The sequence below is a fragment of the Rhea pennata genome, chromosome 4 (genome assembly GCF_028389875.1).
Source record: "Rhea pennata isolate bPtePen1 chromosome 4, bPtePen1.pri, whole genome shotgun sequence".
NCBI lineage: Eukaryota > Metazoa > Chordata > Aves > Rheiformes > Rheidae > Rhea > Rhea pennata.
Genome location: NC_084666.1, coordinates 6,474,399 through 6,534,241, shown reverse-complemented (window position 1 = coordinate 6,534,241; position 59,843 = coordinate 6,474,399). Strand labels below are relative to the sequence as shown.

General features: G+C 46.9%; 2 protein-coding genes and 1 long non-coding RNA gene across 8 annotated transcripts; all 3 read right to left on the bottom strand.

Moving 5' to 3' along the window:
- Positions 1 to 2,513: 2,513 nt before the first annotated feature.
- CD8B (CD8 subunit beta) lies at positions 2,514 to 9,430 on the bottom strand. Its single transcript, XM_062574680.1, has 5 exons — positions 9,385 to 9,430; positions 7,360 to 7,710; positions 3,563 to 3,658; positions 2,835 to 2,924; positions 2,514 to 2,554 (listed from the first exon to the last, which is right to left on the bottom strand). The coding sequence occupies exons 1-5, from the start codon at positions 9,428 to 9,430 to the stop codon at positions 2,514 to 2,516; spliced, it is 624 nt and encodes a 207-aa protein (XP_062430664.1).
- Positions 9,431 to 26,261: 16,831 nt separating this feature from the next.
- KRCC1 (lysine rich coiled-coil 1) lies at positions 26,262 to 42,266 on the bottom strand. 6 transcript variants are annotated; one of them, XM_062575118.1, is made up of 11 exons: positions 42,168 to 42,266; positions 40,419 to 40,526; positions 40,157 to 40,331; positions 39,211 to 39,489; positions 37,453 to 37,549; positions 35,084 to 36,021; positions 28,146 to 28,317; positions 27,177 to 27,285; positions 26,883 to 27,044; positions 26,638 to 26,795; positions 26,262 to 26,441 (listed from the first exon to the last, which is right to left on the bottom strand). In XM_062575118.1, exons 1-6 carry the CDS (start codon positions 42,180 to 42,182, stop codon positions 35,241 to 35,243), a joined length of 1,455 nt encoding a protein of 484 aa, XP_062431102.1. In that variant the 5' UTR covers positions 42,183 to 42,266; the 3' UTR covers positions 26,262 to 26,441; positions 26,638 to 26,795; positions 26,883 to 27,044; positions 27,177 to 27,285; positions 28,146 to 28,317; positions 35,084 to 35,240. The 6 variants fall into 6 exon arrangements, with proteins under 6 accessions (XP_062431102.1, XP_062431103.1, XP_062431104.1 ...); XM_062575119.1 differs by lacking the exon at positions 26,638 to 26,795; XM_062575120.1 differs by having other exon boundaries at positions 26,262 to 26,795; positions 35,236 to 36,021.
- An 11,002-nt stretch (positions 42,267 to 53,268) lies between these two features.
- Positions 53,269 to 54,781, bottom strand: LOC134140238 (uncharacterized). The gene is made up of 2 exons (XR_009958365.1): positions 54,007 to 54,781; positions 53,269 to 53,918 (listed from the first exon to the last, which is right to left on the bottom strand). It is a non-coding gene; the product is annotated as an uncharacterized LOC134140238 (long non-coding RNA).
- Positions 54,782 to 59,843: the final 5,062 nt, after the last annotated feature.

Below are 59,843 nucleotides of genomic sequence, written 5' to 3'. Positions count from 1 at the left end.
CTGCTCAGTCCTGCGAGAGAAATAGCTAGGAAATGGGGAAGGAATTAGGGAACAGCATTAATTAGGGAGGCCCCCGTTCACGTTGCACCGCACCAGCTCTGCCCTTTCCGTGCTATTGCTATTAGACCTTCAACAGTCACAGGGTGATGGGGGAGGGGGGGGGAAGGAAAAAAAAGCTTTCTTAGCTGCAAACATCTGAGATCTGGGCTAATTTTATCAGGAAGAAAAGTGTCTTTTTATTAGTGTTCCTGTTTCTTTCTTATTTATGTTCTGGAAAACGTCTGATTTTTTCTGTCGGGTCTCACGTCGGTGAAACCTGCTGCTGAGGTCTTCCTAAACACGGCACAGGTTTACAGTCCTCAAAGTCCCGTCAACAGGCATTGATGACAAGGGGAATTATTGGGCTTTTTCATAGTTTTCATTGGAAAACTGTACAGGGACGAGCATCACCCAAAAGAGTTGTTTCTGGACGTGCTCCCTGCTCAGTGCCACGGGAGCCTTGGCCCCACATGGCGAGGGGGTCTCCAGCCCCGTCAGCCCCCGTTCTGAGGTTGCCTCCGGGGAGCAGGTTTCCTGCAGGGGCCCCGGGTTGGAGGGCGAAGAGGGCACGGTCTGCAGGACTGTGCTGCTCCTTGGTGACTTTTCTCTTTAAAGTCAAGACAACTTGCATGAGATGAGCCCACAAGGTGCTTTGGAGAAGGAAAGTTGGGTTTTTTCCTTCTGCAGAAGTCACCCAGGGGCGGCAAGGTGGAGAGGGCTTTCCCTTTTAGGGAAGCACCCAAACCTTGGCCCTGCTTTGCCCAGGAACGGGGCTCCCCGTGCTGCAGTGGCCGTGGCTTTGCCTGTGGCGATGGGGGGGCCGTGGGTGGGACTGCTCCTCGTGTCCGGGCGCGTTTCGGTCCTTGCAGATGCAGAAGTGGAGCGGGGCTGAGGCGCGGGTGCCCTTTGCGCCCAAGCGAGACGTGGGCTGCGGTCAGCTCGCAGAGCCTGGAAATCCCCAAATTTGTGTACGTGGCGGGGAGCGAGTCCTTGTGCCAGTCCAGGTAAATCTAAGCGCATGGAGGAAGTGTTACCCACATAAAGACCCAGCTCAAGCAGCGTATAAATTAGATTATGAGACTTTTTTTTTGGGGGGAAAAAAAGGTTTTATGGAGCACTGAGGAAGCTGTAAGCATGTTGGGCATCCCAAATCAGACGTTGCATGTGGGAGACTGGTCTCGCTCCCCCCCCCCCCAAGAGCGCGACCGTGCCCCAGGCCTGGGGGACCCCCTGCTCCATCCTCATCCCTGGGGCTGAGCCTGAGCAGGCTGAGCCTGGGGGTGGCCCCCCCGTATTGCTCGGGGTTTGCCCACATCCGGGCAAGGCCGTTCGCGTGGGACCAGCCCGGCTGGCTGGAGGAAGAGATTTTAGCAGGGCGGGGGGGGAGGCAGCCTCACCGCTTGGCTCAGCACCAGTCCCTGGTTGACTTTATTTACTGTTAGAGCTTGTGTTGCCCTTCCTGGGGCTGCCTGAAGCTTGGCCTTGGGCATATCGCGTTGTCTGGACTCCCTCTCCCACTCTTTGCAATCTCCCGCAGGAACAGAGTGCCGCTCAGACCTGGGCCACCTGGAGTTTTTGTTCCCATTTAACCCTTTTGGGGGTAGAGACACAGCCAACGTCTTGTCTCGGGCTGCAGGAGCAGGTCCTGCTCTCAGCCCCTTGGTGACCATCCAGCAGTGTCCACGCTTGGTGCCATGCCACAGAGGACGTGTGCATGGCACCAAGCCTGCATGACTAAGCTGCTGTACAACTTCTTTGCCATTTCTAAGAAACATGCCTATACCAGCTACACTTTGACCTGCTGCTGCTGTCTGCAGGCTGCTGCAGTGACCGACACGTTTGTCAGCAAAGTCCTATCAACTGGCTTTGACAGGAGAAAAATAAAAGCATTTACATGCTATTTTATAAGATGAACACAGACCACGAGGCCCCCCCCATATACCTTCCCAGCTCATGGTACTGAATCCCTTTTTCCACAATGTTGTGCGTAGCAACACACAGAGCACACAAGCAGCCTGGTCCCATGCAATGTGAGCCTGCTGAAGCGTTTGGTCCTTCTCAGGCAAGTGGCCCTGATGGCAGGAAGCCCTCAGCAGCCTTTGGAAAATGCTCAGCCTTTTGCAGGGTCTGGCCCAGTCTGATTGAAAGCTGCTGTGTGAAGGAAAATCTTAAATAAAGTTGTGGTACTTCACAAGGACCAAATCTGTGTCTCACACTGCATGTCCATGGTTGGTCTCCATCACGTCCTTCCTGGGCTGCAGGCGGCACCCTGGGGAAGGCAGGCAGGGTCTCTAGAGGACCTCTCCGCCATCCTCGTCTTGCTAGTCTCATGCCTTGATTCAGGGAAGGTGTGGCCTGTGGTGAGCTGAGAGCATTCAGGTCAGGTCCGGGGAGGGCTCAGCACCATACAGAAGAGGGCCCATGGTTTCCTTTGTTGCTGGCCAGTGCAAGGTGACAGGAGGAACCAGAAAGTCTTACTGCCTGTGGACATGAAGCCACAGCCTCCTCCGCAGCCCTGCAAAGAGATGCTCTCTGTCACCTAGATCCCTGGTCCCAGCCTCTCCCCTTCCACCAGTGACGCCTGGAGTGTCCCAGCATCCAGCCCCAGGCTCTCCTGGGGGCTGTGAAACCCTCCATCATCCTGCTGGGGAGGCACACATGGGTTTGGGAGTGTTCCCACAGCCCAAACCTCTGTGATCAGTGGGACACCCTCCGGGGGGTGGGGGGGAGAGGAGATGCTTGGCCCACTCCTTGCCCTCCCAGACAGTTGAGCCCCTCTCTGCCCGGTGGCTTACGGTGGAAGCGGTGGCTGGTGGCAGCCAGGCAGAGCAGCAGGGTGAGAGCACATGTGGCCAGCGGGACCCAGACGAAAGGGCTGCAGCCACCTGGAGCACAGGAATGAAACGGTGCGGCATGGTGAGATGCTGCCTCTTGAGCTGAGCACCCTAGAGATCAATCCTGCCCCAACCAGCCTGATCCTCGTGCTCAGGATTTGAGGACATCACCAGCACCTTAAGGTGTCCTTTGAGGTGGTAGTAAACCCTGGGGCATCACAGGGAACTTAGCCATGTTAATGTTTTTGTGGAATCCTCATCCCCTCCCAGGTGCGCCAGACACACATAGGCCTGCTGCTGCCACCACAGCTCTGCACACCCAAGGGGTGACATCAGCACTTGCCGTTCCTCATTCCTCAGGCAGAGCTAAATAGAAATGTCTCCTGGCCCTATGTGCCAGGGTCTACACCCCTGTGTACCCCCAGGGATCTCTCCTAAAAAGTGAGGGCAGCTCCATCCTGAGCTGAGGGTTGAGATGGACCTAGGTGCCCAACCACACGGGGTCCTGTCGCCACAGCCTGCTACCCTCGGACAAACTAAGGCTACACCCCAAGGATCAATGAGGATCCAAACACACAACGGGGACTGAGCTGAGCTTGGCTCACACACGAGTCCATCAGCCTCAGCAGTGCATGCTAAGGGCAATAAAACCCTCTTGCAAGGCAGCTCGAGTGAAGATGGTGCTGTACCTTTCGTGTCGGCAGGTTTGCTTTTGGTGATATACCGTGTGGGCTTTTTGAAGGGTGGTGCTCGGGTGGACTTCGGCGGCAGAGGCAAAACATCAACTGGGTGAGAAAGAGATAGAAGTTTGTTAATCCTGCAGTGGAAGTTTAAAACAGCAGGCAGGAAAGTCTGGAAATTTTAGCTTTTAAATGATCTCTTTCTCCACTGAAGGAGATGAGTCTTTGCACTCCAGTATTTCTGCCTGCATTGGCTGCTGTTTCCAAAAGTTGATACTATATATAGTGTGGTCCAAGAACTTCTGGAGCTAAGCCAAGCCTTTCCATGTGAGAGACCCAGCCTGAGACCTGCAGAGTGCAGGGTCTTCTGCAAGATGTCTTCCTGCTTCACTAGCACATCTCCAGGAGAGCTCTCGCACTTGCTAACAGCTCAGTCCGCCAAAACTTAGCTCAGGAAGTGTGGATTTAGCTCAGGAAATGTGGGTTAGACGAGTGGACAATGAGGTTGAGAACTGGCTGAAAGGCAGAGCTTGGAGGGTCGTCATCAGTGGCATGGAGTCTAGTTGGAGGCCTGTGGCTACTGGAGTTCCCCAGGGCTCAGTACTGTCTCCCATCCTGTTCAACTTCATCAATGACCTGGATGAGGGGACAGAGTGCCTCCTCAGCAAGTTTGCTAATGATACCAGGCTAGGAGGAGTGGCTGACACACCTGAGGGCTGTGCTGCCATACAGAGAGACCTGGACAGGCTGGAGAGCTGGGCGGAGAGGAACCTCCTGAGGTTCAACAAGGGCAAGTGCAGAGTCCTGCACCTAGGGAGAAATAACCCCAGGCACCAGGACAAGCTGGGGGCTGACCTTGTGGAGAGCAGCTCTGCAGAGAAGGACCTGGGAGTGCTGGTGGATGACAGGTTGACCATGAGCCAGCAATGTGCCCTTGTGGCCAGGAAGGCCAATGGTCTCCTGGGGTGCCTTGGGAAGAGTGTTGCCAGCAGGTCGAGGGAGGTGATCCTGCCCCTCTCCTCAGCCCTGGGGAGGCCTCATCTCGAGTACTGTGTCCAGTTCTGGGCTCCCCAGTACAAGAGAGACATGGAGCTCCTGGAGAGAGTTCAGCATAGGGCTACAAAGATGATCAGAAGGCTGGAACATCTGCCCCATGAGGAACGGCTGTGAGAGCTGGGCCTCTTCAGCCTGGGGAAGAGAAGACTGAGGGGGGATCTTACCAATGTGGACAAGTACCTGAAGGGAGGGTGTCGAGGGGACGGGGACAAACTCTTTTCAGTTGTCCCGTGTGACAGGACAAGAGGCAATGGGCAGAAATTGAAGCACAGGAAGTTCCGCCTGACCGTGAGGGGGAATTTCTTCCCTGTGAGAGTGACGGAGCACTGGACCAGGTTGCCCAGAGAGGTTGTGGAGTCTCCTTCTCTGGAGATGTTCAAGGCCTGCCTGGATGCAACCCTCTCTCAACATGCTCTAGGTGACCCTGCTGAGCAGGGAAGTTGGACTAGATGATCTCCAGAGGTCCCTTCCAACCTTACTGATTCTACAATTCTATGAACTTCTGAAAACCCTGCCCTTAAAAAGTGTATTTCAAACAGCCTGAAAAAATAAGTAGAGTGGAAAAATAAGCAGAGGAATAGGTAGAATGAGAAGATCTGACCCTCCTCTAAAGCTATAGTGTTGTCACCAAACTGACCCCAAACCAAAACGGGCTGTTCGCTCATGCTTGTGGGATACCGAGTTTCTCAGCGATTTCAGACTCTGTCCAGAATAAAAGAACAAACATGAGATAATTTGTGATTGCATGGGTTGGATTTCAGGAGCTTGACCTGAGCCCCTCGATGGCCACAGAAGTTAACAAGGGCCTTTAACAGCATTAATGCAAAGCATATTAGGCAAACAAGGGCAGAAGGTTAAGCAAGAGAAAAAGAAAACTTTCTCAAGCTACATTTACTGCCAGACACAGTCTCATTAGCACTGGCCGACAGCCAGCGGCAGGATTTGTTCCGAGAATGGGATTAATGTGTTCTGCAATATTTCCAAACCCGATTTCGTATTGCTCTGCTGACCAGAAACACGGCGAGCTACTGGAAAAGCTCCTGTCGGTGCAGAACCCAACACCTGATCCTGACAGTGCCTGAAAAAAATCCCCTCCCCTCCCATGGTCTTTGGTCTTAACGCAGCCGAGCAGTTTCCAAGTGGCCCATTTCCTTATTTGAAGGCTTTGCATCGCTGCCTGTTGTGCTGCTGACGATGCATTCACTACACAAAATCAAAAGTAACAGGAGATTTTTTTAAGGGATCCCTGGATCTTTTTCATGTTCAGGTTAGTATAATATTTGCTCAGAAGTGGATTTTTTTTTGCTGATAAAACAAGGCCTCAATTTATTGTGGTTGATACGGGTTATAATGTAAAACATTCATCTGTCTATTCAAATTGCTCAGGAAAAATTCCCACTAATTATGTATCTGTATATCTGACTACTCATACTGCTCTTGCCCAAAATTCCGGGCAATTCAAAACCATTTTTTTGTTCTTCTGTCTGAGATTGAAATTCCTGTGGAAACCACCGTTAATTTAAATAGAAAAGGCTCTCCAGTGCTCCAGGACTCACCTGAGACATTAAGTAACTGGGATTTATCTGGATTACTTCTCCTATACTTAATAATAGATTTTAAAAAAGGGAAGTTAATGACTATTCATTTTATCCTAAAGGGAAAAAGAAAATGCCCAGTGAAGTCTGAGTTCTCCCAGACCATCTGTTGGGATTTAGTTTTAGATTGGAGTGCCCTTGATCATGTGGAATTTTCGCTATGTTTTCAATGCTTTGCTTTTGGGACATAGATATGTCTGTAGCTGATAAAACCAATACTCCTTTATCTGAAATTAGTTTTTCCTCAAGCCAGCAAGAATCCAAAAAGTGTTTCTGAGCCAGCTGAACGAATGCAATTTGCAGGATGCTATTTGCAAAAAGAAATGTAGCGGTAGAACCAATGTTTTAGAGCCAACTCCTGTAATTGCGGCTTGGCTAAGTGAGTTCTTCACCTCCCTCACAGGCAACAAAGAACAGGTTGAAGCCTGCCTCAAATACATTATTTTTTTCTACCACTAACCCTCTGCTCTGTGATCAAGGGAAATGGGCTGAAAAGAACAGCTCTTCCTGTGCACGAGGTCTCCTGCATGTCCCTCCGCAACAGGATCTTCACGGCAGGCCTGATTTCAGATTAGATGGTGGGCTGACAGCCTTGAGGATTAAATCCTGATTTATGTGTAGAGTAGGCTTGAAACTTGCAGCCAGATCCACCGGGCAGGAGAAGCCCACTATCCCCGCAGGAGCAATGCCAGGGGTGAAGTCCCCCAGTTTTGACAATATTATAATTTGGAGAAAGGTAAGGAAGAACGAGAATGTGGAAGGACCTGTGAGCTAAAGAGGGCACATATCTAAAATCTCATCAGAAGTATCACAAGGGGCTAGAAGAATGCAGGGCATCTCCGTATTTTGGGTTGAGCGGCTTCCCTTGGAAGTCCTAAAATGACAGGACCAACGCTGGGCCCTGAGCATGGCCAGAACTGGTGGCACAAGAACTACCAGATGCAAGCTGTCTTACAGTACAACCATTTGCTGTATCTTCTGCCTTATGAGGTCTCTTCAAGGAAACCCCCAGAGCCCAAACCTTTCCTGCTCTCCCTACCCTCAAAGCTGAGAGGATCAGGGCACCTATAATCAGTCATGTAGCTCCTTGGGGACCCTCTCAGACCAGGCCACTGGCATGTCCCCAAGCCTGGGGCCAGACGGGGCAATGCTTACCCACACTGAGCCTTGTCCCGTTGCCAAAGATGAGCTCTGAGGACTGGGAGATGGTGCAGTAATACGTGCCGTTGTCTGAAGCTTGGAGGTGGTGGATCTGCAGACTGTAAGAGTTTTGAGAACTTCTCCCATAGATGCTAAACTTCTCCTTGTTGACGTTTGTGCCATACGTGGTTTTGCCCAGTGGATTTGAAAATACCAAGAACTGGAAAAGTTGCGTCTCCTGGTTCCATCGGTACCAGTACACCCCAAACTGATCTTTTTTCATGTGACAGATGATTTCTGTTCTGTTGTTAGTTTGGGCTAAAATATGCCCTGGAGTCTGAAACAAAAGTAGACTTACACAGAAACCTGCAAAAAAGACAGAAATACATTGTCATGCCTTAGCCATTGCTTTTTTTATATATATGGCAAGCACACATTTCCTTTTGAGGTTAATAACGTCAGTAGTCACAGATCAGGAGGTCACATCAGTGAGAAATGGGGGAGTCTTTACCATGAAACCCAGCCAATGTTTCACTGAAGACCTTTCTGGGTCCCTAGCTGTTTTTTTGGTCAAAACATAGGTATTTATTGTCCTGCAAATGTTCATCTAGGAGGAAATTAAATGGCAGAGAGGGATGGAGGGGTGGTCCCTAGGGTGCCCGCGGGTCTGCATGCTCGTGGAAGGGGCTCTGATGTCGTCTGGAGAGCTAACAGGGCAGCAGGCTTCGCTCCCCGTGTTGCCAGCTCCGGCGATGTCGCTACGCGTCTGTCGGTGGCCGGTGCTTCTCTCCCGAGCCTGCTTGGCTTGGAGCCCCAGTTTTTAACCGGCGTTATTTTAGTATCGATCTCGTGCTCTGAAGGGGAAGGAGAGGGACTCAGGGGCAGCCGGTGGGCTTGAAAGCTTCAGCTAGGCATTGCCACACTGGGGCTTTGCAGCTTGGGTGGAAATTATCTCCGTAGTCCTCTGCTTTGCCGGACACCTGAACGATATCTGGGTGAGAGAGGAGAGACCTAACATGTCCTTGTAAAAGAATAACAGGGGACTTACAGTCCTTTTTTCTTTTTGTTTCCCAAAAAACAATCCTACAAGGCTGCGAATACTCTGAGACCAACAGAGAAAACCTGCTGGGGAGATAAAGAGTCTCTCTCTTCCCCCGCCTGTTTCCCAGGAGCGTTTTAAAGTCTTGCAGGAAGCTGAACATAACACATTTTTTCACTTCTTTGCCTAAAAATGTCTGTATTCCTTTAGAATATGGCACATCTGTGTTTTAGAGGGGCAACCTTCAAAACTTTGCTGTGGGAAACACCTCGGTGTGTTGGCCGAGCCCCTGGGGTGACATCTGCCAGGACTTGGGGCACATCAGGGTCCCTGGCTGGCGCCCCGAGGCCCCGCTGTGCCGGGCTCCCAGGGGGAACGACAGCCCCAAGAAACCCTTTGCGTTTTGAGGAGACGAGCCGAGACGGCGCTCAGCTCGGGTCTAAGTCAGCGGTCAAGGCTGTGCAGCCTGGCTCCTGCCTCAGCCCCGCGCGCTCGCCCCGCGCCGTCCATCTGCGAGGCAGATCCACCTGCAATCCGCCCGCAGATGCAGCAAACCCGTCTGCAACGCAGCGCGTTTTGATAACGGGCTGATTTTTTGGTAGGGCCCTTTGGAAACAGTCAGCCCTTGGGTGCAGTGGGAAGCAAATCTGGCTGCATATCCATCGTCTGTGCATTATGTAGGCAGCGGGGATAGGCGCCAGCTTAACCGGTCACAGCACCCGCACTTTGGGAAGCAGCAGGTGCTTCATCAGGAGCTCCCCAGGGCGCGTCGACACTTGGGGAGCTGCAGTGAAAACCCACCTCTGCAGCGCCTGTGCTGTCACGCCTCGGTCTGCAGACTGTCAGGTCGGGGGGTGACAGCGTCCTGCGACGGACGCTATGGCCGTACGTCGGGACCTAAATAATCCGCACGCTGCATCACACGGGATGTTGCTGGTAGATGGGGACGGCTCTCGCGCGGCTTTAGCTGCTGGCAGCTCCCGGCCGCCGGAGGATCTTACCTGGGAGCTGGAGGCAGAGGTAGAGACGGAGCCACCGGCGTGCCATGGCGGCGCGCGGGGACGCTGCGGTGTCACCGGGGTCCCCGGCGAAGGTGCCGGCCGCAGCTTTTCCCGCGGGGTCGGTCCTCCGGCAGCGGGTCTCTCCCGTCGGGCCGGCGGCTGCCCGCTGCGAAGGAGCTTTGCACCCGTCCGGGGAAATCCAAATCCCGGCCCGAGGAGGGTCCCCACCGCGGCCGCCCTGTCCCACCGCTCGCCGACCTCTTCCAGGGCGTAAAGCCACCGATCTTCCAGCTCTGGAGGGCTTCGGGTCACCGCTGGGAAGAGGAAAAATGAAAACTCACGGAGCGTGGTGATTTCCCCCCGTACTTCGTACTACATTCGTGCGTTTTTTTTTTAATCGAGGCAATTAAGAAGCAAGAAGTTAATTTGGGGGCTCGATGTTAAAGGAAGAAAAAAACAAACCAATGAACCTGCGCTGTCTTCTCCTCTGTTAAAATTGGAGTTTATACTAAAGAAGGAGAAGACGCGGTTTTAGAAGGCAAGTTGCTCAGTAGAGCCGAAAGCAGCAAAAAAAGAAAAGGTAATAGATGAGTCCGTGATGCCTCATCAAAGCCATCGCTCATCTCGCAATCCTGCGCGCAGCTGCTCTCCGGCAATGCAAAGCGACCAGAAACCGTTCAATCGTCTACAGATTCTTTTTTTCTTTTTTTTTCTTTTTTCTCTGGGCCTGGAAAAACACCGAACGCGGGGCGAGCGCTCCGGCAGGCAGCTCCGCGAGGCGTCGCAGGGTTACGGGCCACTCCGGCAACAGGCAGCAAGAAACCGCAGACAAATTTGGTGGGCGACAAACCGCAGAAGTAAAGAAATTCAGCTCGTTGCCGGGTTGTCGCTCTGTGGGCTTTGATGCTAAACTTTTTCAGGGCAGAAATATTTAAGTCATGGATAAAATATCTTTGTATCTTTTTTTTTTTTTTTTTTTTTTTTCTTTAGGGGCATGTTGAGAGCTTTGAACCACTCAGGCTTTCCAGTTTGAATAGTGACCTGCGTAATATGAAACTGCAGTGGAGGAGAAGGCAGCTGTTGTCACTAGCCTGTAATATTTGCAGTATTTCCAGGTTTGGGGAAAAAATAAAGGTGCTGTTTGGTGTGAACAGGCAGGTGCTCGGGAAGGGGAGTTTGGCCCGTGCCCATCTCGCCGAGCTTTGCTCTGCTCTTTCCTCTCCGTTTAGGTCTGGAAGGGGAAAAGGTCTCAGTGTTGCTCTAAAGTGTCTCATGTCCTGCTATTTACAGCCACTCTGAAAGGCAAAGCCAAGGCGGGGAGACGAAAGGAGGGGAAAGCGCCCCAAAACCTCAGCCGAGGCGGGGAGCAGAGGACCTGACTCCCTTTCTGCTACCCCAGTTACCTCCCGTTCGGTTTTCCCCTTCCGTTTCGCGCTCCCGCGGAAGGGAATTATTCCAAATATCTGCAGGGCAGAGCTCGGTGCGCCTCCTGGAAGAGCAAGGGTTACTCCTTTGAAGCCGCTGTTTATACCCGCTTCAGCTATTTCCCGAAGGCCAAGCGGTTCTCAGGACCCAGGGCTGCTCCTGCAAGAAAATATTTTGGAAGCGGGACCCTTTTCGTCTGGCGGCTGGTCGATAACCCGTGGGAAAGCCGCCGGCCCCCCCAGCTGCCGTTTGCACCTTCCCCACGTTGTTTGGGGTTGCTCGCCTGGAAAGAGAACAGCCGGGTGCGGGACGAACCCATCTCCCCGCCGACGCGAGCGGGCCCCGAGCCGCCAGCCCCCGACGGCGAGCGGCGGCCGGGCCGAGGTGGGGTGTCCGCCCGCTGCCTGCCATCTCGCCAGCTTCGTTACGCTTCAGACTTTATTTCCCCCCCTTTTTTCCAGTTTCTCATAACAAAGCATCTGCTGGCGGGGTTGGAGCGAAGTGTTGGGGAGGAAAAAAAACGGGGGTCACCGTGCAGCCCCGCTGCCCCTTCCCAGCTGCATTTCCGTCGCCGTGAAATTCCCCTTTTTGCTGCAGAGGCGCTGGCCAGGCTTGGCTCCAAACGCGGAGGGCTGGAAAGGAGCCGGCGCGCGGCACGGCGGGTCGGGCGCCCCGGGGACGCGGTCCGCCTGGGTCCGTGCGGGACGAGCCCCCGGGATGCTCCTGAGCATCCGAAAATGCAGATACGCAAATCCCGAGAGAACGGAAACATCGTAAAATTAAGGATCGGGGAGGGCTGCTCCGGGAGGCTGCACGGGTGCTCTGGTGACAGGTCCAGACCCCGAGTTAGTTTTCTGCTATGGAGCACTCAGGACTTGGGGGAAACCGAGGCGATACAGATACGGAGGGTGGGAGCACCCTCTCGGGAGCCGCTGGGCTCACGCTCGTGGGTAAAAATTGCCTTTGTGCCCATCTGCACGGCTCTGGGCGGCCCCAGGCGTCGAGGAGCCTCAGCACCCAACACACCAGGTCTGCAGGGAATTGCCCGGTTTTGGAAGGAAATCTTGGCTTTTTTCTGGGGGGAGAGGGCAGTGAGAATTCAAAAGGGATCAAATGAGGGATGTCCGGCCAAAAAGGGGCGTCTGTGTCCCCTCTGAGGGTTTGAAGCCCGCCTTTATCCTCGGCGGGCCGCGTCCGCGAGCCGCTCTGCCCGTTCCCGCGGGCCGATACCGCGCAGAACGGCGGGGGGCGAGGGGCGAAGCGGCCCCTCTCCGAGCGGAAACTCCGCGGAGGCCGAGCAGACGCGGGGGCAACGGCGCCCTGATCTGCAGCGCAGTTTTTCGGTGTGATTCTATCAATTTCCATGTTGCATCGTTTTGACAGAAAAAGAAAATCCCGGTGGCTCTTACCTGACAGCTTGAAGTTACTGCGATTAGTCTTTTTTAGGTGAGTTTATTCCGCGCGAAAGTCGCGGCTTTGCGGAGAAGTGGGGAAAAGCTGCGCTCAGACTGACAGCATGGGCACATAACGGGAGGAGTGAGACCTTTTTTCTTTGTAATGGCATCAAAAAAAAAAAAAAAAAAAGGAGGAAAAGAAAAAAGAAAAGGAAGAAAAAGCAACCGTGGAGGTTTCTAAAGTGCTCTCAGCTAAAAATGTGGTTTAGGGGGCAAGGCTGGGAGGCCGCGCTTGCCTCCGCAGGTGCAGGTGTACAGCTGCTCCCGAGCCCGTGCACCACCGGGGTCTCGACCGCCGGCGGCTGCCACGGTCTGACCCAGATTGGGCCGGGCACAACTTTGCACCTTCCGAGGTCCGAGGTGGCGGCTGGCGAGCTGCTGTCTGAGGCACGAGTGCAGCTCCTGAAGTCCAAAGCCGCAACGAATCCGAACCTGAACTACGTGAATTTTCCTGACGGGGGGGATTCGGGGTGCCGGCGGGCCGGGGCGGCTGGGACACTTCCAGCTCTCCCCCTTCAGGCCGAGCCGGGCACTCGGCACGAGCGGGGCTTAGCATGGGACTAATAACTAATGAGAAAGGCAGCTGCTCTTGTGCGGTGTCAGGCTCCCTAATCAGCCCAGAAGAGGATAAGGATGGGCAGGGAAAGTGGCCTTGGGGAGATACGGGAAGGAATGTAGCACCTGAGGGGGGAAGAGCCACCGAGGGAGTAAACAGCAGCGTTATCAGCCTCAGGCAAAGACCTGCGAGGGCTATAAAAGGTGCCGGGGACAAAGACCCTGTTAACACCTTGAACCTAAAGGTGCCGAATCCACGCGGACTTCCGCAGCGACCCTCTCCAGGTTCCCGAGACTCCCAGGACGTCTGGCCAACGGATTGGTGAGATCTTCTTGTTGGGGGCCTACAAACCTCTGCTTCGCCTTGCTCACTTGTGCGCGTACCCCCGGGAGCTTGTCGGACAGACAGACCGTCATCTCAGGTGCTGCCGGCTCGGCTGCCTGCCGCCCAGGTTTTACACTGCCCAAAGGTTTGGCATCCCTGGGCGAGCTGCTGAAATTTGAGCACGCTGAGGTAGACAAGCTCTTCTGGGAAGATTAAAGGGCTGCAGCCTTCCTTTGGGGGTGGGACGGAGGTGCTGGTGTTATGATATCTTTGCTTTGAGGCAGCATCGTTTGATCTCGCCCCTTGCTATGATGACTGATATTGTCAGTAACTGGAAGCTGGAGCAATTTGTGCTCCAGAAGTGTCTCCCTCCTATTTGGTCCCCGGGAGCTTTCCAGGGACCGGAGGCCTACCAGCAGCTATGTCAGCAGTGGGAGAGCTGGTCAGAGGAATCGAAAAAGCCCAAGCCCACAAATAAGTGTAAGAAACGAGCTGCACTGCAAGGCTTGCTGATGGTGGGCAGGGAGTTGTCCAAATTGCTTAAGGAGGCACTTGAGAGTGTGCAAACACTGGAACAGGCCAAGGGCGAGCTCAAAATGCAAGTGGACAACTTGCGGGCAGAGGTGCAGGGCTTGTGCGGTGACTCTCTGAGGAGCGCGGTGGAAATAACCCGGCTAGAGAACAAACTGGGCTATGAAAAGCTGAAGACGGAGGAGTTAGAGAAGGAGGTTGGCAAATGGATAGGCGAGACGCATGACGCGCAGAGCGCGGTCCGGGCGGTCCTGCAGGACGTGCAGCGGGACCGTGGCACAGGTCCTGACCACAAGGTGTGCCATGCTAAGATCCAGGAGCTGCAGGCAGAGCTGGGGGTGTCTCGGGGCATTGTAGCTGCGATCCAGGGGAAAAGGACGAGGTTTGGTAACGGTGACAGTGAGGACAGCTTGGACCAACACCCGCCGCACTACGACTATGAGGATGATGTGTGGGGAGCAAATAGTCCCACGAGACCTTCTCCTTATGCCCCCCTGAGGGAGGAGATGTGTCAGCTGCAGGGAACAGACGTGGAGGCTGCTAAAACTAAAAAGAGCCCGGCCGAGGAGCCGACCGCCCACGTCCCGCTCCAACCCATAGATACTAACAGGGCCCTGCTGTGGTTCACCCCTGAACAGCTAAAGACGGTGGGGAAGATGCTGGGACCTCTGACAAAGGAGACGGCCGTGAACTGGCTGTCCAGAGCCCAGAGGCTGCCGAGGTGTCAGAGCGGCAGTTCGGTCAGTGATCTGATAGACGTAGTGAGAAAGTGCATGAAACCGGATGACTTTGCGGCGCTGCCGGGCGATGTGCAGATGGGGAACGTGCAGGACATCGGAGACGTTCAGTCTGCGGTGCTGAAGGTGTTTTTCCCAGAGGTTAACCCCTTAGTGTTGTTCCACCAGGAGAAGCAAAACCCAGAGGAAAGGCCGGACGCGTACGTTAACAGGAAGAAGATGTTGTACCAGATAGCAGGGCTGCCCGGGTCGAAGGACTCCCCCCTTGACTTTGACAGACCCGAATTCAAGGAGCCGCTGGTGGTCGGGTTAACCCCCCCCTTGCGGGTGATAGCGGGAGGTGATGCAGCGAGGAAACCGCTGTCTGAGCTAGAGCAGATCCTTACCCAGAATTTCGAGTTGCAAAAACAAGCGTTCCCGGGCTACATGCTGGGGGGGAAGAAAGGGAAGTCTGCAGCCATGTCCTTCCAAAACGCGGGGGTGAGGAAAATGCAAGGAGACAACCGGAAAGATCCTGAGGGCAAGAGCAGTTCAGGGAAGGAAAACCAGCAGGGGCTGAGATTTCAAAAGTCCAATCCTTGGAGGGCTGAGCTGAGGAAACGCCTGATAAAATATGAGAAGCAAGAAGACATCGATGGCTTGCCAGATGCTGAGCTCTTTCGAAAGCTGGCGCTGCATGAAGCCAAAAAGCACAGCAGCTCAAACCCCATAGACCCGGGGTCTAAGGCTCAGCAATAGGGCTGCCAGGCACCTGCATCGCCCCTTTTTGTGGCACCGATTAAGACCGATTCGTGGGGGCGCCTGATAGTTGATATAACTATTGGAGGAGGGGTGCTTGGACAAGTGATGTTAATTGATACTGGTGCCTCTTATTCAATTCTGGATATGGCCCCTGGTGAAACTGGGCTCTTCCAAACGTGTGAAATTATTGACATAAACAGATCAAACGGCCAAAAATCCTCAGTGCCATTTACCGGGCCCATACCATTTGAAATTGGCACTGCCAAGGGGTCAGAAAAATTTGGTAAAATGGAAATGAAAGGAAAGCCAGGAATTTTAGCCATCTCCTCACTTACAAAGATGGGAGTGGTGGCCGACCTGGCAAATCAAACGCTTTTACGTTGCCCCCAAGGAGATGTACAGATAATCCCAGCTAGTCACAGAGTGATGTCAGTAAAAGCCCCAGAGCTCCTGGTCCACCCCGAATGGGAACCCCGCGTGAAACGGGTCACAGAGCAATTCCCACAGGTCTGGGCAAGAAACAAACTGGACTGTGGCCAGATAGACACCGTAATTGTGATAAAGGGGCCCGATCCCCCTCCTCAGCAGCAGTATCAGTACCCCGCTGAGGCTGAGGACAGCTTGTGGGACACAGTGAAAGCCCTGCTGGAACAAGGGGTGCTGGTTGAGCAACAGAGCAGTAACAACGCCCCGGTGTGGCCTGTGCGGAAAGCAGACGGGAAAACTTGGAGGCTGACAGTTGACTATGGTGCCCTCAACCAAGCCACCCCTCTGAGAACATCAGTGGTGGCCAGATACCCCGACGTCATGGCAGCCATCTCCCGGGGAGCCAAGTGGTTCTCGGTGCTCAGCCTGTGCAGTGCGTCCTTCGCCATCCCTCTGCACCCAGAGTCCTGGTACAAGTTTGCGTTCACTGTCCGAGGACAGCAGTACACGTTCGCTAGGGTGCCCCAAGGGTTTCACAACGCCCCTGCCATCTGCCACACGCACGTGACGAGGATGTGGGATAAGCTAAGGCACAAAGCAAATGTGTTATCCTGTGTCAGCGATATCCTCATTCATACCCGGACTAAAGAGGAGAATTTGGAGGTTCTGGCAGAAGTGCTGGAAGTAATCCAGAAAACCGGGTTCAAAGTTAGCCCAACAAAGGCCCAACTGTGTTGGAAGGAGGTGTCATATTTAGGGGTGACTCTGGGAGAAGAAGGGCGGTCATTGGAGAAGCAAAGGGTGGAGTTAATACAGAAGGTCTCAGCACCCGCAGACGTCACTACCTTACGCTCGTTTTTGGCTCTCGTGAGATTCTCACGAGAATTTATCGAGGGCTATGCAGAGAAGGCTGCCCCACTATGTAAGCTCCTAAAAAAAGATGCCTCGTGGGAATGGGGACCAGAGCAGGATGAGGCGGTTAAAACCTTAAAGGAGAGTCTGGTGCAAGCCCCTGTGCTGGCACATCCCCAGGTGGACAGGCCCTACGAGTTGCAGTTGGAGAGCACACGGAAGGGGCTCAGGGCCGTGCTTAGCCAACACCACGGCCCTGATCTTCTCCCCGTAGCATACGCGTCGCGGCTCTTGACACCAACAGAGCAGCAGTTTACGGAATACGAAAGAGAAGTTTTAGCCTTGATTTGGGCCCTGCAGCACTGGGAGTACCTGGTCGGGTCGGCCCCGGTGCTGTTACGAACATCACACGCCCCGGTGAAGTATCTCTTGTCAGGGAAGGGTAGCGAAGGCCCCGTGTGTTACCCCAGGCTGGCTAACTGGACTCTGAGCTTGCTCCAGAAAGACGTCCCAGCGGAGACACAAGAGCTGTCTCCAGGAGCCTACAGGTTGACCATCAGTGGAGAAAAAGGTGATGAGCAAGGTGGTCCCCTTGCTGAACTGAAGCCACGGCAGGCACCCTTGTTTGAGAGCAGCGTTAACCTGTCAGAGGCAAAGGCCAGAGGCTATGTTGTTTGGTTTGTAGATGGGTCAAACTACCACGAGGAGGGAGTGCCTTACACGGGATACGCAGCCGTGAACAGGGCGACGGGCGAAGTGGTCAAAGGGAAGTGCCTGCCGCATTCGATTCAGGCTGCGGAGCTGGTGGCGGTGACAGCAGCCCTAGAAAACACGCCGGCGGATCAGCCGCTGGCCATATTCTCGGACTCGGGCTGGGTGGTGAGGGCAGCGCTGGAGTGGCTGCCGCTTTGGAGGGAGAGGGACATGCAGTCCGCAGATGGCAAGCCCGTAACTTATGCCAAAAAGCTGCTGTACCTCGCAAAGCTGGCCGAACAAAGGGCCCACCCGGCCCAGATTATCAAGGTCAAAGCCCACAAGAAGGGAACCGAGGAGGCAAAATGGAATAAGGAGGCTGATACTAAAGCAAAGCAAGGAGCTAAAGAAGGCCTGATGTGGAAGGCCAGCAAGCCCTCAGAGAACGGCCCGATTTCAGTAGCTCCAGGCAGAAATAGAGAGAGCGTGGACTTGCTAGGCTTGCAAGCACAAGACCCAACCCTCCGAGATTTAATGCAGGGCAGGGAATATAAAGGGTGCAAAGTGTGGAAGGATATCTCAGGTCTGATACTAGCACGGCGGGACGGTGCAGACTTCCCGGTGTGGGTTGTGCCTGAACTCGTCCGAACAGAGTTGGTGGCCCTAGCTCATGAGCAGGGGCATTTGGGAACAGACAAAACCTTGGTGAGGTTACAGGGTGCTGGATGGTGGCCTGAGATGAGGGATGATGTGGAGAGGTATGTTAGCAACTGCCTAACTTGTGCAGCCAACAATCCAGACGCGAAGACAACAAAAGGCCTCCTGGGCCACCAAAGGATTTCTGGACCCTGGAGCAAGCTGCAGATGGAGTTTATTGGACCTTTGCCCCAAACAGCACAAGGAAACAAGTATTGTCTAGTGATCACTGATAATTTCACCAGGTGGGTAGAAGCATTTCCAGCTCGAAACAACACAGCCAGTGCTACCGCTAAGATCCTGGTAGAGCATGTGTTCTCCCGATGGGGAGTACCCAAAGAAATTGATTCAGATCATGGCCAACGCTTCATCGGAGAAGTCACGAAAGGGGTGTGCCAGGCTTTAGGGATTAAGCAAAAACTTCACATCACAGGACATTTCCAGAAACCGGGATTGGCAGAGGGACCTAACCAAACACTGAAGACAGCGCTGAGGAAACTCATAAACCAGCAAAGGAAAGACTGGGATCAGAAGCTCCCGTTAGTCCTTCTGGCGTTACGAGGTGCCATTGCTTCTCATGGAATTTCTCCCCACAAGCTAATTCCTGGAAGAGACCCAAAGATGCTGGGACACTGGTGGCAAAGAGGGGAACCGCCAGACGAACTGCAGCCCCGTGTGCTGACAGACAGGTGGATTCAGGAAATGTTGAAGACGGTGTCAGCCACATACCACCAGCTGGCCTTAGCACAAGAATCCAGTGTCCCCAAGATGGATAAGCAACTGGGAGCATTGCTGCGGCCCATGGAGTGGAACACGGGCGACCTGGTAATGTATCGGGGGGTTAGAGAGAAGAACCAAGTGCTGGGACCCCAATGGATGGGGCCCGTTAGGATTGTTAACAAGGCCAGCCCCACTATGTACCAGGTAGAAATAAAAAAGGGGAAGAAAAGGCAGGAAAAGTGGTTCCATTCTTCACAATTAAAAGCATGGAAGGGAAACTAACGGGGCTGGAGAGCCCGCCTTGTTTATGTTTTGCAGATAAAGAAAAATGGAAGGAGATTGTGACCGACGGGAAGGGCGAACTTCGTGGCATCGCCAGCCCTGTTTGCACTACGGGGAAAATGCTTTCAAATTTGTGGTTGCAGGATTTGCTTTGATTTCTGGTATGTGTATAGCACCGAGTATGGAATGTGCCCAATTAAATTACAAAAACTTCGGAGAAGAAGTCAGTAGTTCCCTCTTAGAAAGACACTTTGGCAAAAGGGCCACAGCCCTGCACAGAATTAGAAGGTACACAAAAATTGGCACAGACTGGCCCTGGTCTCAAGCTCACATAAAATACACGGGAAGCATGGGATTAAATTCTAACAAAGGCCTAAACCTGTCAACAGTGGTTATGCACGGGTCTGAGGTTTACTTGGAAAACGAATGGAGCTGGGATAGCACAAACAGACTTCCTCAGTTGCTGGGAAAGGTAGGACAAGAAATAAAAGTAGGATGCAGGGTAGTTAATGGATCCACTTATGAGCGGGTAACTCAAATCTCTGTAACTGAAGTAAAAACAAAGAAAAGTCAGAAAAAAATCTGTGCCATGGAAAAATTGGATTGTTGGTGCAATTTCACGTTGGTCCAGCCAGTTTTTGTGGTCTGCCTTTGGGCCCGTAACAGCGTGGGGCTATCATTTAAATTCAAGATTAGCACTGCAATACGCTCATTTGCTGCCATTAAGATCCCGAAGTGCCATTTTTTGGCCTGGCATGCAGTCCAATATGCTGAAATTGGAAACCAGGTAAAATTAGAAATTAGATACTCTCAAGAAAGTATAACGGATCCCATGCAAATTAATGGTGCCAGTGTGACTATCACTGCCCCTAACGGCCACAAATGGATTGTGTCAGTAAACTGCATCCGTGAGAGCAAAACACTTAATAAATCTCAATTAAGTGCAGAGGGTTCATGGTATAATCAAGACTATGGACACTGTCCCCGCCCAATCATAAATCTTCAGGTATGGTGTCGAGGCAATTTGAGTGTACAGATGTCCTCAGAGCTTGGAGGAAGATGGCTAATAGGAGGCCCTGAAGGATTTAAAAAAGAGTTTACTATAATTGCCGTCTTGCGCCCCTTTGTTTCAAAAATAGGCCCTTATGTAGTTAAGCAAAATCACATCCAAGAATTATTAACTGGGCCTGTTCGGTCACTTAAGAAGGTGGTGTTATCCTTGTCCACAGTTAATGTTTCATCCGTCAGGCCGCACTGTACCCCCTTCCTATCTACCCTCTATACTGGATGGTTGGCTTGGCTTCACAGCCGATCCATCCATGAAGTCCGGACTAAGCGTGACCTGCTGTCCATGGCCCTGGGAGGAGGAGGAACCGGGCTTGGAGTACTCAACAGCATGAACTTTGAAGTTCTTGCCAATAAATTAGAGGCTGTAACTTCTGGAATGCAAGGCCTTATAAACCCCATTAATTCGTCACTAGCCAACCTAGGAATGGGGCAATGGCTCGTGTCAGACGTGTTGCCTATCTGGGAGCAAATAATTGAGAAAGATCACCAGGTGTTGCTGCAAGCACTGGGAATCGAGCAAAGTAACATATCCCTCGCTCTTAGTTGTATCCAGGCCCAGACGTGGGTGCAGAGTGTTGTTGCAGGTATATTGAGAGATGGCGACAACGGAGTCCTCCCCACCGAGATCCGAAAGATTGTGTGGGATGCAGCCACGGAGAAAGAGCGCCAGCTCCAAGCGTGGTGGAGACTAGTGAACTTCACCCACGACCAAGTCCTCAACGCAGTCATCGCCTACGTACTGACCGTGGCGGATGCCACCATTGAAAAGGTGTACCCGATCGTAGCCCTGGGAATTAACACAAACGAATCTGTGGTCTACCCCCTGGACCACAGAATGTGGGCAAGAGTGTCTGATAAGAAATGGCAATCTGTCGATTTAGAAGCCTGCATTTTAGAGCAGGGGCTGGGGTTCATATGCGAAGACGATGCCCTTAAGGCGAGCGATGTTTGCTTTGATACCAAGGAGGGAGTGTGCCATTTCGAGATCAATCCGCAGAGTAATAATAAAACTGCATTAGCTTATGTAGGGAAAGGATGTGTGTGTTTTAGAACAATGTGTAAATATGTAGTAATTAATGACATTTATAACCAGACTGTGTTTAATGACTCTAATATGTGTGCTTGCAACGTAGCTATTATTAGAGGCTGTGATTTTGTGTATAAGCCGCCTGTGTTTACTAGTCAATTGCTAATTAGAAACTATACCCTATATCATAGTATAACCCCAACCCCAATTGGTATGGATTTGTCGCTTGTAAAAGAAATGTTAGAGCATGCAAATTTACAACAGCTATTAGAAAATGCTAAGGCAGAAGCTAAAAAGATCCTAATAACTGTGCATCATGATGGCAATGTTATAAAGCAGGTAATGGAACGAATTAAGAGGGTGGGAGAACACCACTGGTGGGAAATTTTCTTTGGATGGTCACCCACAGCAACCGGCATCTTCAATGCGTTATTGCATCCTGTTGTAGTAATACTGATAATGCAGATCTGTGTGTGTGTTGCCATGATAGCGACTTGCTACTGGATGAGGCAGGTGAGACACTGCATCGACAAACAGCTAACAGGACTAGGTCTGGCTAAGCGCCTCCTACCATAGTCAAGGGCAAGACTGGGTTGGCCTCTGTGTTTGCCACCAAGAAGAACTTTGAGCTCCGCTGTTGGCTGCAACCCATTAGGCGTTGAGCGGTGGGGACACATGCCATACCAGACCTTGATGTGTGTGATGGCCACCTCTGTTATAAGAGGGCCACCAGGAGGGGAGTGTAGGCCAAGCAGCCCGCAGTTGGCATGAGTGACAGTTAGCATAAGTAACTTGTGTTTGAACATCCCACCCCCAAATCATCATAAGAAGATGCTGCTCTTGTGTGATTTAAGACTCCTTAAGCAGAGCAGAAGAGCATAAGGAAAGCCAAGGACTGTGTCTTTGGAAGGAAATAGACAGGAATGGAACACCTGAGCTAGGAAAAGCAGCCACTGAAGATGGCAGAGGTGTTACCAGCCTCAAAGCCTTCAAAAGACAATAAAAGATGACCAGAAAAGAAAAACCTGGACTTAAAGGAGCTGAATCCACATGGACCTTTGCAGCAACCGTCTCCAGGTTCCCAAGACTCCCAGGACGTCTGGCCAACGGATTGGTGAGATCTTGTTTTTTGGACCTGGACATAACTGCTTAGCTTTGCTTAGTTTGCATGTATTCAATAAAATTTGTGTTTTAAAAGATGGACCGTCTATTCAATTGCTGACTGCTCAGCAGCTTACTTCCCAGGTTTGTGCCCTTGTCTACACTGGTAAAAAGAAATTTCAGAATGAAAAAGATTTTCTTTTTCTTCTCTAGATCAGCATGACTTGCATTTTTGGTCTGCCGAATATTCACTGAAACACAAATATATCTGCCCCATCTCCTTCAGTCTGCCTCTCCTGTCCCCAGACAGGACTCCCGCACATACAGCCCCCGTACACACTCCAAGGCAGAGCAGCCTTGAGAGACTGGCTCATCTGGACTTCATCTCCATGCATGGAGATTTGGGCACTACACAGTAGATCTGGACCCTGAATCCAGAAGGTGCCTCAGAATAAATGAAGGCAGTCCCAAACTATTCAAACTATTTTAAAATAGCGGTAATTAAAAAATAAATAAAAGCAACCGGCTAACTGCCAACCCGTGTGTCTGATCTCACCTCCAAGATGAGATCTGCTCACACGCTGCTCTGTCTTAGCGTGTGTAAGGGGGGGGTCTGCGTGTGCCAGAGTCCTGTCTGGTCTTGGGAAGGAGAAGTGTTCCAGGGCCGGAGGGGAGGAATGCCAATTCCTCGGTGCAAAAAATCAGCCCAGTTTTGTCCAACAACACATATTGTTACTGCAGCCCAAGTAATAAACAAATACAGCTCTTATATGGGATACAATATATTTTGCAGGTGAAAAGCCCTTTGCAATCCGGACTGAAGTTAAAAAATTAAAGCAGTGGTTTGGAATCCAACAGACAACTGCTGGGCTAGATATAGAAATGGATTAAAAACCTACTGCACAAACACTGACGTAGGCAGTGCAAAGCAACTGCATATTGTCCCACCAAACCTTTTTTTTCTTTTTTTTTTTTAAGAAAAGTAAAAATTTAATACACTGATTTGCTAAAGACACTTCTCCTTAAGGAGCACATATTATAACTAAGCCAGTGAAAACCTGAACATATAAACCCTGTTTTTCCCACCCCTGAAAAAAAAATCCATCATCCCAGGGATGGGAAGTTAAACACTTGGCCTACACCTCTCCAACCCGCCTGGGGAAAGGCCTGTGACCACCCCCCCCCCCATTTACACGCTGCTTCTCTGCATACTTTACGCATATAAAAAAACTCACAGAAAACATCCACTCCTTTTAGTTAAGCAGCACTGACAGGGGGAAAAAAAGAAGAAAAAAACCCACCTTTTACTTGCTAACACCTTACTTAGTTCATTATAATTAATTTTCCCCCCATGAATAATTACCTTGTTACACCAAACCTTTGACTCTCTAATCTGTTTTTTCCCACACTGAAAAAAAGAACCATAGAAATTTCACATAATTCACACATTCCTTATTCTGCCCCAGACTTGCTCCTGAAGAGAGCAGCACAGCAGGGATGAGCTGCGACAGAGCCGCAGAGGAGGGGGTTTCTAAGCAGGTAAACCCGGGGGCTGAAGGAGAGGGGCTGCTCCTGCCTTCGCACGGTGCTCCCTAGCAATGGAAAAGGCAAAACAGGCAAAAAGAACTGCCAATAAGAGAGGGAGAGAAGAGGCTTGGACCGCACGTGCGGCGTCGCTGCTGTGGCCTAGGGTAGCTGAACGCCCCGAGCCTACGTGTAGCAAGAAGAACCCGAAACCACCACGCTCTGCAACTGCAACTAGACGCTGCCCTCCGCAGCACCGGCCCAGGCGTGCACGTGGCTTCGGAAAGCTCCTCAGACTTGGTGTCTTGCTCAGCACAGCAACCCAGCGGGGCTGTTTTCGGGCGAGCAGCCGTACCGCTGTGGCTGTGCTAGACTTCAGACACAGGCTGATGGTGGTGGTGGGGGGGAACCTTGGGCCAGAATTCTTGTCCACGTTTCAGGTGGCTTCAGTAGATCTGATAAAAGATCTTACCAGGCCTTGTCTCCTTTTCTCAGGCAAGAGGGTAAGGTGATTGTATTTATCCCCCGGCGCTTTTGTCAAACGAAGCTGGAACTGTAGTGGTCTGCAATGCAACCACTCGTGCGGTGTGGCAAAGAGAACCTGGCTGCTCACATCGCACAAGCTGGGAAGGTCTCCTTAGATGGCGGAAGCCTTCCAGTCCTTCTCAAGCACAGAGATGAAGCGTGGGAATGCTCCAAAGCCATCTGCAATGTACCAGCTTCCCTCAGTTTCAACTGGATCAAGTAATCACGGCTGACCTAAGGGGCAGTTTTCAGAGCTAGACCAGCCTGGCTGCCTCTGCTTTAGCCTGCCCAGCTGAGGTGTGCCCAAGCTCACAGACCCCACTGGCCTTGTCCTGGAGGCAGCAAATTAGGCTGATCTTTGAAATACTAGGGCCTAAGATGCTGCGGGGAAGCAGTTTTGACTCAAATGGAACAAGTGATGCTCTTGACAGTGCCTTGGAAATGATGGCAGAAATGCCGTGCTCCTCTGGAGAGTCTAAAAGAGCCAGCAATAGACAGGGAGCTTCTGAAGGTATAACAGAAGTCATTTCTCCCGGGGAGCCTTTTCTTCATGCAGGGCATTTGCATGTCTTGGGATATGTCTCATGAGACAGCAGGGTTACCTGGCAAGCTTAGGAGACAGGCCTTTCCCACTGCTGCAGGGGGTTCTTCTGGTCTTGGGACCTGTCCTGCAGCCACCTGGAAGTGCTACAGCAGATCTGCCCTTTATGTGAGCAGATATGGATGTTCGCTATCTCCTCGAGGCGATGGTGATGGGCTACACGGAGGGATCTGAATTATGGCTGCATGGGGCCACCCTCCCCAGTACTTACTGTACTGGCCAGAGCCAGCCTGGGGGTAAAGTTCAAATAGCTACACTGAACTTGCTCCAGATTGCTTTGAGTTTAGAAGGAATTTAAGCCTAGGATTTCCCCTGGACAGGCCTATACTTGAGTCTATCGCACAGAAAAAGCTCAGAGTTTGATTTCCCAGCCCCAGGTAGCTTAACAAATTTGTATTTTCATGAAAATATTTGAAAGTTTTTTTTTTTTTTTTAAGTTTTCCTTCTGAAGCCAAGGAACAAAAATGGGAACCAAATCCTTCTCCTCCCTAAACAAAGTCCTGAAGTGGAGTCACTGTCTGATGAACTTTATTTAGCACCTCCTTGGGAAGGTCCAGGCAGCAGATTTCTGTTAATTTGTCTGTCAGAGCTCTCGTGAGCTGCCTCCCCAGACCCATCATTAGCATTTTGACCAATGTCACTTTCTGGTGGGAACTTTGCCTCTCAGACACAAGGCTTTCCTTCTCTTTCTTCCCTCTTTCCTACCTGTAGTGCTTTCCACCTCCCTTAATGCCAACTTTTTTGCTTTTTGAGTGTGACTGTGACTCAAAATCTTCCTTCAGGACTCTCTGCTCTGAGCAGGCCCTTCCAAAGCTCTCTTCCTTTACAAAGAGCCTACAAGATATCTATATATTCACAGAAATTGGATTCGTCTGAGTTAGATCCTCTTGGTGCTCATTTCTTTTACATGCATTTTGTAAGCATCACACATCACAGAAATCCTATAAAATCAAGAGAAGTAATAGTCGCTCTGATGCCCTGAACAATCCTGTCATGATGCAGCATGGAGGCTGCTTGCTGCAATTCTCTGTTTTTGACCCTCCATAAGAAACTTGCACAGTTTAAAAACAACCTTTTTATTCCTATCAGCCCTGCTCAGCAGCTAGGCAAGCCTTCCCTCAGTTCCTCCTATTCATAAGTATTTTACTCTACCCCAGAGCATACCCATGATCTATAGTATTTATAAAGAATCCAGAAACTATTTCCCGACTTTTTATAATCTGTAAAGTTACTGTAGACATGACCCATCTAACTGAGCACTGAGGCGAGCTGGTATGAGAACACAAAAGCTGGGTAGCTTATCCAGGATATGGCGAGAGATTATGGCTTGTGCTGTTCTTTCTGCTTTGTAGAGTGCTGGATAAATTCTGTGACGTGCCAGCACTCAGCGTGAAGGAAGATGCTTGATTTATTTCTTGCAGCAGACTGAGGGAGTGATCAGATATACAGCAGCCTGACTAGGAGTCATCACAGTAGGGAGTTATTTCACTTTTAGGGATGCTAAAATAACTGATGTCATATCCTGAAGAGGGAAATGCAAGGAATTCTTATGGGTTCACACATTTTCATGAAAAATCAGACACAATGGAAACAATTTCCTGTTTTGAGAGAGATTTATCGTTGGCACAACTGTTGAGTTTAGCAGAACTAACAGAAATGCACACATGGTTTCAATTAATACGCTGTAATTAACAGTTAGGCTTCCTTCTACAGCAGGAGACAATCAAAATGCCCTTTGTCCTCCAGCTGCTCTCAGCAGTTCCAGTATCGGGACCTGAAAGGAGATCGGCAAGGCGTTACTTGGAATAGGGCACGTTAAGAGAAAAAGGGAAAAAAAACAACCCCATGAACTTCTGACTACTGTTCCCTTTCTTCTCAGTGTTTACAGAAGTAACGCAAGGCTCTACTCAGTCATGAAGCATGGAAAGTTGGTGACAGCTGAACGAGTGAACGTGGATGTGCCATTTGACCTGAGATGAGGAAGAAATCGTAGGGCACGGCTCAGCAAGCTGAACGATGGTACAAATTAGCAGCGCATCGGCTGCTCCACAGAAACTGTTCTCCTCCATATTCGTATTGCAGGGCATGCACATCTCCTTCAGACTGGGACACATTACTCATACTGGACCTGGGAGAAGAGTACATACTTGGCTAGTAAACCCACACTCCGTCTTGCCTCCTGGTAACTTGTTTGTGTAGCTGGGCATAGACTTACAGGCCTTGTCCTCCCAGCTGATCTGCCCTGATGGGGCCACCAGCAATGCATGAATGAGAGTTTTGGCTGAAGCCACCCACATTGCAGGTATGTTATTCTCTCCACGCCCCACCTGAAGAAGGCTTGTCCAGCACAAGGTCACTGAGATCATTAAGGACATGGCTGACATCAACATATTGAGAAACAGAAAAGAAGAAGATAAATTTCCTTGCCATTGGCTGTATATTGCTTTAATATAACCCTTTGTTTAACTCAGGCATCAGGACAGAAGAAAATAGCAAATTGCAGCCTCACCTCACTGTAAGAGTCACACGTCCTTCGGGGGGAGAGAGACAAACTGCAGTGGCTTATACAGCAAGCACTCCCAACGGGGAGAGGGTAGAGGCCAATCTTCGTGGATTCCCTGAGCAAGTAAACACACACAAGTGTATCATTCATTGGTTTAGTCACTGCAGCATTTCCACAGCCACCCTTAAATCGATTAAAGATCAGATGTTTCAAATTGGATGCCTAATGCAAGGCACCCAAATCTAATTTTAGACAGTTCATTGGACTGTCTTTGATTTTTAGTGCTGTTGAGCTGACAGTCAGTCAGCCCTTCTCAAAACCAAATCACTTTCTGAGCTACCTCAAAATGATACAGGTGTTTTTTTAATTATTTTTTTTAAGACTACTTAGACTACATTGGCCTAGGCTTATATTTGCTGATCATCTCTGAAGTCTCCTGTACTTGTCAAATGCCACATGAGCGCATGCTGAAGCATAAGCAGAACAAATTCATTTCGCTGAGGTGTTCCTATTCCTTCATCCCTGCTTTCTGTTAGCAAATGTTGCAGTAAAGCTTCAGAGAAGCCTGTCTGCCTTTGCATCATGTTACTCTACAAAACTTTATTAAAAAAAAAACCAACAACAACACTTATTTGCCTCAATAGCATATTCACTGATGCACAAGAAAGTCTTTCCAGGACACAGCGTTATGAACGTATGTCCATTCTCGCTTCCTCTGTGCTTGCTCATAAAGCTGATCAATGATCTCCACCCAGTTGTTAGGGGGAACGTGGAGCCACGTGCTATAAAGCCACAATGGAAGATGATGTAGAAAATGGATATGAGTGCTGGAGAGTGGAAAAGCCGATACAGCGGAGCTTGAGATGGCCATCAGCTCATGGGTACGTTCTCAGCTTTCTCTTCCTCGTTGCCTGGTACTTCTGCTTTGAGCGCGGAGCGGAAACATGAAAGCAGGCTGTGCACAGACACACGTACCCCAAGCCCGGCAAGCCCCCGCTGTTTACAGCTGCGTGGCAGGCGTGTGCAACGCTCTACTCGTGCTAGGCAACGTAACACCTTCACCACACGGGCAGAGGAGGAGTCGGCACTCAAGCACTCCTAAACGAGTGCGGCTGGCGTATGCGGTCTGCTTTCTTCATTTGCCAAGCTAGAAAAAACAAGAAGAGAAAAGTCAGACATAAATGAAGAATAAGGCACTTAGCTAAGGATCTGGCATGACCTTCTCCCTGAGATCTGAGGATAATGGTGAATTAGTCTATGAATGAGTAGGTTTCATTGCTGTAGGATGCAACTCTGCTATTATGCTCCTGATTTCATACCTACTGCCCAGGCCTCCTTTTCCGCACTGTGCACAGCTCGGTGCGGAGACGTGAAGGACCTCAAGCGCAGAGAAATGGCTAATGCGCTCTCAAATTTGACCGCTATACGCAATGTGAGTGCAAAAGGTGCCCTCCTAAGGGGTGCCGAGGCTTCTGCATTACAGACACGAGCTATTTGGCCCAGGGACTTTAGGGAACGTTCAGCTATTGCTGCTGAAGGCGAGTCTCGGTGTTGGCTGAGAGAAACCAATGTGAGCTGAGCATATCCTACACACTGTTTTGATCTGGACTCTCAAGAATTTTACAGCAGTAAAACTTCTGCTGGCCTCAAAGAGCCAGGCAAAGAGCCAAATTTTTCAAGATGCTGAAAAGTCTCACATTTCAGTGATCAACACCTCGTCCGGGTGACTCATTTACCAGAAACTGATGGAACTGGTCATCCGGTGGGGCAGCTACAGCCAGCCAGCGCAAGACAAAAGATGAGTCCTTACTGGGATGAAGCCAGCAAGGCTGACTGATTTTTTTTAAGCACAACAGATGTATTTGAGAAAGGCTGAAGGCAAGGTAGGAAGACACCGAGCTGATGCAGAAAGCCACTATAGCTTCTCCCACTGTGCTCCTGAAGCGTGGACTTCTAGGCACAGACCTTCCTGACAACCAGCTCTTTCTGCAGGGGGGAGAGCTACAGCCAAACACTGCATTTCAGCCTGACTTTGGACTAGGGAAAAATATTCCATTTATTTCCTCTTTCCCTTCCTTCCCTTTCAATAATTTGAGGAAATCTATACTATTTGCACTAGCTCCATACTTACTGAATTTATTTTTGAGAGAATGAATTAAATGCTTTATGTATAATCTAATTTGCACATAAAAATACTTCCAGGCCTATTAAAGTCAAATAAATGTAAGGATACATACTTCACAGTTTCGACTAACCCTGTGAGGAGAACTTGTATAAATACCATAGTACTTCTTTACCACTGACATATCACTAGCATGAGAGAGTGAAGAGAAATTAAAGACCAGATAAATAAAAATCATCACTTCTAACTTGGACACAAAGGGAAGATTTTATCATTGTGGCTCAGAAATAGCATCAAAACAGGGAATGATATAATGCAGTTACAAGAGAAACATTCTGAGAGAAAAAGCTTGGCTATGAACATGAGGTATCATTTCTCATTATAGAAATTATAAATACATATGTACAATATATATATTTCTCTTATAATATATAGCATAATACTACAGACAAATGAAGTCCAGTCCATGCAGCTAGAATTTGTAATACACATAAATTGGAAATGTCTAGCACTAAGCTTTGACCTAAATAACCCTAAACTGCTTGTCAGATATCAGGACTGAAGTGCAGCAGCACTAGCAGCGTTCAAAACATTGCTCTGAACAGTTTCTTTGTTAATTCTAAGAACTCCTGCTTCATTTTTGTTAATTTTCATTCTGTTAATTCTAAGAACTCCAGCTTCATTTTAAAGCTTTAAATCTCCTCCCTCTCTCTCTCTCACACACACACACACAACTTTCAGTTTCCCCCACTAATATTGGAAAAAAAATGCAATATACTACTTCTTTCACCTTCCTCCCCCTTGAGTTTCTGGCTTCATTTCAAACTTTCATGCCTTCAGTAGAGAAATAAGTAGGATCTGATTCTGTCAATGCAAGAAGGAACTGTCTTCAGGCCTGCAAGAAGGTCTTCCGTGACCTGAAGATCTGTATTTTTGCAAAGTAGTGCTGTTGGGTATCAATCCTGTCACGAGGCTGATTGCGATGCAAGAGGTATTCAGTACATTGTGCAAGGTAGGCTCCTGCGGATGTCCCTGAGTTAGGAACCCAACACATCAGTCACTTTTGGAAATTTAGCTTTATACTTGTGCCCCAGTCTCATGCCCTCGAACACGAGAGATTGCCAGCACACAACACCCTAGGTAGGGAGTTTTCTGTAGCTCTCTGAAATCAAAACACATCATTGTTTACTTGAAGTTCAACAGGGCTTAAGGTCTAAACCTCACTTTGCTCTGCCAGAAAATACCTGTCAAATTGCACTGCATTGCTGTATATTGAGCCTCTCAGAATACAGAACAGTAGCGCATTTGGGGGTGGGGGATGTTATTGCTTGTTTTCAAAGATTTCCTGCAGAAAGGCTGATGACACTTTTCTTATTTATGGTTTCTTATTTACACTCTTTTTTGGGACCCAGATTTCTGGTATCTGTGAGTCTTCATCCATTTTAAGGGTGTAATCAGACTTTTGCTGACCTGGCTTATAAAGATACTGCACCAAGTCGCTCACTCTCTCATCCTGAAAACACAAGCTGCACAACTGGAATATAAATATAAGAAGCAGGACTGGAAACAGGTAGAATGATGCCAACACGTCTGACAGGGCTGTAACCTCCTTCCTCAGGTCATTCCCACCAGTGGATGTTAAGAATAGTCAGAAGTTGTGAAATGTTAATGCAAAAAAAGCTCATCTTTTCTCAGCAAGTTGTAAATCACACTAGATGCCTGTGGAAAAGTGGGAAGGAGAATCCAGACCTCCAGCTCCTCACCCTGATGCTTTAACCTCTGTATTTTGACTGACAAACATAGTTATTAAACAAACTGACACCTTCCATCCTGCAGGATGTCAGTACCGGCTGAGAGCTCTATTCTGAAAAACATGCTTTAATTTAATTAAACAGTAACAGTCCTCTTAACTTGCTCAAAGAACAGTTTTATCCTGTAATCCAATACCATAGAAATCTGGTGAACTTGAGATAGCTAAAGGCATTAAATTCAGGTCATTTAAACTGCTTTTAATGAATGCCCCTCAATCTTTACAGAAATATGCTTCGACAAGCTAGCAGATTTGATTTAAGGAGGATATATTTCGTAGGCCAAGGGTACGGTCAACCGGCTTGCCAGGCGTTGGCGTTCCCCGGGTGCCTCGCCGAAACCACAGCCTGGGCTCGGGGCACGCAAGGCAGCGTCAGTGGCCCTCCCTTCCATCGTAAGATTTTAAGTGAGATCCTTCCACAGCGAGACCGACCTCTCATCGCTTTACGGGATGCAGAAGGAGATGCCCCGTTTCAGCTGCAGCCTTTTTCCAAACGCACCCAGCAGTAGGATCTCGCCAAAAATGTTTTCACGCACTGTAGCCAGTCATAAAAAGCTGACGGCGTGAGGAATATAAGCCATAAAAAAGGGGCAGTATTTGGCAGGCACAGCATGTCCACGCCACGCTTCATAGGACACCGAAGCCGGTAGCTGCCTTCAGAAGCGAGCACTGGGGCTCTGATCTGCGTTCGTCGCACAAGCGACTGCAGCACTTCCAGACGCGGTTGGTTAAAGCCGATCTGCCGGTCTGCGGCCGAGACCAGCCGAGGCAGGGACCCAAGCGCTGGCTCCGTCCCGTCTTCAGGGGGAGGGAGGAGGACTGGCAGCAGCAGTCTCCTCCACGAGCGGTGACATAACGGCCAGGGTTAAATCTGCCAGAGTCCCCTTCTACACCACCGCAGACGAGGTGAAAAACCAGGCCTTAGAAGACCCATATACTTGATGCAGGGGACCTGGCGAGCCAGGGACAGGGCTAAAATTGAAACGTAGAAGTCTTCTCTCAGGCCCTTATTTTAACCAGCAGATTGTGCCTTTTTTGTGCTCAGCTACACTTACACCGTTTAACTTGGTGATGAAGTTTTGTGGTCAGAACAAACCCTTGCCTGTAGCTCACACCAGCCGCTGGTGATACATAGCAGCTCTTGTTCGAAACCAAGCAGCAGGCAGGTTTACTGGAAGAGGAGACAGATCAAATTTAGTGCTGTTGGTCATTCACAGATGAACCCTCACACCTGCATAAAACACTACTGCCTCCAAGGGGTCTCCAGGAAGATCTGCCTGTCTCTGTTTGGATGTGACAGCAAGATCGGTGACTGTATGCGTCTCAACTCAGAACTGTAATGCTTTGGTGGTTTTAATGAGAAGAACAGATGAGTAAAGTCAGCTTTCACTATAGTGTGGATTCCTTTGCTGCTAAGAAGGGGGAAGCAAACATTTACAGTAAAGGGTAAATAAAGTCATCCATCTCTGTATCTAGTATTTTAAAAATGTCTAGCACGCAGATAAGTTGGCAAATAGGTTAAAAGCTAGAAACAAGGCAATCAATAAACACATGGACAGTAATCATTATCTATGATTTCAGAAAATAAGGTATCACTTATCTAAGTTAGACCTCTATGTCACATACGCTAGATGAGACAATCTGCTATGCCTCATTTGCAGCACTTACATCACAGATTAATCGTTGCTTAATCACATTGTGGCAATAGCTCTCCTTCTGGGATCTTACCATATTTTATGTTCGATGTCAAGAAAATTTATTCAGAGCTATTCTGCAAAGCTTGAGCAAGCCCTTTCCAGTGGGTGTGGCAGGAGGGTATGGAGGTAGAGCACAGGTTTGGGAATGACCATTAAAGACAGATATTCTGTTCTGCCAACTTATGCTTTTAACATATTTTCAGAGCTGTTTAATCATCTTCTCCTCACTTCCAAAAGTGCAATTCTCATTTGAAAAAGCAATTAAACAGACATTTATTTCCTTTCAACAAATCTGTTCCTTGTATATGTGCAGAGTCCTACATCGTGGCCTTACCATCTGCTGGAGGTCTTATTTTCTTAGACTGACTTTCTAAAGAAATGAAGAATGTGACCATACGGAGCAAGGGTTCCCTACGAATAATTCTGAAAGACACTGGCCATATTTGTACAGCCCTATTTGACAGGGTGTTAGAAATATCAAAGAGATCTTATAACGTACCAAAATTTGTTAAACTAGATGCCCTGGGAGAAAAGAAAGTCCTTACTATTTGTCTTACTAAGGACACAAGCTGCAGTGTCAGCCACATGTTATTTTCACAGCAAAGAATATATGTAGGAAAGAGTGCTTTAAAAAGGCCAAGCAGCCTGCAGCTGGCATGAGAAAAAGTTAACATACATAACTTATGATTGAACCTGCTCTCTTCCCCAGTAAATAATGAGAAAAGCAGTTACTAACGTATGACTTCAGACTCCCTCATCAGAAGAGCTAAGGATAACAAAAGGCCAAGGAAAGTGTCATGGGTAAGATGCAGAAAGGCACGTAATTCCTGAGTGAGGAAAAGGATCCACAGAAGAAAGCAGAGGCATTACCAGCCTCAAAGACCAGGGAAGACTAAAAAAGATGACCAGAAAGAAGACCCTGTGAACACTTTGAACTTAAAGCTGAATTCACATAGACCTCCGCTCCAGGTTCCTGAGACTCTCAAGACGTCCGACCAACAAATTGTTATTGGAGCCTACATGTTCCTGCTTAATTTTCCTTAGTTGTGTATGGATCTAATAAACCTAGCCTGCTAGAGGATGAACTGCTTGACTGCTCAGCCTCTCACTACACAGATTCGTAACTTCAGTAATAGAGAAAAAACAAAACAAAACAAAACCGAAGTCCAAGGTTCCAAGGTTGCAATCAGCCACACAATGCAAATCCTTAGGAAAGCAGACTACTTATTTTCAGGGCTTTTTAACCTACTTATTATTCCTGCAAAACTAGAACAGATCAGAAAGAATTCAAAGCTGAGGGCTGTGGACTCTACTCCACCCCACAGCACAACAAAAAGTTTCAGCCTTACAGCCAACAGCTTTCCGTAAGGTATCACACAACCCTCAAATCCTCTGCACAGCCCCAGCTCCGCACAGTGCAAGCAGATGCAACACAGCTCTCCTGTTCCTCTCGGCCAGCCTGCCTGCCCCAGGGTCTGTAAAGGCTGAAGTGTTTCCAGCCTTCACGGCTCACTGAAGGTCTCATCTGAGAGTCCTGGGAGCAACATAAAAGCTTTAACTCCATCATTTAAGATTTTCAATTAATTTCATATATGCAGGACACCAGTTCTAATGCCACAATAATATAATCCATATTGTGAATGGAGGTCTGGGGACACTATTTACAACAGAAATACAAAGTTGTTTGATTTTTTTCAGAGTATTGTTTGGATTACAAATCAAGCATCACTCTAACATTCTTGGTCTGAAACTTCCTGTAAATTGCTATGATTGAATGAAGCAGAAAATAGCCTCATTTCAAGCAATTAATTTTGCACACTACACTTTTTCTGTGTTTCCTAAATTAAACTAAGAATTTGGACTGCAATAAGAAAAATATACTAGACAATGTATATCTGACAACCAATTACATGTTTAATACAGACTCATTTTCCACTCTCAGAACTGGATGAAAAAGAATAACAATTGCAAATAAGATCTGGAATCAAAAGCCTTTGACATTCTCCTTTAAAATCTGTCAGTGAAACAGTTACAGAAATAGCTGGGAACACTGCAGTGCACTTATCTTACAAATTTATGTAGCTTCCTAAAAGAATGATAGAAATCGCCCTAGTAGGCACCATCAACATTAGAAAGAAGCGGTATATTTGATGAAATTCCAAGAGAATTCTGTAGGCTACTGACCCTTTTTTGGGTGCATATTCCAGAAGAGATTACAGACTGTCAAGCTTACATCACTGCAATGACTGCTGTATGTGTAAGATAATTAAAAATGGATGCGTACCTACTACCCCAAAGTCTCAGATGACAGGATTTTTCTTGCTTCCAGATTGGGACAAAAAGTTTGAGTTAAAAAAAAAAAAAAGAGTCATCATATAGTAAACAATGGTTAAGAGAGTCTAGACACAGAATCAGCTTCTTAAAGCTAAGCAAAACCTGTATCAGTATCCCAGGATAGATTCATCCCAAAGCAGCTCCTCCTCTGTTTTGCCATCTGGCTGTGGTTTCTTTTTATCTTTTTTGTGCTTTTTGCTCTCTTTTTCACTAGGGCTTTCTTTAAGCCTTTTGTCTTTGTAAAATTTTGATTTCTTCTCATTTATCAAGTCTATGTCCACCTTCACTCGTTTTTGCTTCTCACTTTCCATTCCAGAATCTTCATCTTTGCTGTTTTCCTTTCTTTTCTGCTTTGTGCCTTTTTTCTCATACTTCAGTTCTTCGTCGATATATTTTTCCTCCTTAATATGTTTTCCCAGAAGTTTCTGTTCCTTTTTGTAGGAACTGATAGCAGTTTCAGGAGACACAAGTTCATGGGAGCCATTAGATTTAGCAACTGATAAGCCAAAGTCCTCATCACTGATGGTAGCCACCTCAGCTGCTTGCTTTTTTATACAATATCCCACGTTACAGTGACAATCAGGCATCTTTTCTGGTGTATTCTCACAAGCTGGTGACTTTTCCCCCGTGTTTGTAGGTGAGTGTGTTTCTGAGCAGAGGCTGGAATGCTGGGTTGGTTCTCGTGTAAAGTCTGAAGGTAAAACCTCACCAGGGTCACTTCTTCCCTCGACATCTTCACCTTGAAGCACTTCCTCTTCTGTCTTTCTAAAAGGTGTTTTTGACTCCAGACCTCTAGCTTTCTGTACTTTAATGTAATCTGCTAGTTCATCCTGAAAGGAGTCATAAACTTTCTTTGAACTCTTCGCGAGACTGACAACGGTCATTTCTCTGCAAGAAAAGGATAGGAAGTCTTAGCCATTAATACTAATTTATTTGCTTAGGGTCTGGTTATTTTAAGAAGTCAGGAAGGTAGAAAGACATATACGATAATAGACAATTTATATTTCCACAGGTAGGAAAAGAACATATTTCAAGCGTGTTGCTCTGTATAGCCACATGTACCCTGCTCTGTATGACCATAATTGTAAAGTCAGCTGAAGTTATAGTGGACAGATTCTACCCTCTGTGAAACTGAAGATCTGAAGTAATTTCATGAAGACCAAAGGTATTTCTTCTGACATGGGACACAGTAAAAGAAGCTTTTAAAATGACTGCATACATTTTAAAACTATTTTCAGAAAGAAAATTTAACATCCTCCCTCATTAACTAATCTCTTATTAGGTGCAGATACTAAACAATTACATTACCTACTGACTGCCAAGTTACAAAGATACCCATTTGCATAGGAGGTTCATTCTGTTGGACTGTTGTATTAGTTATTTCTGGTGAAGTGAATGACTTCACAGCAGAAATGAAACAAATCTGGATTGCTAGAAAACACGATAAGCTTCTTTCCAAGGGAAAACTAACTACCAGTCTATATTTTACTCGCCATTTCCCCAGACTGGAAGATTAGGTGGTTAGATGACAAGGATACCCTCATTGGGAAGAGCAGCTCCAAATACCCCTCCCTTAAATGCCTCTTGCATTGTCTTAATTCACCAGCTTTATACATTCATTTTGTTAAAACATAAATAACCCTGCAGCATTTCCCTACACTCTTGTGTTTTCTTGGGACTCTAACTCATTAACTAAACAATTAAAGTCATATCAGTAATATGCCAGTCACATTAATATGGTACTCTAGCTTAAAATGTATCTTACCAAAATACCTAATGTGAAAATAATCTTGGTACTTGGTCTACACTTACACAGCTGTCTCCAACAAGTATATCTTTACTCATCAATGGATAAATCACAATATCCATTCTGCAATTAATACAACCTACAAACCCTTTTCTAGGTTAAAAGAAATCACCTAACCCATAAATCATCTTATGCCAAAAATAAGATGTTTCGTTGATGAATGCTGAAGTCCTGTTGTCAGTCAATGGAAACCTCTCACTTTTCTGGATTAAGGTCTTACTCCCTTTCCCTTTCCTGCCAGGAAAAAAAAAAAAAAAAGGCCAGAAAAATTGTGTAGTGTCAAAACCTTTCCTGTGGACTGCCATTGAGGATGTGACTGTGAGACCTCCAAAACTGAATTTCAATTAGAAGTATAATGTTTAAATGGACAGTGCCCCTTAAAGCCAGCACAAAAATACACAGTAACTAGTCAAAGTCACTTAAGAGCACCCAGCAGGCCTAATACAGAAGACAAGCTCTTTCACAGGAACTTGAAAGTACAAACAACAGGTGAAGAGTGATAAGAGACTTACTTAGTCTGGTGCTTATTTCCTTGCATGTGGGACTGGTACATTTCTATGGATGTAAGTGTGATGTTACATATAGGACATATGTAATGACCAACCCCAACTGAGGAAAAAAAACAAAAAACAAAAAAAAAAAAAAAAAACAAAAAAAAAAGAAAGAGAGGTGTAGGTTAGAGAGACTTCAAAAAAAAAAAAAAAAAAGGCAAAACTCAAAACACATCACATCCTTCCCCATGCAAGAGTCATAATATAATGTCCACATAAACAGCTTTTAGAGACAGATAATGTTCTCTGCTGCAATGTATTTCCATTTTACACTAGAACAGTATTTATGAAAGCAGCTGGTGAAGTACAGGGCTGCAGCATAACCACAGACTAAACATTAACAAAGAGAATATTTCTGACAACTGAAATTATCCAAAATAATTCTTGTACACTGTTAACAAGTTCTGATGAAAACAAACTATACTGAAAGATTAAATGCTATTGTAAATACCTTACTCAGAGCAAGCACCCACAGACACCAATCCTGTCAATCTGCATTTAATTCAAATAAGAGCAGTTCAAACATTAGCTGCTCAAAAGTTCATGCAGAGTTAGTTCAGCCCTGGGCAGAAGATGTTGAGGGAGCTATCAACACAAGGCATTACGAACACAGTACACAGGGTTTCCGGCAAATATAAGACAGGAGATGAAGAAAACCTTGTGTCATTTCCTCCTCTCCTACAAACTGTGCCATCCATAGATCCAAACACAAGAAAATCAGCAGGTAACTTTTTCCCACCACACAAACCCAAGAGCTTCATCCATTAGTAAAATGCATCATTAATTCCAATGGGATACTGCTTTGCATCAAAATGTATTATTCCATTTAAGTTCCATCAAGATTTACTTAGAGCTGGTTTACACTAACAATGACTTCTAATTATTAACTAGGATTTTCAATTCCCTATTAAAGAAAGGGTCAACAGCTCTCCCTGTCCTACACAGGACCAGATGATGCTCCATGGAAGTTGTTGGCAGTGGCATTGGTACAGGAACAAGGTTTGGGCATTGGATAATGTTTCAAGAAAGATATAGACTAACTATATAAGACAGTCCTCAGGGGAGGCTGGAGAACTATGACAGTCTAGAAAACGTATTTTGCTAATGTGAAAAGATTGAAATAATGATGATCATTTTGGTGAACAAAGGATTAAGGTAAGACACGATACCAGTTTCAATTATTTAAAGAATGTGAAAAGAAAAAAAGGAAAGTAATGAATCATTTCCTGCCTCTACTTCTTGCTCTGTGCACAGTGAAGAGATGCACTGTGGCCAGAGAAAGTTAGGTTAAATGTGAGTAGAGGGTTTGAAGATTGAGAAGATAAAATTAAGAAGTCCTGGGCTATCTTGCCTATGGAAGTGGTGGAGTTTCCACCACAAGCTTATAGAAGCTTCACAGATACATATATACAGATATGGGTGGTCAACCCTTGGTTTGGGAGATCGGGTTATTTTTTATACTCCTTTGAATCTGACTGCAGAGCTCAGTAAGGACTGGATTTGGGTCTCCAAGTCAACAGGAAATATTTACAACCTAATGCTGTCAGAGACAGAGGTGTTTAACAGTGCACAGAAGAAACAGAAAAAAAAAAAGAAATAAACTTGTTCTACAGCACAGGAGAAGCCTGCACAAAACAGAGTATTTTATTGCATAAATGAGAGCTGAGCACTAAAGCAACAATCAAAAGTCTCTGTAATGCTTCTTTATGTCTTGCTTACCATTTGTTTTGGATTCTGCAGGGACAGCTTTGTCTCCCAGCTCCTCCATCATCTTTTTACGTGCTTCGTTTCTTCTGTGTTTCTTACCAACATAGTGCTGATGGGCCATCAGTGGATTATTGAAGGGAGCACAGCAGAGCTTGCAGTACTTGTCTGGATCATTTAACTCTAAATTTGTACTGGAGGATGATGAAGACTCTTCAGCTTTTGAAGTCAGCATGGGCTTCTCAGTTGAGGGTTTCGGCAAAGCTGGAGACGTGGAAGTAGAGGATAAACCTGCTGACAGCACAACAAAGTAAAGGCTAGAATGAAACAAATAAGTGACTGCAGAACTACAGGGCTGGAAAGGAGACCAACCTGCAAGAGACTATAAAATCTCTTGGTTCTTGCAAGGATGTGAGAGTGCAGACTGATAAGGGACACAGCTCTGGAGTATTCAGAAACCCCACCATTAGATAACAGTATTAATCATCTGTTTTTGATGATTGGTCATTTTAAGGTCCTTATACAGTCCAAAGGAGGGTTTCACCTTGCATAAGGTGATTCAGAACACCTATGCTATGCTCCATTTTGTTCAGCATCTTGTACATGACTAGTTTCAGTTAATGAACATAATTTATCAAACAGAACAACATCTGCTTTGGGCTGCAATGAAATTCTCAGAACAACAACAGACACTGTTCATTAATACCATATTTGAGATATTTGTCTTTAGCTTCAGTCAATGAAAAACGAGGAATTGAAAAGCAAGAAACCTTTGTAGCTGAACTGCACAGAGCAATGTCTTTGTTTATCCATCTAACGAGTTCTCACGTGGCAGCTCCACGACTTTGGCACAACAGGAAAGCACAGAGACATAGCAGGTGTAGGAAGGTACTTCACTATACTTGTTTCAGAGTGATAGGCAAGGACATGCACTTGTAGGACCTAACTGTTTAGTTCTCACCAGAGACAGGCTGCGTTTGCTGAGCTGACATCTGGGCTTGGTCTCCTGATAATCGCTTTAGTTTTTTAGCATGGATTTTTCCCAAGTAGTGAGATAAAGCGACAACTGGGGAAGTAAAAATCATGTTGCAGAGATTGCAGTACTTGTTTTTGTCCACTGCTTCTCTTCCATCCATCTGAAATCAAGCAAAGGCAAGCTCAGTTTCAGGCATTCGCTGAAGTACAAGGAAACATTTTAGTGAGTGGTCTGAGGGAAGAGTCACCTGAAAATTGATACAATCTTCTCTCTTCTGTTTCCCATGCTCCTGCCTCTCTTCCTTCTCACTGTGCATTTGGATGTAAAGCCGAACTTTCTGAGCATGTTTTTTGCCCTGGAAAGAGATTAGAATTATCTCTGCTTCATTAACAAGGAGCCAGGCATTGGTACATCCAATGACTAGGATTTCATTTGTCAAAAACTGCTTTCAGCACTTGCTGATCGTATTTGTATAAAGCAGAGCCACAGCAGATAAAGGCCAGCTCATGTAACTATCCTATTTTTTAGTCAGTTATATAACACTTAGCATTACTCTTAACAATTTCTCCCAGACAGCCCTCAGAGTCATCTACATTCAACTCTTTGGGGAACCAACAAATCCAGACATGTCCCCCTACAGACAGGAACGCTACAGTGGTTAAGGAGAAGACTGCACCCAAGTCACAGAACGAGTCTGCTGAGTGTCCTTACCACAAAACCTTGGTGCTTGACATCAAGGCCATCCTATATCATGGCACAGAAGACTGACAGGCAGCACGACTGAACAGGAAGCCTTTTCCGCCTGTACAGTCAATAGAGAGAAACAGCTTTCCCCTCTGGGTGACTTAGTATTTCCAGCTTTTCCAGCTGAGATGATTTCAACACCTTTCGACTGAGGATACCAGAGTCCAGGTACCTAAAATTAGATGTTACATACACTTCCCTTAGCTGCACTTCGTTCTTAATTCTTAGCTGCTCCTCCAACCCTCAACCTTCACACTCCTGCACTTATCCACATGCCACAGTATACACTGGTATCCTTCCAAGCAAAACAAGCAACCTGTCTTCTCTGATCCGATGCCTTCCAAGTGACTATCAGTGATTCTGAAGTGCAGTCCAGGGTAGTAGAGCAAATATCATCAAAGAGAACAAGGTCCCATATCACACCTGGCTAGCCAACACAAACATGACTGAGAAGAAAGAGCCAGTTATTTCCTTATCAATTCTTTCTGTAATGATGAAATCAGGTGTTCACAACAGCATCTATTATTCTCAACTGGATTCAGATCCAAAAAACAGAAATTCAAGCTGACAGTCTGAACTTTGTGAAGTGCTGAGAGTACATCTCCTGCCTAGGTTAAATGGAAGTAAGGAAACACAAAACCTTGCAAGTGTTAACCAGTACTATGAACAGTAAGAAAGTTCTCCAAGAGCAACCAACATCTTGAACTTTAATTTTTACCAGGAGAGAGAAGAAGAAAGAAATACCTGCACCCACAAATCTGCACACACTCAAGGCAAAATTTCAAAATAAAGCATGCTTTCCCACATCTATGGCAATATCCCAAGGCACTTGTGGGCAAGAAATGCCTTCAGCATGATTCACGCAGCCTGCCTCACACAGACACGGATGCACAGAGAGCAGCATGTGTGCATTGCTAGGTGCAGGGTCCGAAGGCACGGCCTCTGCATTGAGTGCTGCCCCATGCCATCCATACGTTCTGGGTAACATGGTGCAGATGTGCTTCAACCACATCATGGCTTGAAAGAGTTTAGTTTCTTCTACAGTCATACTGCAATATGCAGGTGACTACCCTTCACCACCAAATCCACAACGTTCACAGCATTCAATTCTGGATAAGGTCTAAGTCTAGAACAAGTTTTGAGGAATTCACTACTGAAAGCTGTAAATGGCCTGTTACAACACAATGCAAAAACCCAGAACAAACAAAAAAGCCCCAGTGCTTGCTAGGAGAGATCCTCCCTTGCAGCCTACCTCGTAATGTGACATCCTTTGGGACTCAAACTGCAGCACTGCCCCGCAAACTTTACAGAAAGTGTCGGTAAAAAGGTCTTTCCTTGTTGCCTCATCTAAAATGCCATCTAAATGTAAAGAGCAAAGGGAAAAAAACATCAGTAGTTAGGACACGATAAGTCTGCATGTTTCTGCTTATACAAGATATTAACCACGGATGAAACTCCGAGCAAGATGAGAGAACGCGATGAGGTTCATCCACTGGATCACGCTGTACCTGGTTGTGGCTTTCAAGAATGATGTAAAGCCAACTAAATCTTCCTGTTTATAGATGTAGTACTCTCATGGACTTATGAAGTATTACTATAAGTGTGCCTAGACTTTAATAACAAAAAGACTCTTCACAGGATTCACAGCTCACTTCAAATGGTCAAGTATTTCTGACATTCTGCCTTAAAAAGAAGGATTTTAACTGAACTCTGTCACATAGTCAGCTAAATATAGAAAAATACTTTAAAAAGAAAGAATTCAAAGAGAGACAGGCAGTTGCTCAGTATATGAAAAAGGTCAAGGGGTCTCAGATACTTAGGAAGATTGTACCTGGGTCCTGTATACAAATTTAACTGATTTAGTAATATCAGTAAAAACTCCACCACTGGCTTGCCCTGATTTTCTTTGCGCCTTATATACACTTTAATTTGTACTACAGTTAGCCTAAATTTAAAGCACAATAGCTATTGCTGGGTAATTCTTTGCATACACTTATCTGAGCTAGGAAAAAAAAAAGATTTAATCTGCACTTAAAAGTAGTGCCAACATCACGTCAGTTAGGAGAATTTAAACACCCTTCAAACTAGCATAGCTGCGCTTGCAAAATCCTAGTAAAAACAAAGCCACAACACTACGACATCATTTTTTTTTAAATCCTCTCAATACAGTTTAATTCATTAGCGAAACCAGTTTAATTCATATTGCCTAAAAAAGCTGCTCTGCTAGAGGCCATTCTTTCAGTGAGTGAATTGACCCGTACGGTTATACTCCCAAATCCTTTTTTGTGCCAACAAACTCTAAGAGCAGCTAATTCCTTTTCACTTCCTGGCCACAGTGGGTTATACTTTAATTTCAAGTAAGTTAGAATTTAACTTTTTTGGCACGTCCTGCTCTTAAAAAATAAGACAAAATTAAATCAGTTTAAAGAAAATACAAAAGGAGGCCACAGTTTTAACCAGGCAGTTTAACTAGACAAAGTTCTTCAAGTGAAACCAAGGTCAAAAGAAAAAAAAAAAATACTGGGGAAAGTATCATGTGGCTTAATTAAGCCTCTTCCCTCTAAGTTTATCCACTGTATGAAGCTGTTGTCCATCCTTGAAACCAAATGTGGAGTGGTTTCCAAAGGAGATCTTCGGAAGTGCTTTGCTGTTCCCTGGAGAGCTCATGGGGCCAGAAGGCATCATTCCCCTCAGTCTCCCGGCTCTTCAGTGCCAAGAAGCACCTAGACATCCATAGAGGCAATCAGCCTTTAGCATTATTTCTAAAGATTACTGACCTGGCCACCTGCCAAAGGCACATGAAGTCCAAGGGAGAGTGAAAAAGATGAATGAAATACTGTGGAGAATGTCTTGTAACTTTACACGGACTCTTAAAAAAAGGGAGCATGAACTTGAGTACAAGCTGTATGGCGAATGCTTTAACTGAGTCAGTATCCTCCCAGGAAAGAGATGCTGCTTGTGGCTCAGCAAAGTGGGAACTTGAGACAAGGAACGTAAAATTGCTTCAACAAGCCAACGATTATTGATACACATAGCCAAACCTTTTCATACAGGGAAGGGAAATATGGGCACAATAAACACCTTAAGTGGATGCACACAAGAAAATCCAGTGAATTGGTTCTGGACATCAGCTGAAAGCCTACCTTACAAGACACTTAAAGAGGAGCCTATTGATGTAACTTCCAGCAGCACACTGAACTGTAAAAACTTGGCTACCTAGAGAAAGATAAATGAAGCAATACTGTCTCTTAAAAAGAAAAAAAAAAAAAGAAAAGGCAAATTGCAGTGCAAGTAGGCACAAGTCTATGAAATATTGCTACCATGGGCAACAGTCATGGTATTTCAATTTGCATAACAACTCCTACTTACTAATGACCCAGTGATAGTATTTTCTCATGTGATCTTAGGTGGCCTCATGGTCTGTCCTTGCCTCAGTTTCCCAAGCTGTATTACAAACATATGTGGTGCCTCATATTACCACAGGCGCACCGAGAGATTCGGGGCTTCAATAATCTTTATGGTGGCCTGTTCACACAGGGATCTATGACCACATGAGGCTGAAAATAACAGTACAGTATTTGATTTCCAAGTATCTAGAGGCACCAATAACAATTAAAGCCCAGTTCTAGTGAGCATAATATAAGCATTAAAAAACAGAGCTCCTGCTCCAATCCAACAAAAGGATGCACGCACAAGGAAAAGCAGCCAGGATGGCAGGTGACAATTACAGAAACACCAGGTTGCATGTATTAACTATGTGCAATTATACATCTTATTCCAGCGAACACACAAAATCATCAGCTCCCACACACACTACGTGCCTTGCCTGTGCCATTTGCATTGCCTCGTTATCCTTTGTAAGCTTGTGAGAAACGCTTCTTTTCAGAGGAAGCTGGGCTTGGGTAGGTCCATGTCGGAACCGGTTTAGACAGAATGGGAAATGGCCGTTCAAACGCCACATTTGTCCCAAGGCACAAATGGAAAAATCCACCAGATAAACTGGAAGGTGGTACCCAGTTTATCATGCTTCAACTTACGTCCAGAAAGGAACTGTGGAAGCCAGCCTAGACTTCCACAAATGTATCACCTATAGGCTGTCCTCAAAAAGGCAAGTATTCACACAGACACACAAAACACTACTGCTGTTGGACTGCCAGGGCTGAAGAAAGCAGACCTTGGAGACAACAGCTACTGTGAGGGACATCACATGAATCAGCATAGCCCCAAAGGGCAAAGTACAAAAACAGGTGGAGTTTCCTATTTTCCTCTCAAAGAAAGGAAGAAAACAGTTTGAGTTCTTTTGATTAGTAAATCTCAGCAATGACTAATATTTCTTGTGATTATTTCAGCTTTTATTATGATTCAAGTGCTTAAAGTCATAGACGTAGAATAGCTGCCAAAAGGATTATCTACTCCAATGCCTACGAATGCAAAAAGTGAAGCAGATACAAAAAAGTGAAAAAACAATCCACATTTTTTCCTCAATTTTTTAATGCTAACCATTTATAGCAGTCTTCTGAGATACTTGGGTATTTTAACAAAAGGCTGCTAGAACCCTAATAGAGAAGGAAGAGGGAGATGGGATCAGGGAAGCGAGAGGACTAGGCTGAGAAGACTGATATCTCTCTCTGCAGGGAGAAATGGAAAGGGAAAGAACCTGCAGAACAGAATAAAAGAGAAAATGTAACCACTCAAAGTATAAGACTGTTCCAGCTTTTTACAGTACTACTATTGCCAGCGTATTCTTTACTTCCTCCTTATCCTTTACGGACACAATTCACACAGCAGATCTGAAGCACTCTGTTACTTCAAAAGCAGCTGAAACTTGAAGTTAGTAGCTACTCAGCAATTACATGTGCTATTAAATGAATAACAATGTCAGGAAACGATAAATGAGTTTCCTAAAGCCACACTATGAAAAAGTTTGAGAAACTCACTCAAAACCAGATAAAGGGACAAATCTGAGTTCACATCACTCTGAAGCGCGGTATCAGAGTCTTCGAGCATCGTACGCTACCAAAAGACACGTGGCCGTGTACACACACCTCTGCCACCTTCTTATTCAGCGAGAACGCTTTCTTGTCTCTTATTCATCAAGCTTACCATGAACCCCAAGGTGATTCAGGGCTGGACCATTCTCTAGATATCCCACAGGTTACTGCGCCTCCAGGAAACATCAGAGCAGTTCTCTGCTTTCTGGGGAGAGGCTAGCACTCACCATGAAATGATGTTAAACCCTGGCACCTAGATTTTAATCATCAAGTGGTTAAGTTTAAAGTGGTGAGATTAATGGTGGTGGACTGATGACTCCAAACTACCATCGATAAATGTTTCCTGGCTCAGTTTGGCTTTGCTGAAACTTCGGAAGACTAAGAAGAAAAATCCACGTGACCAACTCTTCAGTACTTATTCTAGCAAGAATTCTCCCCAAATCACATTAGGTTGATCTTGCTGGGGTCAGCTGGAAAGAACATCATTTTGGACAAAACTCTCTAGGCACAGTTGACATTTTGACAGCTTCTAAGTGTTCCGAGCCAAAGATGCGCTGGAAATTGCCTTGTTAAACAATCCACAGGATGAATAAACAGTCACGGACTGCAATAACATGCAGCCTTGCTGTAAACAGCACTCTTGGTTTCTCTGCCCATTTAGTCCTTGCCTTCTTTATTAATGCTACCCAAACCAGCCATTTAACTTCTGGTGCTAAGCTCAGACCAATCTGCATGTTAAATACCCCACTTCATACACGTCTCAGGTGAAAATCACACATCAGTTCTGGCCACATTTGAAACGAACGTAAAGACTGCTTTGTATCCCATGACTAACTTCCTAGCCATTCAAATCACTGTGAATAATGTGAATTTATAAACATGTACAAATATTGATCTTTGTGGATGACTGTGTCAAATCACAGAGTACGACTGCAATACAAACAGGTCAAGACCAAAGGATAAAATTAAGGAACTGAACACCATGTCTGCAGATAGCTACAGAAAAGAGGACTTAACTGGCAACTGAGATGTCATTCAGCTGCATCCAAAACTGATTGAAGCGTTTAGCGTGAAAGTGGAGACCCCAGTTCTATTCTCAGCTCGGCTGCAGACCTGTTAAACTTCAGTCAACACCTCTAAATCTGCATTCTCAAATATAAACAGGTTTAACTGCAGCTACATTCATACCGTGTTTAGACATTTAAGTCTCAACATCCTGGCTTTCATTTCTGTGCACCCTATATCCTGCAACAGTACTGCAGGAGAAATTAGTTACCTACTGCAAGGGAATGAGTTGAAACTAATTCATAGGAATGTCAGTAACTGTGTGGAGTTCCTGACTTGGATGGGGTTTTCAAATATTATCCTAAGCAATAGAATTAGCATAAGATGATTAACTTGAAATTACTATTTTCAGTTAGGTTCTGAATAATCTTTGCTTAAGTTCCTCGGCTTTCTTAGAAAAAAAAAAAACCTGTTACAAAATAGATGTTTTGTAAGTGATTCCAGATGTTCATTCATCTGCCAATCTTGCTATTTAAGTACAAAATAAGTAGTGAAGATCACAAGCAGACTGAGTACCTCCATCCCATCTAAGCTAAAATAAATAAAAAAAAAAATCAGATTAACTTTTGAGAAGTGTTCAGTGTGCTACTACTAGCAAAACATGCTTTCCATGTAACTTCTTACTGCTCCATATGGTTGTTCCATGTTTGCATAAAAAACAGTAACCATTCCTCTTTCTAATGCCGGTGTGGCCTAAAAAGACTACAACTCCACCAGGTCCTGTTCAAATTAATAAGTGCCAGCTCAGCTTGGAGCAGTTTATACCAGAACTTTTAGCTTGGCGAGCTACAGCTCTAGACAGACGTGTACCGCACAGCCCTGAGCAGAGGGAGCTGCCTACGTAACCATCAACCCCACCGGCAGGAGCTATGGTCTTCTCGTCCCAGATGGCAAATGTAAACCTAAATCAGAAGAGGGAAAACACAGTGTAGTCTTAATTTGTGGTCAGTTATGGAAAATGATATAGTTCTAGAGGGAGAAAAAAAAAAGTACCTTTTTGGAGGTTTGCAAAGAATGGAGAAGCAAGCAACAGGGAAAATACGGCATGTTCTACTCCAAGAAATATAGCCACATAAGAAAAAAAAAAAAGAAAAGACACTTTGTATTTGCTGATTAATCACTCCTAATTCAGTGTCCTGTTACGGCATACTTGGAGTTCTGCCACTTCACAAGTCTTTCTTTCATGATATGATGTCATCCTCTATGATGGAGATCAAAATGTAACCTAGTAATTTGAGTTCAGTCTCTGATTCAGATTTAATCTGATCGAAATCTAATGCTTTAGCAAGTGAGTCTCACTCTTGCAAGTTCTCCATCAGTTAGGCAAACCGCAAGGTAACTGAAGATTTAATAATTACTGAAAACCATTCACATTCTACAAAGACTGATGTAAGAAAATGAAGTTTCCTAAGCAGATCTACTCACTCAAAAATGACTGTTCATGCCTACCTCCTGTGAGCCTGAAAGCAACTTATAAAAATGTCCGGGTAAATGAAAACAATATGATGCTAAAGCAGAAGAATATCACAACCATAAATGTATGTTACAAAGCCAGCATATTTTTTATTTGTGTATATTGTTGAAACTCAGAGCCTGCATTTTGTTTTTAATAAAAGACTTCCAAAAGGAATGCACTGAGTATCTTTAAAATAAAGATATTCACAGAAAATATCTGAAAAATTATTCATTTTATTGTAGTACTTTTCATCTCAGTATGAAGTTTTGTGTGCAAGTGTAAATCAATGCCCACCAGAATCTCCACCTCTGTTTGGGAAACTGTGGTGGAAACAGCAATGCCATGTGTCGTATCACAAGGTATCATTTTGAACAATGAATATAGATTAATTCAAAGCAAATGAAAATAAACAACCAAAAAAAAAAAAAAAAAAACAGAAAAAGCTTTCCTCAAGCAACAATATGTTAGTAATCAGTATAATCCTGTATGAAGTCATCAAATATCAGTGATTTAACAGTTAATTACATTAATAAACAACTAATGGCAGCTGCTAGCCAGATAAGTGAATAAAATTACTGGGAATTTTATATAAAAGTTGTTTTTTTCTTTTTTACTGGTGAGTTAATTAAAAAAAAAAGGAAAAAAAAAAGATTTATTCCATCCGAGTTTATAATCCCAGATACTGAGGTCCATCTACATAACCAAAATCTTCTGTGACATTACCACCATTTTATAATCAAAATCACTCCTGACATTTCCTCCTTCCAAAGAGGGCTTCTGAATTAAAAAACAACAACAAAAAAACACACCCTTCTCCGCTATGAACGCTTTTAATTAAACACTAGTGTCCCATTTGACTCCATTTCTGTAAACTGCCTCAGTCAAGGCTACCTTTGCAATCCGAGTGAACAGATTGAGTGCAAGGTGTACTCAGTAACCGGTGCAGAACTAAAACCACACACGCATATTGGTATACGCCACTCAAGATTATAAACATTCGAAAATAAACTAAACTTTTTGATTGGAGTCTTTTGAGAGCATGTAGAAAGAGAACGGGGCAAAATGCTTCATATGAAGCAAAGTTATAGAAGTAACCTTATGGAGAACAGCAAATATCTCCTGAATATGCAGCATATACTTGCATTCCTGCTTATCCATTCAGCATTTACAAAAACATATCTCCACAGATATGTTTTATACAATTATTTTTAATGTGGAGAATAAGTCTGGCCTAAACTACAGGCAGCAAGGACCAGATTTTTAAAGTAACATCAGTTTGGTTGTTGTAATGTCCAAATACTGAAATACGGGCTTGAGAAGGCAATGGAAACTGCAGGTGCTCAGCATCTCTTGTAACAAGAATATGGAAGCAACTTTAATTAAAGAAGTCAAAATAACAGAGATGGATTTTGGAAATCTGGTGCCAAACAAGCGGTCTTTAAAAACACAACAAAACCAGTTAAAAACAACACAAAAACCAGTTAGTGTCTGAATGGAAAGCCAATGATTTACTTACTGATTTTTGATTCTCAGTTGCCATCTCAGAAGCACACTGAGCATTTTTGTTTTACATCTTCACTGCCACAGCAAGTCAACAAAGCCATTAAAATACCGATGTGAGAAGGCTCAGAGGTATTTTAACTTTATTGCACTTTGATGTTTTGATACACGAGTGAAGCTCTAGGTTGTTTTTCCACTTTAAAATTGACACAGAAAAAGAAAGAAAGAAGGAAGTTTAGAGGAATCTTTGAGGGATGCCATATGGAGAAAGCAGGGGAAGAAAAAAAAAATTGAAAAAAAGGAAAAGCCCTCCCTCCAGACAGGTGGTAGGAGAAGGTGGCAGGAAAAATACTAACATTAATTAAAATATCAGAAACCAGGTTACTTAAAAATAGCCTGTTCAGCCTAGGATTTTTTTTAATCACTTCATTAAAAAGGAAGTCCATCCAGCCTTTGTCTATTACTAATTTTTCTAGGTTCAGAAATCACAAGTCCTCAAAAGTACTTTCTTGCTTTCCAAGCCCCTTCCCGCAGCTGCCTGCGAGGCGCATCCGCGCTCCGCGCCAGCCCAAGTAATGGGGTTAGTGCATCTTCCAGAGTTGCCACCGGTCAGCCTCCGACACGGTAACTGACTGCATGCGTGCTGAAGTCTGTCCCAACTGCAAAGTAAAACAGGTTAATTTAAATCACGTGCACCACACTAACGTGCTTTACCCTGCAACCAAGGAAGGCTAAAGCCTGCACACAGTCAGTTATCTCATCTGGGCGGACGGGCAGTAACTTCATACCATGTGCAAACTCTACTGTGTGTAATTATGCGATCATATCCCTGCTAAATAACAGGGGGAAAGACAAGTAAAAACTTGAATACTCGAGAGTATCACCTGTCGGACACTGCAGGCAAACAGCGTCACTGAAATCCAAGCATTTTTGGTTACGGTACAACAGGCAAACACATACACCAGTCACTGCACAGTGGGAGGCAGAAAGCAATCTTTGAAATAAACTGGAACAGATATCTCTCTTAGAAAGGCTGGATACAGACAACAAACTTTAAAATCTCTATCAAATAAACCCAAGTCTGATATGACAGAACAGGATTCCTGTGCAAGAAGGAGAGGCTGAACCAGATCAAAATTAGTACCTGCTATTAGATGACAGACACATTTCTCCAAGGGAATGATAACATAGTCCTAGATTTTAGTTTTCTTAATTTTAGAACCTGAATATCCTTCTGAATGATTTTATTTAAATCCTCAGGCAATTGTGAAAGAATGGAATGCCAAAGAGGATTACGTTGCTTGAAAACAACATTGTTCAGCTGAACTGCTAGCATTGCATGTTCTGGTAAACTAGTTTCATGATCAAAACTAAGGTTGTGATGATCTTCCAGAATATTTCAATATTGGTCTGCCTGCTTCTGTTGAAATCAGTATTAAAAATAAAAATGCAGGTTTGCACCCCCCCCCCCAAAAAAAAAAAAAAAAAAAAAAAGTATGGCAGATGTTTACAATAACCTAACCTGATATTCTGATACTCTCAAAAGCAATTGCATAAATTCTGTTTTTATGCACTGACATTTGGATTGACTACCAAATTAACCTAAGAACACTTACATATTTTTGAATCCTAACTATTATTGCAGACTTGTGCAAGACATATGCCTAGGTCTGTGCATAAGTACAACGAGGCCTCTGGAGCGTAAACCTATATTGCCAAGGCAGGAGTCAAACCCAGGGTTGCCCAACCATTCTCAACTGCACAAACTAAAATCAGAACTTGGCTAAAAGCCTTTTATGGCCAGATGGCTCGCTGATCTGCTTTGATATACAAGGGAAAAAGCTTGCATTTGATCTGAACTGCAATGCTCACCCTTCTCATGCCCAAGGTGAACAGTAACTAAATGCTTTGCCCACTCTCTTAGAAAATAGAGAATGTTTTAAAGCATTAAGATGAAAGTAAAACATATCAATTACTCTGAAAAATGAAGATGCTCACATCTCACAATATAATTCCTGGATTCTGTTTTTTTTTGTTGTTTTTGTTGTTGTTTTTTTTTTGTTTTTCTTTTTTCTTCCCCCGCTGTTTATTCCAAGCCCTTTTGTTTCCACCACTCTGCTTCTACTGAGTATCACACTGACCTCTGCTGTCTGCAGCCTATCACACCCACTGAGAGCTGACTGGTATTTCACAGCTGAAGCAGACTGAAATCAGTTACTCTGCTTTTAGTAATGAAAAAGTTCCTCCCCCCTCCCCTTAAAAAAAAAAAAAAAGTTTCAGATCACTTTTGCTGTAATAAACTGCACAGGACTTCAGAAATCAGATCTTGCTTTGAATTCTTTGAATTTCCCCAGGCATAGTTTGATCCAGCTATCTTTTACATCTTGAAATACAAAGTCAAAGGATGCAACAGAAGGCTGATTAAAGTGCATGCGGGGTGACTACTTTTTCAAAAAAAAAAAAAAAAAAAAAAAAAGAATCTAATGCATTAGACTTCTTAAACATTGCAAGGTAAGAGTTACTTCCCTTGCCAAGCATTACCTTGCTTCCTTAGGGACCCATTCTCCTTTTCACTTCTTGAGTCTTTGAAACACCTAAGAAATACACCCCTCAGTTTTGTAAACTCTCCGAGGAAAGTTAAGACAACCTATCCTTATGCCGTATCTTTTCTGACATATAAGTGCTCCTGTAAGATTATATTGCAGTAGTTTTTGCAGTATTATTTCTCAGCCTACTTTCAGTGCTATTAAAGATTGACTTCAACTTTAACTTCAAGACTGTGGAAAGCTGGGTGAAGAACATAAAAACCCCTGTATGTGGAAGATGGAGAAGATGCATAGAATAAAGAAGAACAAAAAAAAAGAGATTAATAATTTACAGTATGAGCAAACTATATACAGAGTCCTTGAAAAAGAAACAAATTAACCATGTTCTTTAGAGATACAAAGTGTTTTTAACTTGCTGCTACTGAATAATAAGAACAACCCTTAGGCTAAAAACAGTGAGGCTGGGGGTACGATCTAGAAGTAATGCTTGCCACAGAAGATTTTCAAAGAAATAAGAAATCAGCAATGACTTTTGTAAGAAGAGGATGTCCTCCATCTCCCATTACACTATCAAATCAGAAATTGCAATAATATTTAGTTCCATAACTCTGGCACAGGTATTAATTGAAAAAACATAAATAACAGCTCTTGCTATGTTTGGCTCAGAAGAGAACCTCTATCAGTTATGCGCTAAACATAAGGGTGTGAGCTATGTTCAAAATTTAGGGTTTTGAGGGTAGTATTTCTTAAAAATTTCCGGAAACCCCTGAGGGAGAGGGAGAGAGGAACAAAGCATTTTTACATTGAAAGCTTTGATGTTATTGCATTAGAACACATTTTGGATTTTAGGGACATGACAATTCAGTTCAAGAATGATGTGTGAAAAAACAGTTTAAACCTAAACATAACAAGATTGCATTCATACCTTTCCCTAAGCATACGCCCTCAAAGAGTGTACATAACTTGCGTTGCTTTTTCTTCCAAAACCAGACTGCTTACAATGACTGTCAGCTTTTTAGACAGTTAAGAGCGCCCAATTCCTCCAGAGTTACTTCTGTTCAACAGAGCACTACTAAATTTAACTGACAATGGGGAAATCTGCTGTCAATAGACGTGGCACATTTTTAATAACAAGACCATGTTTATACAACAAAGTATGCGGCTAGCTTTCTTTTAAACTTGATTTTCATTATACAACTGAATAGTCAATGCTTATAAAACATTAACTGAAGCCTTTCAACATGTAAATATTTTAAACCCATCATGAATAGTTTGGTGTTCTTGGAAGTATGCCACTCTCTTTGTGCCATTTGCTAGATTTTAGCAGGATCCCTTCAACATGGAAGTGTTTTATATCCATTATGAATGGTTTCTGGGAAGTAAGCCACTTTTTGGGAGGCCGTTTGCTAGATTTTCACAGGATGATGTTCCACAGGAGAGATTATCTGGGAAGGAGAAGACATGGCAAAGTTCCTGTCATTTCTTAGTCACAGTCTTAATACTCTTGATCATAGGTCTGATGTATAGAAGTACCTTGACATGTTAATATTCCAGAGGCAAGGCATTACCTTTTCAGGCAACAGTTAAGACCTCTTTGCATCTAAGAATTAAATATAAGACTACCTTTTAAAAGCTCAGTATCAGTCGGGACCTATTTTAGATAACATACTTGCTCCTTCCACATGAAAAATACATTCAAACTAGTCTCTCACTGCATTTTGCTCATTAATTTCTACTTTTGGTTTCAATCCTATTGCTTTTCAATATTGGCATAAAAAGAAAATACTTTATTTCATACAGGGAACTGCACTGCAATGTTTCTACCATTTTCATCACCATGGGAATTATTTCAGTGTGTATTATGACTGCTGCAACCTGCAGGTGCAAACTGCCACAGGACAGACACAGGAGGCATCAGGATTTGTTGGCAGACCTCACTGTAAGAACACTGGCGAGAGACCATACAAAATAGTCCCCTTTTTAGCAGCAAAAATTTGAGCAAGCGTGATTTTAAACATCTCGCTGACACAAACGGCAAAACCCAGTCTCACAAAGAAGAGACTTCAAGCTCCAGCAGAAAATTAATAACTGAAGAGAGTGTCTCTGTCACCATGCTGAGTGACACTTGGCAGGCTGAGAGGGGATATTTCTGCCACACCAACTGCAGGACAGGTTCGCTATGTCCCCAGGTCAAGAGACCTACTGACAAAGAGTCCTTTCTGTGGGAGAGGAGGGGAGTCCCTGTGGAAAGGGTTAGGTTTTGCAGCTGTGCTTCAAATTTCTCCCTTCCTGAAGAAAGGTTTTGCTGCCTGAGTTGCACTGACATTTAAGCTCTCTCTCACTTCAAGTCCTGCTGCCTGAGAGGCCCTGTAAGGAGCCAATGCAAGTGAGATGTCCAAGAACCCCCCTTGCCTCGAGGCCTCCAGTCCCTTTCCTGACGTTCACCCCCATCTCTAAGGGCCCCTCGGGACACCCCAAGCTCCCGGGGTCCCCTCACTGCCTTCCCTTCACTTTCTCATGCTCCCCCCAGAGAAAGCTCCATCCTCCTCACTCTCCCTCACAGACTTACAACCCGTGACCCTTTTCCCATGTCCCCCAAATCCCTCCAAAACTGCCCCTGGCCCCAAAGACCCCTACAGAGAGCCCCTCTCTCCATGGCCCCAAGCCCTCCCCCCAAACCCCAATAACTGCCCCCAGTGCCCACTACAGCCCCTCACCCTCTCCCCGTGGCCCCAAGTCCCCCTGAACCCCAATAACCGCCCCCAGGGCCCACTACAGCCCCTCACCCTCTCCCCGTGGCCCCCCAAACCCCAATAACTGCCCCCAGGGCCCACTATAGCCCCTCACCCTCTCCCCATGGCCCCCCAAACCCCAATAACTGCCCCCAGGGCCCACTACAGCCCCTCACCCTCTCCCCGTGGCCCCCCAAACCCCAATAACTGCCCCCAGGGCCCACTACAGCCCCTCACCCTCTCCCCATGGCCCCCCAAACCCCAATAACTGCCCCCAGGGCCCACTACTGCCCCTCACCCTCTCCCCGTGGCCCCCCAAACCCCAATAACTGCCCCCAGGGCCCACTACAGCCCCTCACCCTCTCCCCGTGGCCCCCCAAACCCCAATAACTGCCCCCAGCGCCCACTACAGCCCCTCACCCTCCCCTATGGCCCCCCAAACCCCAATAACTGCCCTCAGCACCCACTACAGCCCCTCACCCTCTCCCCGTGGCCCCCCAAACCCCAATAACTGCCCCCAGCACCCACTACAGCCCCTCACCCTCTCCCCGTCCCCCCCTAAACCCCAATAACTGCCCCCAGCACCCACTACAGCCCCTCACCCTCTCCCCGTGGCCCCCCAAACCCCAATAACTGCCCCCAGCGCCCACTACAGCCCCTCACCCTCCCCTATGGCCCCCCAAACCCCAATAACTGCCCCCAGGGCCCACTACAGCCCCTCACCCTCTTCCCAAGTCCCCCCCAAACCCCAATAACTGCCCCCAGGGCCCACTACTGCCCCTCACCCTCTCCCCGTGGCCCCCCAAACCCCAATAACTGCCCCCAGGGCCCACTACAGCCCCTACCCTCTCCCCGTGGCCCCCCAAACCCCAATAACTGCCCCCAGGGCCCACTACAGCCCCTCACCCTCTCCCCGTGGCCCCCCAAACCCCAATAACTGCCCTCAGCACCCACTACAGCCCCTCACCCTCTTCCCAAGTCCCCCCCAAACCCCAATAACTGCCCCCAGCGCCCACTACAGCCTCTCACCCTCTCCCCGTGGCCCCCCAAACCCCAATAACTGCCCCCAGGGCCCACTACAGCCCCTCACCCTCTTCCCAAGTCCCCCCCAAACCCCAATAACTGCCCCCAGGGCCCACTACTGCCCCTCACCCTCTCCCCGTGGCCCCCCAAACCCCAATAACTGCCCCCAGGGCCCACTACAGCCCCTACCCTCTCCCCGTGGCCCCCCAAACCCCAATAACTGCCCCCAGGGCCCACTACAGCCCCTCACCCTCTCCCCGTGGCCCCCCAAACCCCAATAACTGCCCTCAGCACCCACTACAGCCCCTCACCCTCTTCCCAAGTCCCCCCTAAACCCCAATAACTGCCCCCAGCACCCACTACAGCCCCTCACCCTCTCCCCGTGACCCCCCAAACCCCAATAACTGCCCCCAGCACCCACTACAGCCCCTCACCCTCCCCTATGGCCCCCCAAACCCCAATAACTGCCCCCAGGGCCCACTACAGCCCCTCACCCTCTCCCCGTGACCCCCCAAACCCCAATAACTGCCCCCAGGGCCCACTACAGCCCCTCACCCTCCCCTATGGCCCCCCAAACCCCAATAACTGCCCTCAGCACCCACTACAGCCCCTCACCCTCTTCCCAAGTCCCCCCGAAACCCCAATAACTGCCCCCAGCGCCCACTACAGCCCCTCACCCTCCCCTATGGCCCCCCAAACCCCAATAACTGCCCCCAGGGCCCACTACAGCCCCTCACCCTCCCCTATGGCCCCCCAAACCCCAATAACTGCCCCCAGCGCCCACTACAGCCGCCTCCGCAGGCCCCGCCGGCCCCTCCGCGGCCGCTGCCGCCGCCGCCCTGGCCCCGCTCCGCCCCGCGGAGCCGGAGCGCGGGGCCGCGCCAGGCCGGGCCGGGCCCCACTCACCTCCTGCGCAGCCCGCGGGCGGGGGGCGCGGGGCCGCCGCCGCCGCCTCCCCGCCCGCCGCGGCCCTGCCCGCCGCCGCCGCCATGGCCCAGGCGCCTCCCGCCTCCCGCCGCCCTTAAGGGCCCCCAGCGGCGGGGCGGGCTGGCGCCGCCCGGGCCGCCCGCTGCCTCCGCGCCGCCCCGCGGCCTGGCCCGCGCTGCCCCCGCTCCCGGCCCCGCTCCCGGCCCCGCAGCCGGTCCCAGCGGCTCTCGCCGCCCTCCAGCTGCACTAGCTCCATTCAGTCCCCGGCCACAGTCGCCTTCCCACCTACTAACTGCCTACTAACTAACTACTAACTAGCTACTAACTAACTACTAACTAGCTACTAACTAGCTACTAACTATGCCCTGCCGCGGCCCAGCTGCCTCCGCGCCCCCCCCGGGCCTCCCCTTCCCCCTTCGGTGCCCCCCAAAGCGGGACGGGGCCGCTGGTCTCGTTCACCCTAAACACCCCGGTGTGGCCCCAAAAAAGGTGCCCCGCGGCGACAGCGGGCGGCCCGCGGGGTCCGGCGCGGCCACGCCGCCGCCCCGGAGGCCCCGGCGGTGTTTTCTCTCCTTTATTCGTGGCCTTTCTCGAGTTCCTGCGCTCAGCGCCCGTCCGGCGGACGGCTGCAGGGCAGTCGGAAGCCGAGGACTCGGCTCCGGTTTGGCTGGGTAACGTGGCGCTTTCGACGCCTTTGCCGAGGGCGGCAGACGGTGCCGTTCGTCCCGCCGGGAAGAGCGGCCCAGCCGTCCCTCCCGGCAGCTTTGGCCTCTGCGCCAAATGATATATTCGAAGGGGAGAGTAAGCTGCTGTTTAAAGGTCAGCCGTGCGCAGCGCTCCAAAGTCCGCGTGCCTCGCCAGCTTGCTTTGACAGCGAACGTATTTCCACGGGTTGAAAGTAGGCTCGCTCGCTCCAAATAGGTATTTAAGCGGGAATTCCCAATATCCAGCCTCTCTTAGCCTTCCACAATTTTCCTAGTGATTTTTCTTCAGGTTGATAATATTAACACCTTATTTCTTTGCAAATAACCCAGTATCGAACCGTGGCCCAGTGGTACCAAGCATCTTGGTGCACGTCCCAAAGCCTGGATGCAGTTGTGATGAAGCTGGAGAGCATCCAGCAAGATGGTCAGTGCTCTCCTGCGCGGCCAAGCTGGGCACACCGCAGTGCAGCTTTAACTGGGGTGGAAGGAGAGAAATGAGCTGCTTGGTGCGCCTCGTCTCAGCTGGGTTTTTATTTTATTTTTTTGATTGTACTGCATGTCCTATTGCTGCCTGCCAGTGCAGAGAGCTGGTCTCGTGTAATTTCATCCTATGTGGAGTTTGACCTTTTATTTTTAGCTTGCTGTTTTGAAAATATGTAAATATTTTTCTTTGTTATCCATGAATCAGAAACAGTGTATATTGGTTAATGACAGGATTCAATATCATGACACTCCAATTTTGAGGAAAAAAATATCAGCACTCAATTTTGAGGGCTGGCTAATACATCTCAAGGCACTTACACCCAGGAGAATTAAACACGGCTAGCAGAGCATCCCAATATCACTAGTATGTGCCACACAAGTAGAGCATTGTGATTAAAATTCTTATTGCCGTGCACCATGCATGCGGGGAGGTTTATGCCACCAGCTCTGCTACAGCTCCAGCCTTCCTCAGTAAGGAATGGAGGAGTCTGGTCGTTTGGGCAACATTGGTGATAATCACATGAAGACTCACATCACCCTGAATTTATAGGGTTGTGGAGTGATGTTGTTCATGCTTGGCACAATCACAGAAGTTATAAAACAGGATATTTCTGCTAACATGTGATACTATATTTTATTGTAGGAAAGGAAAATTGCCAGAAGCTTTTAAAAGTAGATGCTGAGCAATTCTGTGACTGTCTTGAAGATGACAACAATATTTCCCCCTGTCTTGGCTAGATAAAGTGTTTCTAGGGTTGAAAAGAATTATCTTCTCCACCCCCTGCACCTCATGATCCTTATCTGTTAATCAGCTATGTTTCTCTGTGCAGCAAAAAGATGTGGGAAGAGGTTTGCAAATATTAACGCTTGCAGAGCGCTTAACAGTCCAGGATGAAACAGAATCAGATTTACGCATGGTGGAAAGGTGAGATTACCATGAATTAGCCACATGAATCATTGCTAAATGATAATAAAATGCTGAATGACAATGTGGGCTAGGTTAAATTTCCGCAGGGAGGTTGCTTGTTATACCTGAAGGACTTCCCTTGTGCCTCCCTGAACTTGCGCTACCTGCTGGGAGCAGTGAGCAAAGCAAGGGCCCATGTTCCCAGGGGTTTGATCTCTCCAGTGTCTCCTCCTTTTATGTAAAGATGGGCCAAATTCCACCGTCTCTTCTGTGGTTGTGCACTGGAGGTGAAGAGCACCCTCAAATGTACTGACATTTCAAAGAGTGCAGTGCATCCAAAATTGCACGAATATCTAACATGTCCTTCTCGCTTCTGCAGCCTGTGCCAGCTGTGCCAGGCTGCCAGCATTTGGGAAGCGACTCCCCTTTTCCAGGCTCTGGTGGCAATGGAGGAGGCGTGTGTTTCGCTGTTCTCTCTGCCTCAAATCATGGGCCATCTCCTGGAGGGTAAAAATAAAGCAGCATTGTTTAGTTTCTGGAAAAAGCCAGATGACAGTAGAAGGGGTCAGAAATATGCGTTCCAGCCCTCCCCAT

Excerpts from the sequence above, each read along its gene's own strand:
- CD8B (XM_062574680.1), bottom strand. The coding sequence starts at position 9,430 with ATGGCACGCCGGTGGCTCCGTCTCTACCTCTGCCTCCAGCTCCCAG. Across the intron at positions 2,925-3,562 it reads CAAACCTGCCGACACGAAAG|GTGGCTGCAGCCCTTTCGTC; the intron begins GTACAGCACCAT and ends CCTGTGCTCCAG. Across the intron at positions 2,555-2,834 it reads CACCAGCCACCGCTTCCACC|GGCTGCGGAGGAGGCTGTGG; the intron begins GTAAGCCACCGG and ends ATCTCTTTGCAG.
- KRCC1 (XM_062575118.1), bottom strand. Across the intron at positions 39,490-40,156 it reads GCAAACGCAGCCTGTCTCTG|CAGGTTTATCCTCTACTTCC; the intron begins GTGAGAACTAAA and ends TTGTGCTGTCAG. Across the intron at positions 37,550-39,210 it reads TGCAGAATCCAAAACAAATG|TTGGGGTTGGTCATTACATA; the intron begins GTAAGCAAGACA and ends TTTTTTCCTCAG.